General features: G+C 52.5%; 8 non-coding genes across 8 annotated transcripts; 3 read left to right on the top strand and 5 right to left on the bottom strand.

The window, feature by feature from the left end:
• The first annotated feature begins 2,971 nt into the window (after nt 1–2,971).
• On the top strand, nt 2,972–3,067 carry TRNAY-GUA (transfer RNA tyrosine (anticodon GUA)). The gene is made up of 2 exons: nt 2,972–3,008; nt 3,032–3,067. It is a non-coding gene; the product is annotated as a tRNA-Tyr (tRNA).
• Nucleotides 3,068–18,352: 15,285 nt separating this feature from the next.
• Nucleotides 18,353–18,425, bottom strand: TRNAA-AGC (transfer RNA alanine (anticodon AGC)). The gene has a single exon. It is a non-coding gene; the product is annotated as a tRNA-Ala (tRNA).
• Nucleotides 18,426–25,304: 6,879 nt separating this feature from the next.
• Nucleotides 25,305–25,377, top strand: TRNAR-ACG (transfer RNA arginine (anticodon ACG)). The gene has a single exon. It is a non-coding gene; the product is annotated as a tRNA-Arg (tRNA).
• Nucleotides 25,378–34,323: 8,946 nt separating this feature from the next.
• On the bottom strand, nt 34,324–34,419 carry TRNAY-GUA (transfer RNA tyrosine (anticodon GUA)). The gene is made up of 2 exons: nt 34,383–34,419; nt 34,324–34,359 (listed from the first exon to the last, which is right to left on the bottom strand). It is a non-coding gene; the product is annotated as a tRNA-Tyr (tRNA).
• Nucleotides 34,420–43,871: 9,452 nt separating this feature from the next.
• On the top strand, nt 43,872–43,944 carry TRNAA-AGC (transfer RNA alanine (anticodon AGC)). The gene has a single exon. It is a non-coding gene; the product is annotated as a tRNA-Ala (tRNA).
• Nucleotides 43,945–52,497: 8,553 nt separating this feature from the next.
• On the bottom strand, nt 52,498–52,593 carry TRNAY-GUA (transfer RNA tyrosine (anticodon GUA)). Its single transcript has 2 exons — nt 52,557–52,593; nt 52,498–52,533 (listed from the first exon to the last, which is right to left on the bottom strand). It is a non-coding gene; the product is annotated as a tRNA-Tyr (tRNA).
• Nucleotides 52,594–60,427: 7,834 nt separating this feature from the next.
• TRNAR-ACG (transfer RNA arginine (anticodon ACG)) lies at nt 60,428–60,500 on the bottom strand. Its single transcript has one exon. It is a non-coding gene; the product is annotated as a tRNA-Arg (tRNA).
• Nucleotides 60,501–64,601: 4,101 nt separating this feature from the next.
• Nucleotides 64,602–64,697, bottom strand: TRNAY-GUA (transfer RNA tyrosine (anticodon GUA)). The gene is made up of 2 exons: nt 64,661–64,697; nt 64,602–64,637 (listed from the first exon to the last, which is right to left on the bottom strand). It is a non-coding gene; the product is annotated as a tRNA-Tyr (tRNA).
• Nucleotides 64,698–70,148: the final 5,451 nt, after the last annotated feature.

Here is a 70,148-nt window from a genome sequence, read left to right as displayed (position 1 = left end):
CCCACTGCTTCAGTGCTGAGAGGCTGCCAGTCTGAAGGCACTTAATGGGCACAAAAACAGGAATCATACTTAGGTGGAGGGCACCTGTGGCTCTGTCCAAAGCCTTGTGTGTCCACCAAACTGACTCTGGGAGCACGTACTAAACACAGAGCAGTGGTGCAATGGATGACATGTCTGATTACAGATGAGAAGATTGGCCTAGCCTCAAAACCCGCTGCATCTCAGGTGCAAAACAAGTGCTCTGGCATCTGTGCTAAGTGCCCTACACGCCTTCTTCATCAGGTCAGAAAATCATATGTTTAACTCCTACCTGTGTCATGTTCCTTCTTTTTCTGAGCCAAGAGCGCTGTGGTGCCAGCCTCGTGTCCCTGTTTGCCGAGCAGCACCACACCCCGCATCCAGCAAAACAGTCCTTCTAGGTGGCCCAGAGGAACATGCCAAGCCACTATTTCAGGTGGCCCTAACCCCACCCTGGGAAATGGGGAACAAGGCGCCTGGCAGAGCATGTGGAAATGGTCTCACACTTCACCAGCACGTGAGAAGGGAAAGTTCTTATGGGCCAGTGGCACAATGGGTAATGAGTTTGACTCTAGATCAGAAGCTTGTAGGTTTGATTCCTGCCTAGTTTGTCCAGAAGGTTGTTCTCTAAGCTGGAGGCTATGAGCACAACTGGTATGGAAGTGGCCCCAGGCCTAGCCTTGGAGGCATGCACCTGCATCAGGTGTTGCAAGCGTCTGTGCACAGGATCCTTTAGACACAGCTCATGGGAACAAGGCAGATGCTCTGGACTAATGGAACAGTAGGGGAATTAGCTTTGATGGTAGAGTACTCGCTTAGCATGCGAGAGGTAGTGGGATCGATTACTGTCTGCACTTAGTCTAGGCATATATGCATTATGGCATTTCATATAAAATGCATTTTGTATGTGTCATAATAGGGCTAGGATTGCACAGCGCGATAACAACTTCCAAGTGAGAAATGCTGAGTTGCTTCAGTGGTTTACAAAGCTTCAAAGCTTAAGTGACTGAAGGGCAGCAGTCACTAAGGTTTAGCATTTCATGGGAGTTTGTTTATTCATCATCCTTGCAGGTGGGGTCATACGCTGGGGGCCATGAACCAGGTCTTTCCAGACATTGATGAATTTATATTTTAAAACAAGGGGCTTGTAAGTATAACATCAGACTGTTAGAGATGGACATTTCTCACTGCCAGGGAAATTAAGTGAGAGACAGTATCTTTAGGATACTGGATTAGGGAGGTGAAGCATACAATGGGTTACCTAAAGAGGCAGTGGTGTCTCCATCCTTGCAGGTGTTGAAGACCTGGCTAGAAAAAGCCTTGGCTGGGATGAAGTAGTTGGGGCTGGTCCTGCTTTGACTAGACATGACCTCCTGAGGTCCCTTCCAGCCTTCATTTTCTAGGATTCTAGGGGTGCATCTACATGGGCATTTATTAAATTTACTGTGCAGTAAGTTACTGCTCATTAAGCAAAAATAGTCTGCCATCTACACATGCAGGTGTTAAAGTGCATTAACACTACGTGTGGTCTGACCTGGGTCTTAAGTCAGTCCCACGTCAGTCCACAAACGTGGTGTTACTGCGCAGTAAGGCATCTATACATGGGTTACTGTGCAGTAACTTGCTGGGTATAGATTTCAGTCCACACACAGAGTGTTAATGCGCAGTAAAGCGTTTACATGCGCGATACTGTGCAGTAACTAATTGGGCATAAGTTGGATACCTGCATCATGCACATCCAATTTACGCCAAACCTGGCATGAATCATATTTACCTCACATGAGGTAAGCACTAAGTATACTAAGCACTAAATATTCATGTGTAGATGCACATTCTCCTGGCCATAATTACATCAGAAAAGATATTTAGTCTAATAAACACTCACCTTTGGGGCAGGGGGCAGGAAGTTACACGTGTGGTTTGCGTTCCCTGAGAATCCAATAGGAGCGGTTGTAAATAGCCAGAAGAGAAACTGGACTTAAGAGTTTCCTTGAGAGCAAAGTGGCATCTCCAGTCTTCCTGTGGTGGCTGGAAGCACCAGTAGGTGAGTAAAGAGGATGATGGGAGAAATTGCGGGAGGCACTGGCACAAAGCTCAGAGGCAGAAACTGCCTTCTCACCTCTTGAGCTGGGTAGGTTTTGCGTTCTTGGATTTCGATGCAGGGAAAGAACAAGTTATTTTCTTGTGTTTCCTCATTCTTTTCATAGTTTCATAGTTGGTCGGATTGGAAGGGACCTGAGCAGATCATCAAGTCTGACTCCGTGCCATGGACAGGAGAGAAAACTGGGCTTGCCAGGTAAATGTCCAGCCTCCTCTTCAAGACCTCCAGTGTAGGAGCCAGCACCACTTCTCTCGGAAGTTGGGTCCAGATCCTAGCCGCCCTGACTGTGAAGTCGCGTCTCCTGATTTCTAGTCTGAATGTACCCTCTGCCAGCTTGTGACCGGTATTTCTAGTCACTCCTGGGAGTGCTCGGGGGAACAGGGACTCCCCCAATGCCTGCTGGTCTTCCCTGGCTCGTTTGTAAATGGCCACCAGATCTCCCATCAGCCATCTCTTGTGGAGGCTGAACAGGTTCAGGTCCCACAGCCTCTCCTCATAGGATCTGCCCTGCTGCCCCCTGACCATGCGGATGGCCCTCCTGTGGACCCTCTCCATGCTGTCCACATCCCTCCTGAATTGCCTTCCCCTGCCCCATCATAGCACTGGGGAGGGAAACCGAGTGATGGGGCTCAGTTCCCTACTCCAGCCCAATTGCAGCCCTGGGGTGGGGAATTGAGCTGGGGCTCAGCTCCCTTCCCCTGTGCTATGATCAGCTTCTCACTGCCAAATGGCCGGCTTAGCTATCATTGTGCTTTGTGGTCAGCAGCTTTGCTAGGCCACAGGTAAAGCCTTTGTAGTCAGCTGCAAATCCAGTGCTCCCTACCAATCCAAATTATGGTCCTTCTAACATCTCCTTCGATAGCTCAGCTGGTAGAGCGGAGGACTGTAGAGGTACAGCTGAAGCCCATGGGGATCCTTAGGTCGCTAGTTCGATTCTGGCTCGAAGGAGGCATTGTTTTACCCCATCCTCATCAATGCATTAAGCGACTGTAGCATTGATTCCTGCAAAGATGAATAGGTAAAATATTGGTTGACGCAGCGCCCCCAGAGAGTAGTGGTGGAGGGGTTGTACTCAATCTGGTGAGATGTGAGCAATGGGGTCTCCCAGGGCTGGGTCCTCTGTCCTGCACTGTATAAAATCTTCATCAGCGATTGGCTGAGGGGGTGCAAAGCACGCTGTCCAAGTTTGCTTATGACGCTAATATGTGGGACGAGGTGGACACACTTCAAAGGAGAGAGGGGCTGCAGCTAGATTTAGACAGACTAGAAAAGTGGGCAGCCAAGAATAGGATGGGGTTCAGCGTAGAGAAATGCAGGGTGCTGCACCTGGGGAGAAGGAATCCACAGCACACATACAGGCTGGGGAGTTCCCCTCTTGAAAGCACAGAGGTGGAATGGGATCTCAGGGTCATTATTGACTCCAAGATGAACATGATCCGCCAATGCCAGACCGCAGCCAGCAAGGCCAGCCAGACCTTGTCATGCATCCAAAGGTGCATCGCAAGCCGGTCCAGAGAGGTGATCCTCCCCCTCTGTGCGACTTTGGTCAGCCCGCAGTCGTAGTACTGCGTCCAGTACTGAGCGCTGCACTTCAAAACGGATGTGGCCAGCCTGGGGAGGGGTCAGAGGAGGCCACCAGCTTGGTGCGAGGGCAGCAGGACGGGCCCTACAAGGAGAGACTGAAGGACCTGAACCTGTTCAGCCTCAGCAAGAGGAGGCTGAGGGGGGACCTGGCGGCTGCCTAGAAGCTCATCGGGGGGATCAACAGCAAATAGGCAGAGCCCTTTTCTCCCCAGCACCACCTGGGATGATAAGGAACAATGGTCAGAAGCTGATGGAGAATAGGTTTAGGTTGGAGATCAGAAGGCAATATTTTACTGTTCAGGTGGCCAAAATATGGAACCAACTTCCCAGGGAAGTGGTCCTTGCCCTTACCTTGGGCAAATTTAAGAGGAGGTTGGACGATCACATGTCTGGGATCTTGTGAACCCAGCATTCATTCCTGCCTGTGGCAGGGGGTCAGGCTAGATGATCTGTTCAGGTCCCTCCTGACCCTAGCTACTATGAAACGATGAAGTTTCAACTCGATTCATTTTGTTTTGAGGCTGCTTCGAAGCCCTTCAGCTCATTTTGATTTTGCTGTTTGGAGCTCAAACTGAGCCGAAACAGTGTCAAGACAAAACAGCCAGTGACACTTCACAGAGCCCAAGTGCCTGCTGCATGGATAACGTGTCTGACTATGGATCAGAAGATTGTAGGTCCGACTCCTGCCTGGCTCATGTTGAATGTTTTGTTGTTTTGGTTTGTTTTTTTCCCCAAGGAAGAGGGCACGAGTGTAAGGAGTGACCTAGAAATTACTATGCAGAGACCAAGCAAAAGGGAATGTTATGTGACGAATGTCCATCTGCAATGATAAGGAGGAGACAGTCTTAGATAAAGGAGGCTTGAAAACAAAAGCAGAATCAGAGTACTGGGTTAAAGAGCTCATTAAAATACTAAAAATCACGCCCCTAGGTGGGGAAAAAGTATGCTAATGAAACAGACATGTATGTAAATGAGATACGTGGCTAAAACACAGGTATAGACACATGCTCAGTAAAGAACTCCTTGTGTCACTCCTTTATAACCAATTAGCAAACAAGGATGCTTATGAAGGTCCAAAACCCCTGTATAAAAGAAGCTTAGAATTAGCGATCTGTGTGCTTGTTCTGTGAAATTATTCCGCTTGCACCTTTTATTGCTAGCAATAAATCTTCTTTATACTTTCACCCCTGGTATCTTTATTGGCCTTTGCATACCAGGCACGATCCCAAACTTGAGCTGCGGCTCAACATGAGCACCACTGGTATAAAGGTGGTCTTATCTCCAGTCTTAGTGCCATGCTTCACTGGCCTTGCAACCCACTACGCGCAGGCTCCATCAGGCATAGCTCTTGGGAACCACGAGGCTGATGCACGAGCCCCGGTGGATGGACCTGTGGCCACCAAGCCTGGCTTTGGGCATGGGCAATGGTGCCCTCCACTTTGGCACAATTTCTGTTTTGGCCCCAATGCCAGCTCCTTCAGATCGGGCAGACTCCTGGAGATTAAGCAGCGGGCCCTGTCTTGTGCCCAGCCTTGCTGCATTGCCCAAGCAGAACAGGGGCCAAAGAGCCTGCTGGCTAGCTCTACGCCCACCTGCCTGTGCCCTGTGAGCCTCCAGGAGGGAAAGTGGGTACGGGACTCTGGGCAAACACCAGGAAGTGGGCTCACCCTTCACCAGCTGCTGCGAGCACTTGGTAATTACAGGCTGGTGGTGCAATGGATAACCTGCCTGATCATGGATCAGAAGTTTGTAGGTTTGACTTTAACCTGGCTGGTAATGATTTCTCCCAGGGGTTTTGAATGGGTAAAAGATGATTGGAGGGCTTGAGATTCCCTCTCCTCACCAATCGGGCCCCAGAGACTCACCCTCCTTGTCCCCTGATTGGCCCCTCGCGGATAAAAGGGGCAGCACAGCTGACTTGGAGGAGATTTGTGAGGGACCACAAGGAAGGAGCTTCAAAGAGATGCCAAGACCCGGGCCAGTGGGCGGGAGCAGTTGCCCCAATAGAGCCTGAAGGAGTGGGACCTGCAGGCAGCACTGGGGCCCTCAGCACCGCGGTGTGCGGGCGGCAGGAGAGGCTCCCTGCTGGGCTCCAGGATCCCCTATGAGAGGCTGCGGCTGGCGGAAGAGGATCCCCAGATCCAGCAAGGATCTGAGCAGTGACCTGAGAGGTTCCCAGCTCTGCTTCCAGCTCCTCCTATAAGAGGCAGGGCAGTTCAATGTGAGGCCAGGGGTCTTGGAAGATCAAGACCCACAGCTGTTTAGGATACTGTCAACACTGGTAGCAATGTGGTAGAGGTTTTACCTACCAAAAGTGAGGTATGAGTTCAAATCCAAGGAGGGGTGAGTAAAGTGACAGGGAGAAGTTCTTGTTGCAGTGGAAGGAGAGCATTGTGTTTTCCCGTTTTTTCCCCCTCCTTGTACCTGTACCCTGTATCTCGTTATTTGAGGTTTGCATTTTGTTCATTTTATATGTTGCCAAGCAGTATTGTTTGGTGTGCTCTTTGTGTTTTATACTTTGTTAAACTGCTCCTTTTGTCAACTGGTGAACAAGCTAAGAGGCTATGATGTGGATGACTGCACAGTCCGGTGGGTGGCGAATTGGCTAGAGGGTCGCACCCTGAGAGTCGTGGTGGACGGGTCGGTCTCGACCTGGAAGGGTGTGGGCAGTGGGGTCCCGCAGGGCTCGGTCCTTGGACCGATACTCTTTAATGTCTTCATCAGTGACTTGGACAAGGGAGTGAAGTGTACTCTGTCCAAGTTTGCAGATGACACAAAGCTATGGGGAGAAGTGGACACGCCGGAGGGCAGGGAACAGCTGCAGGCAGACCTGGACAGGTTGGACAAGTGGGCAGAAAACAACAGGATGCAGTTCAACAAGGAGAAATGCAAAGTGCTGTACCTAGGGAGGAAAAATGTCCAGCACACCTACAGCCTAGGGAATGACCTGCTGGGTGGCACAGAGGTGGAAAGGGATCTTGGAGTCCTAGTGGACTCCAAGATGAACATGAGCCGGCAGTGTGACGAAGCCATCAGAAAAGCCAACGGCACTTTATCGTGCATCAGCAGATGCATGACGAATAGGTCCAGGGAGGTGATACTTCCCCTCTATCGGGCGCTGGTCAGACCGCAGTTGGAGTACTGCGTGCAATTCTGGGCGCCACACTTCAAGAAGGATGCGGATAACCTGGAGAGGGTCCAGAGAAGGGCAACTCGTATGGTCAATGGCCTGCAGACCAAGCCCTACGAGGAGAGACTAGAGAACCTGGACCTTTTCAGCCTCCGCAAGAGAAGGGTGAGAGGTGACCTTGTGGCTGCCTTTAAGTTCATCACGGGGGCACAGAAGGGAATTGGTGAGTACTTATTCACCAAGACGCCCCCGGGGGTTACAAGAAACAATGGCCACAAGCTAGCAGAGAGCAGATTTAGATTGGACATTAGGAAGAACTTCTTCCCAGTTCGAGTGGCCAAGGTCTGGAACGGGCTCCCAAGGGAGGTGGTGCTCTCCCCTACCATGGGGGTCTTCAAGAGGAGGTTAGATGAGTATCTAGCTGGGGTCATCTAGACCCAGCACTCTTTCCTGCTTATGCAGGGGGTCGGACTCGATGATCTATTGAGGTCCCTTCCGACCCTAACATCTATGAATCTATGAATCTATGAATCTGTGGATGAATATGTCCACAAATGCAAATGCCTAACCTTTCATAGTCTCATAGTAGGTCAGGTCAGCAGGGACCTGAACAGATCATCAAGTCCAACCCCCTACCATGGCAGGAAAAAGTACTGGGCTCAAACGACCCCAGCAAGGTGTTTGTCTAACCTCCTCTTAAAGACCCCCAGGGTCGGAGCCAGCACCACTTCTCTTGGAAGCTGGTTCCAGGTCCTAGCCGCCCTGACAGTGAAGCAGCGCCTCCTGATGTCTAGCCTGAATCTAGCCTCTGCCAGCTTGTGACCGGTGTTTCTAGTCACTCCTGGGAGTGCTCGGGGGAACAGGGACTCCCCCAATGCCTGCTGGTCCCCTCTGACTAGTTTGTAGATGGCCACTAGATCCCCCTCAGCCTTCTCCTGTGGAGACTGAACAGGTTCAGGACCCCCAGCCTCTCCTCGTAGGGCCTGCCCTGCTGCCCCCTGACCATGCGGGTGGCCTCCTCTGGACCCTCTCCATGCTGTCCACATCTCTCCTGAAGTGCGGCGCCCAGAACTGGACGCAGTACTCCAGCTGCGGCCTGACCAGTGCCACATAAGGGAGAGGATCATCTCCCTGGACCTGCTCGAGATGCATCTATGGATGCATGACAAGTTATAGTTAGCCTTCCTTACCGCGTCCCCACACTGCCGGCCCATGTTCATTTTGGCATCAATAATGACTCCAAGATCCTTTTCTGCCTCTGCACTGACGAGAAGGCAGCCTGGAGGTGTGCTGCTGGCTCTTCCCCCCCAGGTGCAGCACCTTGCACTGGTCAGTGTTGAACCCATCCTGTTCTAATCCGCCCACCCCTGGAACCTGTCTAGGTCTGATTGCAGCCTGTCCCTCCATTCCAGTGTTCCCACTTCCCCCCCCATCTTAGTGTCATCTGCAAATTTGAACAAGGTGCTTTTCACCCCCTCGTCCAAGTCGCTGATGAAGATGTTGAACAGTGCGGGCCCAAGGACCGAGCCCTGCAGGACCCCACTGCCCACATCCCTCCTGGTCGAATACAACTCATCCACCACCACTCTCTGGGTGCGGCCCTCCAGCCAGTTAGTGACCATTTCATTGTGTAGGTGTCGAAGCCACTGTCTCCTAGTTTATTAATGAGAATGGGGTGAGAGACGGTGTCGAAGGCCTTCCTAAAGTCCAGAAAGACTACATCCACAGCAACACCTGCTTCTAAGGATTTTGTGACCTGGTCGTAGAAGGCCACCAGGTTGGTCTGACAGGACCTGCCTCGAATGAAACCGTGTTGGTTGCCTCTAACCCACGTTGGTTTTCCTCTGCCTGTATCTCAAGATAAGGTTACAAGGCCCCAATAAAGCTCAGGGCAGCAGGGAATTTGGCTCAGGTAACTGAGTGCTCTCTTAACGAGTGAGAGGTACCAGGATTGTTGTCCACGTTCTCCAGCCGATTGGGGTTCATTTTGTCCCAGCATGCCCGAGCCAAGTCATGGGCGATCAGATCCCTACAGCCCCTCCAGATGCAGGCCGCAGGTAGCCGTGTGAGGGCACGTGGCCCGGCCTGTGATCTTTGCGGAGACCAAGGGCAGGCAGGATCTGCACTCTGTATCTGTGCCACACTACAGCCTTTGAAAGCGATTCCTTCGAGGGAAGATTGGACAGGTGTGGGGAGGCTCAGGGCGAGCAGCAGGCACAAGGCTCAGGAATGAAAAGCAACACAAGGCAAGCAGTAGTTGAACATACAATCTTCTGATATGCAATGAGAGTCACTATCCATTGCACCACTGGCTCATTAGTCTACCCATAACCCAGCTTCTGCTGAAGGTGAGCCCACGTCCTGGTGTTTTGCCCAAAGCCCAGCGCTCCCTTTCCCTCCTGACAGCTCACAGTGGTGTGGGCAGGTGGGCGTAGAGCTCCCCAGTGGGCTCTTTGGCCCTTGTTGTGCTTGGGCAATGCAGCAAGGCTGGGCATGAGGCAGTGCCCACTGCTCCAGCTCTGGGAGGCTGCCAGTCCGAAGGCCCTAGCACAATTGATAGCGTGTCTGACTACAAATCAGAACACTATAGGCTTGAATCCCGATTGGCTCGTGTTCCCCTGTTCTTTTTATGAGCCAAGAGCTCTCTTGTGCCTCCCAGTTGCCCTTGCTTGCTGAGCCGCACCACACCCCTCATGCAGGAAAACAGCCCTCCTGCGAGGAACATGCCCCTTGTTTCAGCACTGTACCTTTTTACAGTGGTATGCCAGGATAAAGTACAAAAGGAAATGCTGGAGAATGTGGGCATCAATCCCACTATCTCTCATATGCAAAGCAAGCAGTCTACCACCTGAACTAATTCCCCAACAAGTAGATATAACTTAAGATTTATTGATTCCTTAGGCAATCAGAAAATTGGAGCCCCTGCTGCCCCCCTACTAGGCCAGGAAAGGTTCCCTCTGTGCCTGCCAGGGAGGGGGTTGCTACTGAGCCGACCCGGCTTCCTTGGCACATTTTTGGTGAGCCTGACAGCATGAACATCACTGAGGGTCATGCAGCCAGCACTGTAGTCCCTCTGCACTGTTGGACAGGCTGGGGCCAGGGTCGGCTGGTTGGGGAATGAGGCCTTGGCCAGAGACAAAGGTGCCAAAGGGGCTGGCCCAGGGGCAGAAATGGAAATCATGCCTAGGTGGAGGGCACCTTTGGCTCTGCCCAAAGCCTTGTGTGTGCGTGTGCCCCAAGCCAACGCTGCTCCCAGCCTGTCCCACAGCGCTGGGGGACCACAGCACCAGCTGCATGACCCTCAGTGGTGCTCATGCCCCCTGGCTCACCATGGACATGCAAAGCAAGTCCAGTGGGCCGAGGCACATCCCCCAAGCAGGCACACAGGTAACCTGTCCTTGCCTGGGGGTGCACGGGGGGCTCCAATGTTGTGTTTGCCAGGGACTCAGTTAATTTTAAACTGCATGGGCATGTAGGGAAATTAGCTCAGGTGGTGGAGTGCTTGATTCGCATGTGAGAGGGAGCGGGATCATACGCCCACATTCTCTAGCAACTCACGTGTCCTTTTATCCCGGCATGCCCATGCTAAGGATGGAGCAGTGAAATGGAGGTGCAGTGCTGGGCCAGGGACCGTGCTGTTGGGACAGGACAGGACAGGACAGGACAATCCCATACCTCCCTGCCCAGGCCAGCAGAGTGCCCAGCACAGGGGTGGGTGCGGGCCAAGAGGTGGAGTTTGCCCCCCTATAAGTTTGGCCCCGGCCTTGGCCAATGCAAGGGTGCTGGGGGACCGCAGCTCGGGCTATGTAACAACCAGTTGAGCAGAAGGTCCAAGCTGGGACTGGGACCACCTTCATTTCAGCAGTGTTGTTGCCCTCTGGCTTGCCCGAGGTGTGCCGAGTGATCACTAAGCACATGAGAGATAGCGGGATCAATGATCATATTCTCTAGCCCTTTGAGTTGCCGTTTGTCCCAGCATGCCCATGCTGCAGCTGAAACAGGGACTGGCAAAAGGGCTTGTTCCTTTGTGCCTCCTCGGAGGGCTGTTTTGCTGCATGTGCGGTGTGGTGCAGCTGAGCAAGCAAGGGCAAGCAGCAGGCACAAGACAGCTCTTGGCTCAGAAGAAAAGAAAAAAAACAAAAGCCAGATAGGAGTCAAACTTGTAACCAGGCATGTTATCCACTGCACCACCAGCCTGCAATCACCAAGTCCTCCCGGCTGGAGGTGAAAGGTGAGCCTGTTTCCTGGTGCTCTGTCCAGAGTCCCGTGCCCCGTTCCCCTTCTGGCAGGTCACGGGTGTTTTCAGGCAGGTGAGTGTGGAGCTCGCCAGCAGGCTCTTTGGCCCCCGTATTGCTTGGGCAATACAGCATGGCTGGGCATAAAACGGGGCCCACTTCTTAACCTCCCTGAGGCTGCCTGGTCCAAAGGAGCTGACATTGGGGCCGAAACAGAAATTGTGCCTAGGTGGAGGGCACCATTGCCTCTCCCAAAGCCTGGCTTGGTGGCCATAGGCCCATATGCCAGAGCCCACACATCAGCCTTTTCGGTCCCAAGAGCTGTGCATAGAGGCTTGCAAGGCCAATGCAGCATGCCACCCAGCCTGGGGCTGGTGTTACCTTCTTATCAGTGGTGCTCATGCCCACTAGCTCAGAAAAAAGGGAGCTGCTACGAGCCAGGAAGGAGTCAAACCTACAATCTTTTGATTCAAGGTCAGATGCATTATCCATTGTGCCACTGGCCCACATATACCAAACTGACCCAGCTGCTGGGGAAGGTGCTCTCTTCATAGCCCCGTGCCCGCCTTCCCTCTTGACAGCTCATGGGGATGCAGGTGGGTAAGCGTAGAGCTCACCATCAGGCTATTTGCCCCCCGTTCTGCTTGGGCAACGCAGCACGGCTGGGCACGAGATGGGGACAACTGCTTCAGTGCTGTGAGGCTGCCAGTCTGAAGGGTCTGGTATGGGGGCTAACGGACATTATGCCTAGGTGGAGGGCACCTTTGGCTCTGTCCAATGCCCCATGTGTCTCCCACCCCATCAAGTTAACCCTGGCTCCAGCTCACTGGCATTTGGAGAGGGAATCTGCCTTCAACTGGTGGGAGGCCTCCAATTTTCTGTTTGCTGCACCCCTTCTACCTCCAGGGGATTTAGCTTGGTTGGTAGAATGCTTGTTTAGCATGTGAGATGCAGTGGGATTGATTCCTACTTTCTCCAGCAATTTGGGTTGTCTTCTCTGCCAGCATGCACATGCTACAGCAGAAATGGGGGCTGGGCACGTGCCTCTGAGGAGGGCTGTTTTGCTGCAGGAGGGGTGTTGTGTGGCTCAGCAAGCCAGGCCATGCAGCAAGCACTAGGGCTGTGCAAAATGTTCCTGGCTCTTTTGTCTTGACACTGTTTCAACTCATTTCGAGCTCCAAACAGCAAAATCAAAATGAAACGAAGGGCTTCGAAACAGCCTCAAAACAAAACAGGACCAATTGAAACATTTTGACGCAGCCAGGTGGTGGGAGACAGGGGAGAACAGGGCTGTGCTCCCCGTGGCTCCAGGCTCAGCCATGGTGGGGAGCACAGCCCTGGCTCTCCCTGCCTCCACAGCTGGGCTGCGGGAAGCAGGGGAAGGGACCTACGCCCCATCACTCAGTTCCTCTCCCCAGCACTAGGATCTGTCAGGGGAAGGCAACTCAGCACAGCTGGGCTGAATTCCCAACCCCAGCTGGACGATCCCCAGCTGGGCTGAGTTGCTTTTCCCAGCCCCGTGGTAGCGCTCAGCTCAGTCCTAGTTCCCTTCCCCAATCAATCCCAGTGCTGGGGAGGGAAATGAGTGATGGGGTTCAGTTCCCTTCCCCAGCTCCCCGGTTCCAGGCGGCATCCCTCCCTCCTCTGGCAGGCAAAGCGGGGCCACAACTCACAGGAGGATCGCTGCAGCCCTCCCGGGATTGGGCCCCAATCTGCCTGCCAGATTAGAGAGGCTGTTTCAAGCTTCCCCATTATAGCCTATGGGCAAAACATCAATACAACCCCAAGACAGCATCACTGTTTCAACAAAATGAAATGGAAGAGCAGTCCTGAACTGAAACGAAATTCAAAATAAAATGTTTTACCGTTGAAACCTTGAAATGCAAGTCCAAACGGTACAGTGCTGTTTAACACACAGCTAGCAGGTACATGAGAGCTCCTGGCTCAAAGTGATAAAAAACCCAAAAAAACAAGGCACATGATGCAGATAGGACCTGAACCTAGAATCATCTTATCTATACTCAGAGATGTTATCTATTGTTCCACTGGTCTAGGCTTCACCAACTGCTCTCAGCTGCTGGTGAAGGGTGATTTCACTGCCTCATGCTCTGCCCAGGGCCCAGTGTCCCCTTTTCCCCCTGGCAGCTCACAGGGGTGCGGGCAGGTGAGCGTAGAGCTCACCAGCAGGCTGTTTGGCCCCGTTGTGCTTGGGCAATGCATCAAGGCTGGGCATAAGGCGGGGCCCACTGCTCCAGCTTTGGGAGGCTGCCAGTCCGAAGGCCCTGGTGTGGGAGCAGAAACAAAACTACTGCCTAGGCGGAGGGTATTTTTGCCTCTGTCCAAAGCCTCATGTTGCCCCCCTTCCCCACCCTCCAGAAGTAGTGGGGCCTGCATTCTCGAGCAGCTTGGGTTGCATTTTGTCCCAGCATGCCCGTGCTCCAGCTGAAATCAGGACTTGGCATGTTTGTCTATGCCTCCTAGCAGGGCTGTTTTGCTGCATGAGGGCTGTGGTGCAGCTCAGCAAACAAGGGCAAGCAGCAGGCCCAAGAGGAACATGCCCCTTGGCCAGCCCTCACTTCAGCTGCAGGCGCGCTGGGACAAAAGGCAACCCAAGCTGCTGGCGAATGCAGGAATTGATCCCACTGCATCTTGCATGCTAAGTAAGTGCTCGACCATGTGATTGAATTCCCCTGCTGCACTTAGGCTTTTTTGGACACTGGGAAAACAGAAAATTGGAGGCCCCCTTGCAGGTGAGGGCAGGTAACCTCTGCAAATGCCAGGGCCTGCAACTGGGCCCCCGTTCTGCTTGGGCAATACTCATATCTCAAGCTGCGGTCACCCAGCACCATTGGATTGGCCAAGGCTGGGGCCAACTTTGGTGGGGGACAAAAGCTCCACCTCCAAACCAGCACCTGCCCCTCTGCTGGCCTGGAAAGGGCGGCATGAGGATGTCCTGTCCTGTCCCAGCAGCACTGGTACCAAGAGTGAGCTCTATGCCCACTTGTGTACGCTCCATGAGCTTGCCAGGAGGGAAAGGGAGCACTGGCCTCCAGGCAGAGCACCACGTAGTGGGTTCACCCTTTAACAGCAACTTGAAGTTGCTTGAGGAGTCATGTGCTGGTGGTGCCAGCTCCCTTGCTCCTACCTCTTGCTGCTCCTTTTGGTGCACAGCTGCAGCACACCCTCATGCAGCAAAGAAGCTCTCCTGTGAGGCACAGAGGAAGGTGACCTTCCATTTCAGTTCTGCATCCTTAGCATGGGCATGGGATGATAAAAGGATATGTTGGCTGATGGAGAATGCAGGCATCAATCCCAATGCCTCTCATGTGCAAAGTGAGCGCTCTTCCATCTGAACTAACTCAACAGCTGCTGCCTGTGTCCTTGGGGCACTGGACAAGGAAAAAATTGGCGGACCCCATGCCAGGCTGGGTCAGGTTCCCTCTGCAAATGCCAGAGGGCTAAAACCAGGATCAGTCATGGGGGAGGGGGGCGGGGGGGAGGACAGGACACAAAAAACTTTGGACAGAGCCAAAGGTGCCCACGACCTAGCCATGATTTCCATTTCTGCACCTAGAACCAGGGCCTTCGGACTGGCAGCCTCCCAGAGCTGGAGCAGTGGGCTCTGCCTCATGCCCAGCCTTGCTGCATTGCCCAAGCACAACGGGGGCCAAAGAGCTCCCTGGCGAGCTCTATGCCCACATGCCCACATCACCGTGAGCTGTCAGGAGGGAAAGCGGGCACTGGGCTCTGGGCAAAACATAAGGACGTAGACTCACCTTCAGCAGAAGCTGCGTGATGTGGTAGACTAATGGGCCAGTGGCACAATGGATAGCGACGCTGATTGCACATCAGAAGATTGTATGTTCAGCTCCTGCTTCCCTTGTGTCTCTTCATTCCTGAGCCATGTGCCTGCTGCTTGCCCTGAGCCTCCCCACACCTGTCCAATGTTCCCTCTAGGGAATATGGCATCGCTTTCAAAGGCTGCAGTGTGGCACAGATACAGAGTGCGGATCCTGCCTGCCCTTGGCCAGCACAAAGATCACAGGCCAGGCCACGTGCCCTCACTTGGCTACCTGCAGCTCGCATCTGGAGGGGCTGTAGGGATCTGATTGCCCATGACCCGGACTGGGCATACTGGGACAAAATGCACCCCAATCTGCTGGAGAACGTGGGAATCAATCCCAACACCTCATATTTGTTAAGAGAGCACTCGGTCATCTGAGCCAATTCCCTGCTGCTCTGAGCTTTACTGGGGCCTTTTCACCTTCCCTTGACATACAGACAGAGGAGGACTGTGGCGTCGACACCTACACAGTCAAATGGGTCGCCATTTGGCTGGAAGGCCGCACCCAGAAAGTGGTGGTGGATAGGCCCTATTCGACCTGGAGGGATGTGGGCAGTGGGGTCCCCCAGGGCTCGGTCCTCAGGCCTGCACTGTTTAACATCTTCATTAGCAACTTGGACAAGGGGGTGAAAAGCACCCTGGTCAAATTTGCAGAACACACTAAGATGTGGGGAGAAGTGGACACACTAGAAGGGAGGAATAGGCTGCAATTGGACCAAGACACATTACAGAGGTGGGTGCACCACAACAGCATGGGGTTCAACACTGACAAGTGCAAGGTGCTGCACCTGGGGAGGAAGAACCAGCAGCAGACCTACAGGCTGGGGAACTCCCTTCTTATCCGCACAGTGGCATTATGGAGTCATTATTGATGCCAAAATGAACATTGGCCGACAGTGTGGGGACACGGTCAGGAACGCCAACTGCACCTTGTCATGCATCCATAGATGCAACTTGAGCAGGCCCAAGGAGGTGATCCTCCCCCTCTGTGCGACACTGGTCAGGCCCCAGTTGGAGTACTGTGTCCAGTTTTGGGTGCCGCACTTCAGGAGGGATGTGGACAGCATGGAGAGGGTCCAGAGGAGGCCACCCGCAAGGTCAGGGGACAGCAGGGCAGGCCCTATGAGGAGAGGCCACGAGATCTGAACCTGTTCAGCCTCCACAAGAGAAGGCTGAGGGGGGACCCACTGGCCACTTACAAACTAGTCAGGGGGCACCAGCCGGCATTGGGGGAGTCCCTGTTCCCCCGAGCACTACCAGGAGTGACTAGAAATAATGGTCACAAGCTGGCAGAGGTAGATTCAGGCTAGACATCAGGAGGCGCGACTTCACAGTCAGGGCGGCTAGGATCTGGAACCAACTTCCAAGGGAAGTGGTGCTGGCTCCTACCTTGGGGGTCTTTAAGAGGAGGCTGGACATTTACCTGGCAGGGGGCATTTGAGCCCGGTTTTCCCTCCTGCCCATGGCAGGGAGTCAGACTTGATGATCTGCTCAGGTCCCTTCCAACCCAAACAATATGAATCTTTGAAAAGAACAAGGAAACACAAGAAAATAACTTGTTCTTTCCCTGCATCGAAATCCAAGAACGCAAATCCTAGCCTGCTCAAGAGGTGAGAAGGTAGTTTCTGCCTCTGAGCTTTGTGCCAGTGCCTCCCAAAATTTCTCCCATCATCCTGCTTTACTCACCTACTGGTGCTTCCAGCCACCCCAGGAAGCCTGGACACACCACTTTGCTCTCAAGGAAGCTCTTAAGTACAGTTTCTCTTCTAGCTATTTACAACCGCTCCTATTGGATTCTCAGGGAACAGGAACCACACGTGTAACTTCCCGCCCCTGACCCAAAGGTGAATGTTTATTAGACTAAAAGTCTTTCCTGATGTATTTCTGACCAGGAGAGTGTACATCTACACATGCACATGTAGTGCGTAGTAACCTAAATTACTGCGCATTAACCAACAATTATTGCTGAGTACGGGCACACGTCTACACGTGCACACCCATCCTGTGAGGTAAGTATCACGATTTATGCCAGGTTCAGCATAAATTGGACATGCATGATGCAGGTATCCAACTTATGCCCAATTAGTTACTGCACAGTATCGCGGATGTAAATGCTTTACTGAGCATTAACACTGTGTGTGTGGACTGAAATCTATACCCAGCAAATCACTGCACAGTATGCATGTATACACGCCTTACTGTGCAGTAACACCGTGTTTGTGGTCTGACTTGGGACTCACTTTAGACCACACACAGTGTTAATGCACTTTAACACCTGCATGTGTAGATGGCTGCGTATTTTTGCTTAATGAGCAGTAACTTACTGCACAGTAAATTTAATGTAACATTAATGCCCATGTAGATGCACCCCTAGAATCATAGAAAATGAGGGTGGAAGGGACCTCAGGAGGTCATGTCTAGTCCAACCCCCTGCTTCAAGCAGGATCTGCCCCAACTCCATCATCCCAGCCAAGGCTTTGTCTAGCTGGGTCTGCAACACCTGCAGGATGGAGACACCACTGCCTCTTTAGGTAACCCATTGTAGTGCTTCACCTCCCTAATCCAGTATCCTAAAGATACTGTCTCTCACATAATTTCCCTAGCTGTGAGAAATGTCCTTCCCTAACAGCCTGATGTTATACTTACAGGCCCCTTCTTTTAAAATATTAATCCAACATTGTCTGGATGGACCTGGTTCATGTCCCCCCAGGGTACGTCCCTATCTGCAAGGATGATGAGTAAACAAGCTCCCATGAAATGCTAAATCTCAGTGACTGCTGCTCTTGAGTCACTTAGGCTTTGAAGCTTTGTAAACCACTAAAACAACTCAGCATTTCTCACTTGGAAGTTGTTATCACACTGTGCAATCCTGTCCCTATTATGGCACATACAAAATGAATTTTATATGAAATACCACAATGCATATACACCTAGGCTAAGTGCAGACAGTCAAAATGCCAGAGGCTGAAGCCATTCAGCAGGTGGATTTGCTCTGATGGTAGAGCGATTGCTTTACATGAGAGAGGTAGCAGGATGGGTGCCTGTGTTCTCCAACAGCTTGCATTTCCTTGGCCTGCACTTGCAGGGAGGCAGTTAGAAAGGCCAAACCAACTGCAGAGGTGAGGCTGGCAACAGAAATGAAAGGCAGCAAAAAGTCTTTTTTTAGGTATGTAGGCGGTAAAAGGAAGGTGCAGAGCAGCATGGGACCCCTACCAAACAAGCAGGAGCAATTAGTGACAGACAGGGGTGACAAGGCTGAGCTCTTCAATGAGTTTTTTGACTCATTGTTCATGAACGTGGGTCAAGACAAGTATCTTAATGGGTGCTTTCACCTGCTTGTTGAGCTACAGCACACCCCTCATGCAGCAAACCAGGCCTCCTAGGAGACACAGAGCAACAAAAGGCAACCGAACATGGGGACAAAAGGCAACGAAAACTGCTGGAGAATGTGGGCATCGATCCCACTACCTCTCGCATGCTAAGCGAGCGCTCTACCATCTGAGCTAATTCCCCTACTGTTCTACTACTCCAGTACATCTGTCTTGTTGTTCCCATGAGCTGTGTCTAAAGGGGGATGTGTATAGAGGCTTGCTAGGCCTGAGGCCACCTTCATATTGGTGCTGCTCATGACCTCCGGCTCAGAAAAAAAAAACCCTTCCGGGCAAGCCAGACAGGAATCAAACCTACAACTTTCTAATTCATGGTCAGACGCATTAGCCATTGCACCACTGGCCCATAAGAGCCTTCTGCACTTTGGTGCTGGGGAAGGCTGAGACAATTTCCACGTGCTCTGCCAGGAGCCCTGTTCCCCCTTTCCCTTGTGGTGGCTCACAGGGACGTGGGCAGGTGGGCATAGAGCTTGCCAGCGGGCTCTTTGGCCCCCTTTCTGCTTGGCTATTAGACTAAAAGTCTTTCCTGATGTAATTATGACCAGCAAAATGTACATCTACATCTGCACATTTAGTGGGTAGTAACCTAAAGTACTGCAAACTAACCAAAAATTACTGTTGAGTACAGGCACACAGCTACACGTGCACACCCATCCTATGTGGTAAATATCTGATTTATGCCAGGTTGGGCATAAGTTGGATACCTGCATGAGGCAAGTATCCAATTGATGCCCGATTAGTTACTGCACAGTAACGCATATGTAAGACTGTGTGTGTGGACTGAAATTTATACCCAATTATTCACTGCGCAATAACGCAGTATAGACACCTTACTGCATAGTAACACCGTGTTTGTGGACTAACTTGGGACTAACTTTAGACCCAGGTTAGACCACTCATAGTGTCAATGCACTTTAACACCTGTATGTGTAGATGCTGGCCTATTTTTGCTTACTGAGCAGTAACTTACTGCACAGTAAATTTAATGAAATGTAAATGCAATGTAGATACACCCTTGAATCATAGAAAATGAGGTCTGGAAGGGACCTCAGGAGGTCACATCTAGTCCAACAGCCTGCTCCAAGGAGGATGAGCCCCAACAATATCATCCCAGGCAATGCTTTTACTAGCTGGGTCTTCAAAACCTACGAGGATTAGGACGCCACTGCCTCTTTAGGTAACCGATTCATAGATTCATAGATGTTAGGGTCGGAAGGGACCTCAATAGATCATCGAGTCCAACCCCCCTGCATAAGCAGGAAAGAGTGCTGGGTCTAGATGACCCCAGCTAGATACTCATCTAACCTCCTCTTGAAGACCCCCAGGGTAGGGGAGAGCACCACCTCCCTTGGGAGCCCGTTCCAGACCTTGGCCACTCGAACTGTGAAGAAGTTCTTCCTTATGTCCAGTCTAAATCTGCTCTCTGCTAGCTTGTGGCCATTGTTTCTTGTAACCCCCGGGGGCGCCTTGGTAAATAAAACCTCACCAATTCCCTTCTGTGCTCCCGTGATGAACTTAAAGGCAGCCACAAGGTCGCCTCTCAACCTTCTCTTGCGGAGGCTGAAAAGGTCCAGGTTCTCTAGTCTCTCCTCGTAGGGCTTGGTCTGCAGGCCCTTGACCATACGAGTGGCCCTTCTCTGGACCCTCTCCAGGTTATCCGCATCCCTCTTGAAGTGTGGCGCCCAGAATTGCACGCAGTACTCCAACTGCGGTCTGACCAGCGCCCGATAGACGGGAAGTATCACCTCCTTAGGCCTATTCGTCATGCATCTGCTGATGCACGATAAAGTGCCGTTGGCTTTTCTGATGGCTTCGTCACACTGCCGGCTCATGTTCATCTTGGAGTCCACTAGGACTCCAAGATCCCTTTCCACTTCCGTGCCACCCAGCAGGTCATTCCCTAGGCTGTAGGTGTGCTGGACATTTTTCCTCCCTAGGTGCAGCACTTTGCATTTCTCCTTGTTGAACTGCATCCTGTTGTTTTCTGCCCATTTGTCCAACCTGTCCAGGTCTGCTTGCAGCCGTTCCCTGCCCTCCGGTGTGTCCACTTCTCCCCACAGTTTTGTGTCATTCGCAAACTTGGACAGTTTACACTTCACTCTCTCATCCAAGTCGCTGATGAAGACATTGAAGAGTATCGGTCCAAGGACCGAGCCCTGTGGGACGCCATTGCTCACGTCCTTCCATGTCGATACCAACCCATCCACCAGCACTCTCTGGGTGCGACCCTCTAGCCAACTCGCCACCCACTGGACTGTGTAGTCATCCAGGTCACAGCCTCTTAACTCGTTTACCAGTATGGGGTGGGATACCGTATCGAAGGCCTTCCTGAAGTCTAAGGAAGTGCTTCATCACCCTATTGTAGGACTGTAGTGCTTCATCACCCTAATCCAATATCCTAAAGATACTGTCTCTCATTGAATCTCCCTGGCAGTGAGAAATGTCCTTCCCTAAAAGCCTGATGCTATACTTACAGGCCCCTTCTTGTAAAATATAAATTCATCCAGAGCTCCATGCCCCCTTTCACTCCTGATAGCTCATGGGTACATGGGTGGGTGGGTGGGTGGGCGTAGAGCTCATCAGCAGGCTATTTGGCGCCCTTTGTGCTTGGGCAATGCAGCAAGGCTGGGCATGAGCCAGGGCCCACTGCCCCAGTACGGGGAGGCTGCCAATCCAAAGGCACTGGCATGGAGGAAAAAATAGAAATTACGCCTCGGTGGAGGGCACATTTGGTCCTGTCCAAAGCATCGTGTGTCCACCCCCCACCACCACCCGACCCTGGGAGCACTTGGTAAAGACAGCCTGGTGGTGCAATGGAAAACGTGTCTGATTACAGATCAGAAGAGTGGCCTAGCCTCAACACCTGCTGCATTGCAAGTGCAAGGCAAGTGCTCTGGCATTGGAGCTAATTGCCCTACAGGCTTTCTTCTTCAGATCAGAAGATGGTAAGTTTGACTCCTACCTGTCTCATGTTTCCTTTTTTTCCTGAGTAAAGAGCTGTCTTGTGTCTGCTCTTGTACTTGTTTGCTCAGCTGCACTGCACCCCACATGCAGCAAAACCACCCTCCTAGGAGACACAAACCCATGTGCCTGCCCCTCTTTCAGCTGCAGCATGCTGGAACAAATGGTAACTAAAGCTGTGGGAAGATGCAGGCATCAATCTTGATACCTCTCACATGCTAAATGGGCACTCTACAGTTTCAGCTAACTCCACTGCTACTTTAAGGCCTTTTGTAGCTGCCAAGAGGGAAAGTGGGTTTGGGGCACTGGACAGAGCACCTTAAGTGGTCTCACCCTTTAACAGGTGCTGGTGCTTGTGGGCCAGTGGCACAATGGATAGCTTACCTGGCTCAGGATCTGGGGATTGTTAGTTTAACTCCTGTCTGTCTTGTATGGAAACCTTTTTTCAGAGCCAAGACCTCTGTTGTGCCTGCCTCTTGCCCCTGTTTGCTGCGTGGCTCCACACCCCTCATGCAGCAGAACAGTCCTCCTAGCTGGCACAGAGGAACATGCCAAGCCACCATTTCAGCTGCACCGTGGGCTTGCGAGGACAAAATGCACCCAAAGCTGCTGGAGAATATGCAGGTATCAATCCTGCTACTTCACATATGCTAAACAAGTGCTGGACCACCTGAGCTAATTACCCAGCTGCTTAAAGGTTTGGTGGGGTCCTAGAAAAACAGAAGACCCCCCACCAAGTGAGGGTAGGTTTCCTCCCCGAATGCCAGGGGGCTGCAGCTGGGCCCATCTGGCCTCCTCGGCACATCTGGGGTGAACCAGAGGGATTGAGCACCACTGAGATGAAGGTGGCCTTAACCCCAACCTGGCTGCTCTGCCCAGCTGGTTGTCACGTAGCCCAAGCTGCAGTCCCCCAGCATCATTGGATTGGCCAAGGCCGGGGTCAACTTTGGCCTTGTTGGTTTAAGATTAAATGCGTCCTTGGGCAAACAGAAAATTGGAGGCCCCGCCACACCAGGCAAGGGCAGGTTCCCTCTGTGCCTGCCAGGAGCTTCGGTAATGGGCCCCGGGGAGAACACCAGGCAGTGGGCTCAACATTGCCCAGCAGCTGGGAGCACGTGGGCCATTGTGGGCCAGGGGCACAATGGATAATGCATTGCACTCTGTGCCAGAAGATCATTGCCTTGACTCCCGCCTTGTTTCTATTGCCTTTCTTTTTCCCATCAAGAGCTCTCTTATGTCTGCCTCTGGCCCTTACCCTTGTTTGCTGAGCTGCACCAGACCCCTCATTCAACAAAACAGTCCTCCTCGGAGGCACAGAGCATCATGCCAAGCCCTAACTTCAGCTGCAGCGGAGGCTTGCAAGGACAAAGGGCAACCCAAACTGCTGGAGAAAGCAGGTATTAAACCTACCACCTCTTGCATATTAAGCGAGTGCTCTATGAACTGAGATAATTCCCCTGCTGCTGGTTGGATTACTGTGGTCCTTGACAACTAAAAGGCCTCCCTCCAGGTGAGGGCAGATCTCCATAAATGCCGGAGCAGAGCCACACGCATGATCAGAGGTCAGGAAAACAGTCCTCACGATGAGAGGCTGAGAGCCATGGGACTCTTCAGCCTGGAAAAGTGCAGGCTCAGGGTGATCTGGTGGTCACCTATAAGTTTGTAAGGGGTGCTCACCAGGATCTGGGGGAACGTTTGTTCACCAGAGCACCCCAAGGGATGACAAGGTCAAATGGTCACAAACTCCTCCATGAACATTTCAGGCTGGACATAAGGAAGAGCTTCTTTGCTGTCCGAGTCCCCAAGGTCTGGAATAGCCTGCTGCCGGAGGTGGGTCAAGCCCCTACTTTGCAGCTTTCCAGAGGAATCTGACTTCCTGCTCTGGGGCAGGGGGCTGGATTCGACAATTTTCTGAGGTCCCTTCCAGCCATGATGTCTATGAAATCTATAAACTCACCAGGGAGGACCTGCAGCAAATAGGTGATGCTCTGTTCCCCTGGCCATCACCTGGGGTAACAAGGAATAACAGCCACAAATTGATTGAGAGGATGTTCAGGCTTGATATCAGGAGGCATTACTGTACGGTTAGGGCTGCCAGGCTGTGCAATGGGCTCCTGAGGGAGATGGTGCTCTCCCCTACCTTGGGGGTCTTCAAGAGGAGGTTGGATAGATATTTGGCTGGGGTATTATCATCCCAGCACTCGTTCCTGCCCAGGGCAGGGGTCGGACTTGATGATTTGTTTAGGTCCGTTCTGACCCTTGAAACTATGAAACTTGGTGAAGGGAGAGTTAGCTGTGTTAGTCTGAAGTCAGTCAGGGGATGCCAGATGTAGTGGGATCCATTCCCACCTGCCCGCACCCCTGTGAGCTGCCAGGAGGAAACGGGGGCACTGGGCCCTGGGCAGAGAACGAGACAGTGAAATCACCCTTCACCAACAGCTGAGAGAGGATGGTGAAGCCTAGACCAGTGGCACAATGGATATCATATCTGAGCATGGATAAGATGATTGTAGGTTCTGGTCCTATCTGCCTCATATGCCTTGTTTTTTGGGTTTGTTTGTCTTTTTCTTTGTGCCAGGAGCTCTCCTGTGCCTGCTAGCTGTGTGTGAAACAACCCCATACCATTTGGACTTGCATTTCAAGGTTTCAACGGAACAACATTTCATTTTGAATTTCGTTTCAATTCAGGACTGCTGTTCCATTTCATTTAATCGAAACAGTGATGCTGTCTCAGGCTTGTATTGATGTTTTGCCCATAGGCTATAATGGGGAAGCTTGAAACAGCCTCTCTAATCTGGCAGGCAGATTGGGGCCCAATCCCGGGAGGGCTGCAGGGACTGTGCCCGTCCTCCCGTGGTTGTGTGTCCCCCTCTGCCTGCCAGAGGAGGGAGGGATGCCGCCTGGAACCGGGGAGCTGGGGAAGGGAACTGAACCCCATCACTCAGTTCCCCTCCCCAGCACTGGGATTGATTGGGGAAGGGAACTGGGACTGAGCTGAGCACTACCACGGGGCTGGGAAAAGCAACTCAGCCCAGCTGGGGATCATCCAGCTGGGGTTGGGAATTCAGCCCAGCTGTGCTGAGTTGCCTTCCCCTGGCTGATCCTAGTGCTGGGGAGAGGAACTGGGTGATGGGGCGCAGGTCCCTTCCCCTGCGCGGTGATCAGCTTCCCGCAGCCCAGCTGTGGAGGCAGGGAGAGCCAGGGCTGCGCTCCCCACCAGGGCTGAGCCTGGAGCCACGGGGAGCACAGCACTGTTCTCCCCTGTCTCCCACCACCTGGCTGCGTCAAAATGTTTCATTTGGTCCTGTTTTGTTTTGAGGCTGCTTCGAAGCCCTTCATTTCATTTTGATTTCACTGCTTGGAGCTCTAAATGAGTTGAAACAGTGTCAAGACAAAACAGCCAGGGACATTTTGCACAGCCCTAGTGCCTGCTGCATGGCCTGGCTTGCTGAGCCACACAACACCCCTCCTGCAGGAAAACAGCCCTCCTCAGAGGCACATGCCCAGCCCCCATTTCAGCTGTAGCATGCACATGCTGGCACAGAAGACACCCCAAATTGCAGGAGAAAGTAGGAATCAATCCCACGGTGTATCACATACTAAACAAGCACTCTACCAACTGAGCTAAATCCCCCAGAGCTAGAAGGGCTGTAGCTCTTGGCAAATAGAAAATTGGAGGCCTCCCACCAGTTGAGGGCCTGTTCCCTCTCCAAATGCCAGGGTCGGCTTGATGGGGCGGGAGACACATGAGTCTTTGGACAGAGCCAAAGGTGCCCTCCACCTAGGCATAATACCTGTTTGCCCCTACACCAGCCCCTTCAGACTGGCAGCCTCACAGCACTGAAGCAGTTGTCCCCATCTCGTGCTCAGCCGTGCTGCGTTGCCCAAGCAGAACGGGGGCCAAAAAGCCTGATGGTGACCTCTACGCTCACCTACCTGCGTCCCCATGAGCCACCAAGAGGGAAGGGGGGTACAGGGCTATGGAGGAACACCTGGAAGTGGGATAACCCTTCTGCAGCAGCTGGGAGAACAGAGTATGCATGGGCCAGTGGCGCAATGGATAACGCGTCTGACTACGGATCAGAAGATTGTAGGTTCGACTCCTTCCTGGCTCGTAGTGACTATTTTTTTTCGGAGACAGACGGCATGAGCACCACTGATATGAAGGGGGCACCAGCCCCAGGCTGGACAGAGCAACAGGAAACAGGCTCACCATTCACCCCCAGCGTGGAGCACTTAGGGGTTGCAGGCTGGTGGTGCAGTGGATAACATGCCTGATTACAAATTAGAAGTTTGTAGGTTTGACTCCTACCTGGCTTGTGTTTTTTTTCTTCTGAGCCAAGAGCTCTCTTGTGCCTGCTGCTTGCCCTTGCTTGCTCAGCTGCACCACACCCCACATGCAGCAAAGCAGCCCTCCGAGGAGGCACAAAGGAACAAGCCCTTTTGCCAGTCCCCATTTCAGCTGCAGATGCAGCATGGGCATGCTGGGACAAACGGCAACTCAGAGGGCTGGAGAATGTGAGCATTGATCCCGCTATCTCTCATGTGCTTAGCGATCACTCTGCCATCTGAGCTAACTCCCCTGCTAGTTTTTGGCCTTCTGGGGCCCTGAGCAAACAGAAAAGTGGATGCCCCCCACACCAGGCAAGGGCAGGTTCCCTCTGCGAATGCCAGAGGGCTGCAGCTGGGCCCACCTGGCCTCCTCGGCACACCTCGGGCAAGCCAGAGGGGAACAACACTGCTGAAATGAAGGTGGCCCCAGCCCCAGCTTGGCCCCTCTGCTCAACTGGCTGTTACAGAGCCTGAGTTGCGGTACCCCAGCACCGTTGGATTGGCCAAGGCTGGGGCCAGACTTATTGGGGGGCAAACTCCACCTCTTGGCCCGCACCCACCCCTGTGCTGGGCACTCTGCTGGCCCGGGCAGGGAGGTATGGGATTGTCCTGTCCTGTCCCAGCAGCACTGTCCCCGTCCCAGCATTGCACCTCCATTTCACTGCTCCATCCTTAGCATGGGCATGCCAAGGATAAAAGTACAGGTGAGCTGCTAGAGAATGTGGGCATACGATCCCGCTCCCTCTCGCATTCGAAGCAAGCACTCCACCACCTGAGCTAATTTCCCTACACGCCCATGCAGTTTAAAATTAACTGAGTCCCTGGCAAACACAAATTTGACCCCCCCACCCCCTGCACCCCTTTGCCTGCTTGGGGGCTGTGGCTGGGCTGACTGGACCTCCTTGGCATGTCCAGGGTGAGCCAGGGGGCATGAGGGGCATGCAGGCAGTGCTGTGGTCCCCAAGCGCTGTGGGACAGGCTGGGACCAGGGTTGGCTTGGGGCACACGCACACACGAGGCTTTGGGCAGAGCCAAAGGTGCTCTCCACCTAGCCATGATTTCCATTTCTGCCCCTGGGCCAGCCCCTTCGGCACCTTTGTCTCTGGCCAAGGCCTCATTCCCCAACCAGCCGACCCTGGCCCCAGCCTGTCCAACAGTGCTGGCTGCATGACTCTCAGTGATGTTCATGCTCCCAGGTTCACCCTGCATGTGCCAAGGAAGCCGGGTCAGCTCAGTAGCAGCCCCCTCCCGGGCAGGCACAGAGAGAACATGCCCTGGCCGGGGGGGGGCCAAGGGGGCTCCAATTTTCTGTTTGCCCAAGGACTCAATTAATCTTAAGGCACATTTGCATGGAAGGGAATTAGCTCAAATGGTAGAGCACTTGCTTTGCATGTGAGAGGTAGTGGGATCGATGCCCACATTCTCCAGAATTTCATGTTGTACTTTATCCTGGCATACCAGTGTAAATGGTACAGTGCTAAAACAAGGGGCATGTACCTCACAGGAGGCCTCTTTTCCTGCATGAGGGTGTGGTGCGGCTCAGCAAGCAAGGGCAACTGGGAGGCACAAGAGAGCTCTTGGCTCAGAAAAAGCACATGGGAACATGAGGCAATCGAGATTCAAGCCTACAATCTTCTGATCTGTAGTCTGACACGTTATCAATTGTGCCTCTACCCCACAATGCCTACAGGCACTCAGGGGCTGGTACACAAACACGGTGTTACTGTGCAGTAAGGCGTTTACATGCGCATTACTATGCACTAAATAATCGGGCATAAATCATGATATTTACTGCACAGGATGGGTGTGCACGTGTAGACGTGTGCCTGTACTCAACAGTAATTTTTGGTTGGTGTGCAGTAATTTAGGTCACTGTGCACTAAATGTGCATGTCTAGATGTACATTCTCCTGGTTATAATTACTTCAGGAAAGACTTTTAGTCTAATACACATTCACCTTTAGGGCAGGGGAAGGAAGTTACACGTGTGGTTCACGTTCTGTGAGAATCCAGTAGAAGAGGTTGTAAATAGCGAGAAGAGAAATTAAACTTAAGACCTTTCTTGAGAGCAAAAGGTGTCTCCATTCTTCCTGGGGTGACTGGAAGCACCAGTCGGTGAGTAAAGCAGGATGACGGGAGAAATTGCGGGAGGCAGAGGCAGAAAGCTCAGAGGCAGAAACTGCCTTCTCACCTCTTGAGCTGGCTAGGATTTGCATTCTTGGATTTCAGTGCAGGGTAAGAACAAGTTCTTTTCCAGTGTTTCCTTGTTCTTATCCTCTGTCTCTATCTCAAGTTCAGGTTACAAGGCCCCAATAAACCCCAGCAGACGAGGCCAATTAGCTCAGGTGTAGAGTGCTGTCTTTGCTCATAAGAGGCAGCACGACCAATGCCGGCATTCTGCGTCAGCCCATGTTGCCTTTTATCCCGGCATACCCACGCTATAAATGCAGCACTGAAATGGAGGGGCACCTTCTTGTCTGCTGCACAGGAGAGCTTCTTTGTGGCATGAGGGTGTGCTGCAGCCAGGCAGAAGAAGAAGCAGCAAGAGGTAGGAGCAAGGGAGCTCTTGGATCCAAAAAAGCTGAACAGAGCTAGGTAGTCATCAGACATACAACCTTCAAATCCAAAAGCAGGCTTTTTCCACGGAGCCAACAGCACATGCCTCCGAAAGCAACTTCAAGCTGATGTTAAAGAGTGATCCAATTTTTGCGACTATACAATCTTCAAATCCTCCTCACAAATCAGGCCGCAGAGACTCACCCTCCATGTCCCCTAATTGGCTCCTCGGGTCACATGGAGGGAGATAAAAGGGGCAGAGCAGCTGACTCAGAGACCAGCGAGGGACCACAAGGAAGGAGCTTTGAAGAGCTGGGCCAGCGGGGCGGAAGCAGTTGCCCCAGAAGAGCCTGAATGAGTGGGACCTGCAGACAGCAATTGGGCCCTCAGCATCGCGGTGTGCGGCCAGCAGGAGAGGTTGCCCAGCTCCAGCAAGAAGCTGAGCAGCAACCTGAGAGGTTCCCAGCTCTGCTTCCAGCTCCTCCACCAAGAGGCAGGGTGGTTTGATGTGAGGCCGGGGCTCAGGGAAGGTCAAGACCCCTAGCAGCTTCAAGTGGTACCAGGACTGGTGGCCGTCTGGTAGAGTTTCTATCTAACAAGTTTGATGTCCGACTTTAAATCCCAGGAGGGGTGAGTGAAGTGCCAGTGAGAGATTTTTGTTGCAGTGGAAGAGGGGCATTGTGTTTTCTCCATTTCTCCCCCTCCAGATACCTATACCCTCTAGCTCAGCTAGGAACCTCCGTGAGCAGAACCCATTTCATCTTTAGACATGAGGGAGCCCAGGGGAGCTAGTTCAAATGGTAGAGCGCTTGTTTTGCGTGTGAGAGGTAGAAGGATCGATGCCCACATTCTCCAGCAGCTTGGGTTGCCTTTTGTCCCAGCATGCCCGCGCTGCAGCTGAAATGGGGGCTTGGCCAAAGGGCAGGTTCCTCTATGCTACCAAGCTTGGACCAGCAGCAGGCACAAGAGAGCTCTTGCCTTGCAAAAAACACGCAACATGAGGCAGGCAGGAGTTGAATGTACAGTCTTGTGATCTGTAGTCAGGCGTGTTATCCATTGTGTCATTGGCCCAGAACTGATGCCCAGCTGTGGTGAAGGGTGATTCCACTTCCCAGTGCTCTGTCCAGAGGCCTGTGCCCCCTCTCCATCCTGGCAGATCACGGGGCCATGGGTGCATGGGTATGCAGCTCTCCAGTGGGCACTTTAGTCCCCATTCTGCTTGGGCAACGCAGCAAAGCTGGGCGTGAGGGAGGGCCCACTGCTCCAGTGCTGGGAGGCTGCCAATAGGAAGGGACTGGCATGGGGGAAGAAACAGAAATCATGCATAGGTGGAGGGCACCTTTGGATCTGCCCTTGAGCCTCATCTGTCCCGCCCCACCACCCCATCAAGGCCAACTGTAGCCACAGCCTGTCCCACAGTGCTGGGGGACCAAAGCACTCACCTGGATCACCCTGGACATGCCAAGGATGTTGGGTCAGCCCAGTTGCATGGCTAGGTAGAGGGCACCTTTGGCTCTGTCCAAAGCCTCATGTGTCCTGTCCCTTGCCCCCCCCCCCTCGAACCCAGACAACTCTGGCTCCAGCCCCCTGGCATTCGCAGTGGGAACCTGACCTCGCATGGAAAGGACGGCTCCAATTTTCTGTTTACCCAGTGCCCCCAGAAAACAGAGTAGTTGGGGATTTAGTTCAGATACCAAAGCGCTTGCTTTGCATGTGAGAGGTGGTGGGATCAATGCCCACATTCTCCACCAGCAGATGTTGTCTTGTATCCCAGCAAGCCCATGCTAAGGACGCGGCACTGAAATGGAGGAGCACCTTTCTCTGTGCCTTGCAGGAGAGCCCTCACCTGGTGGGGGACCTCCAATCTTCTGTTTGCCCAGGGGCCCAAAGAATATTATCTAACCTGGGGAATTAGCAGAGATGAGAGAGCACTTGCTTATCATGCAAGAGGCAGTGGCCTCAATGTCTGCGTTCTCCCGCAGCTTGGTTTGCCTCCTGTCCCAGGATGCCCGCCCTGCAGCTGCACCTGAAATGGGGGCTGGGCCGTGGGTCATGTTCCTCTGTGCCTCCCAGAAGGGGTCTTTTGGTGTGTTAGTGGTGTTCTGCAGCTCAACAAGCAAGGGAAAGCAGCAGATACCAGAGAGCTCTGGACTCGCCAGCGGGCTCTTTGGCCCCATTCATAGTTTCATATTTGGTGGGGTTGGAAGGGACCTGAGCAGATCGTCCAGTCTGACCCCCTGGTTGGGCAGGGAAGGATGCTGGGGTCTAATGACCCCATCTAGGTGATTATCTAGCCTCCTTTTAAAGACCATCAGGGAAGGAGCAAGCACCACTTCCCTAGCAAATTGGCTCCAGATCCTAGCCACCCTGACTGTGAAGTAGCGCCTTCTGATGTCTAGCCTGCATCTACTCTCCGTCAACTTATGGCCGTTATTCCTTGTTATTTTTCACAATGTGAAATGCAGTTTCAGAAACATACTTCAGCTGCAAATTGAATTGACAATATAATTCCCTTTTCTGTTTTTGGTAATTTAGTGTTAAAATGAACTTAAAATCAACTTATCAGCCAAGGTCAAATGATGTCATTCTCTTGAGAACAGAAGGACATACTCTACCTCTTCTGATGCATTATCTACCACCGCTTTTGAGTCAGTGGCAGGCTGGCTAAGGACAACATTTGCTACTTTTCTTCTCTTTTCTTCTGCTTCCCCATCAGTACTAGCATTGCTCTTCTCATTAGTTTCCACTGCATCTATGGATCTTTGCTTTGCAAATAGCTTAGCCATTCTTTTAGCTTTATTCATTTGTCTGCTGCTCACACCAGCTTGAAATTCCAAATCAATCAATTCAGCAGCCTGAAGAGTAGGTTGGTTGTTTATAAGTGAAGCTGAAGTAGGTGTATAGTCCAAATCCTTGTCATTGAACAGGTCTTCAGTACTCATTCCAATTGCAGCACCCATGTGAAGGCCAAGTTTCTTCTGCAACAGTTTTCTCTGCTGTGCTATTCTCTCTTTGTGATCCATTTCACCTGCTTTATCGTCCTGGACCCCAAACTCTGCACCAGCAGATCCAAGAAGAGATGCTCCATGTTTTAACAGCCGACAGATATCAAATCCATCAAAACGTAACCGGTAAGGTGCAGGTGAATCTTCCATAGGAGTTACTGACCCAGGTTCTGGTTTGGGTCTGGGAGTTGGATTCCATTCAGGTCCATTGTTCACTCTGGCTTCAACAGCCTGGCCGACCTGCTGCAAGGCAAGTATCCCAATTTGTACTTCCTAAGTATATAAACACATTAGAGAGCAGATTGCTTAATTCATGGGGAAGGAGTTTCAGCACCCCTCCAAGTTGCTGAGCAGCTGCTTTTCTTGTTTCAGGTGTTGTACCAGTGTCCAGTAAAATAAAGAGATGATCTGCTTTGGGATTGCAGCAAATCCATTGTTATCCATTGCACCACTGGTCCGAGATTTCCCATGTCCTCCCGGCTGCTGGTGAAGGGTGATCCCACTTCCTGGTGCTGCTCCCAGAGCCAGGTGCCCTTGTTCCCTCCTGGCAGGTACCGGGGGCCCAGGCGGGTGGGCACAGAGCTCACCAGCAGGCTTTTTGGCCCTTGTTCTGTTTGAGCAATGCAGCCTGGCCGGGCATGAGGTGGGGCCTGCTGCTTAAGATCTGGGAGGCTCCCAGTCGGAAGGGCCTGCCATGGGGTTAGAAACAGAAATCATGCCACTGCAACCTGTGGGGCTATTAGCTGAGATGCCAGAGCACGTGCTTTGCATGTGAGCAGTAGTGGGACCCATGCCTGCCTTCTGTAGCAGCTTGGAGAGGGTTCAGAGGAGGCCACTCGCATGATCAGGGGGCAGCAGGGCACGCCCTGCAGGTCTTTAAGAGGAGGTTAGATGAACACCTTTCTGGGGTCGTTTGACCCTAGTAATTTTCCTGCCATGGCAGGGGGTCGGACTTGATGATCTACTCAGGTCCCTTCCACCCTACCAACTCTGAAACTATGAAAGGTTAGGCATTTGCATTTGTGGACATATTCATCCAGGTGACAAAAGGAGCAGTTTAACAAAGTATAAAGCACAAAGAGCACCACAAACAACACTGCTTGGCAAAATATAAAATGAACAAAATACAAACCTCAAATAACGAGATATAGGGTATAGGTACCAGGAGGGGGAAAAACACAATGTCCCCCTTCAACTGCAACAAGGATCTTTCTCTGTCACTTCACTCACTCCTCTTAGGTTTTGAACTCCGAACTCACTTTTGGTAGGTAGAAACACTACCACATTGCCACCAGTGTCAGCACTACACCCAGCTGCTAGGGCTCCTGACCTTCCCAGAGCCCCGGTCTCACATTGAACTGCCCTGCCTCTTACTGGAGGAGCTGGAAGAAGAGCTGGGAAGCTCTCAGGTCGCTGCTCGGAGCTGGGGGAGCCTCTTCTGTCAGCCGCAGCCTCTCCTAAGGGATCCAGGGCAGAGGCAGGTGGGTGTAGAGCTAGCCTGCAGGCTCTTTGCCCCCGTTCTGCTTGGGCAATGCAGCAAGGCTGGGCACAAGACGGGGCCCGCTGCTAAAGATCCAGGAGTCTGCCCGGTCTGAAGGAGCTGTCATCGGGGCCAAAACAGAAATTGTGGTGATGTGGAGGGCACCATTGCCCCTGCCCAAAGCCTGGCTTGGTGGCCACAGGTCCATCCACCGGGCTCATGCATCAGCCTTGTAGTTCCCAAGAGGAGTGCCTGATGGAGTCTGCGCATAGAGGCTTGCAAGGCCAGTGAAGCATGGCACTAAGATTGGAGCTAAGACCTCCTTTATATCAGTGGTGCTCATGCCGTCTTGATTGGGAAAAAGAAATAAATAAATAAAACCATTCAGCATGAGCCAGGCTGCAGTCGGACCTACAGTCTTCGGATCCATCGTCAGACGCGTTATCCATGCAGCAGGCACTTGGGCTCTGTGAAGTGTCACTGGCTGTTTTGTCTTGACACTGTTTCGGCTCAGTTTGAGCTCCATACAGCCTCAAAACAAAATGAGTCTAGTTGAAACTTCATAGTTTCATGGCAGATAGGGCTAGGAGGGACTTGAACAGATCATCTAGCCTGACCCCCTGCCACAGGCAGGAATGAATGCTGGGTTCACAAGACCCCAGACAGGTAATCGTCCAACCTCCTCTTGAATATGCCCAAGGTAGGGGTGAGGACCACTTCCCTGGGAAGTTGGTTGCAGATTTTGGCCACCCTAACTGTAAAATATTGCCTTCTGGTCTCCAACCTAAACCTATTCTCCATCAGCTTATGACCATTGTTCCTCGTCACCCCAAGTGGTGCTGGGGAGAACAGGGCTCGGCCTATTTGCTGTTGATCTCCCCTGATGAGCTTGTAGGCAGCCACCAGGTCCCCCCTCAGCCTCCTCTTGCTGAGGCTGAACAGGTTCAGGTCCCTCAGTCTTTCCTCATAGGGCCTGTCCTGCTGCCCTCTCACCAAGTGGGTGGCCCTCCTCTGAACCTTCTCCAGGCTGGCCACATCCCTTTTGAAGTGTGGTGCCCTGTACTGGACGCAGTACTCCAACTACAGCCTGACCAAAGTCACGTAGATGGGGAGGATCACCTCTCTGGACCGGCTTGAGATTCACCTCTGGATGCATGACAAGGTATGGCTGGCCTTGCTGGCTGTGGTCTGGCATTGGCGGCTCATGCTCATCTTGGAGTCAATAATGACTCTGAGATCCATTTCCACCTCTGTGCTTTCAAGAGGGGAACTCCCCAGCCTGTATGTGTGCTGTGGGTTCCTTCTCCCCAGGTGCAGCACCCTGCATTTGTCTACATTGAACCCCATCCTATTCTTGGCTGACCACTTTTGTAGTCTGTCTAAATCTAGCTGCAGCCCCTCTCTCCCTTCAAGTGTGTCCACCTTGCCTCACCTCTTAGTGTCATCAGCAAATTTGGACAGCGTGCTTTCTACCCCCTCAGCCAATCGTTGATGAAGATGTAAAACCACGCGGGCCCGAGGAACAAGCCCTGGGATACCCCACTGCTCACATCTGGCCAGGTTGAGTACAAAACCTCCACCACTACACTCTGGGTGTGCCGCGTCAACCAAAATTTTACCTATACATGTTTGCAGACATCAATGCTACAGGTGCTTAATTCATTGATGAGGATGGGGTAAAACCATGTTTCCTTCGAGCCGGAATCAAACCAGCGACCTAGGGATACCCGTGGGCCAAGGCTATATTTCTACAGTCCCCCGCTCTACCAGCTGAGCTATCGAAGGGACAGTTGGCTGGCTTAATTATCATTCTGCCTTGTGGTCTAGCAAAGCTGCTGACCACAAGGCAGAATGATAATTAAGCCAGCCATTTGGGCAGTGAGAAGCCGATCACAGCACAGGGGAAGGGAGCTGAGCCCCAGCTCAATTCCCCACCCCAGCGCTGCAATTGGGCTGGAGTAGGGAACTGAGCCCCATCACTCGGTTTCCCGCCCCAGTGCTATGATGGGGCAGGGGAAGGCAATTCAGCCCAGCCTGACGATCCCCAGCTGAGCTGAGTTGCTTTGCCCAGCCCCAAGGTAGTGCTCAGCTCAGTCCCAGTTCCCATCCCCAAGCGATCCCAGTGCTGCGGAGGGAACTGAGTGATGGGGTTCAGTTCCCTTCCCCAGCTCCCCAGGCCCAGGCGGCATCCCTCTCTCATCTACCAGGCAGAGGGGTCTGCAATCCCTGGAGGACGGGCACAACCCTCACAGCCCTCCCGGGAATGGGTCCCGATCTGCCTGCCAGATGAGAGAGGCTGTTTTGAGCTTCCCCATTATAGCCTATGGACAAAACATCGATACAACCCAAGACAGCATCACTGTTTCGACGAAACGAAACAGAACAAAGTGTTGAATCAAAACGAAATTAAAAACGAAACGTTGTTCCACAAAACCTTGAAATGCAAGTTGAAATGGAGCGGTGCAATTTCACACAGAGCTAGCAGGCACACGAGAGCTCTTGGCTCAGAGAAAAAAAAAGACAAGTTACACAAGGCAGGTAGGACCTGAATCTGCAATCGTCTGATCCGTAGTCACACAGGTTATCGATTGTGCCACTGGTCTATGGTTCTCCGTGTCCTCTCAGCTGCTGGTGAAGGGTGATTTCAGTGTCTCGTGCTCTGCCCAGGGCCCAGGGCCCCCTTTTCCCCATGGCAGCTCATGGGGGTGCAAGCAGGTGGGCATAGAGCTTGCAAGCAGGTGGTTTGGCCCCCTTTGTGCTTGGGCAATGCAGCAGGACTTGGCACAAGGCAGGTCCCACTGCTCCAGCTCTGGGAGCTTGCCAGTCCAAAGGCCCTGGTGTGGGCGCAGAAACAGAAGTGCTGCCTAGGTGGAGGGCACGTTTGGCTCTGTCCAAAGCCTCATGTCCTCCTCTTCCCCACCTTCCAGAAGTAGTGGGATCAATGCCTGCATTCTCGAGCAGGTTGGGTTGCATTTTGTCCCAGCATGCCCATGCTCCAGCTGAAATGGGGGCTGGGCATGTTCCTCTGTTTCTCTTAGGAAGGCTGTTTTCCTGCAAGAGGGCTGTGGTGTGGACCAGCGAACAAGGGCAAGCAGCAGGCACAAGAGGAACATGCCCCTTGGCCAGGCTTCATGTCAGCTGATGAAAGGCAACCCAAGCTGCTGGTGAATTCAGGAATTGATCCCACTACTTCCAAGGTTTCTCAGGTCCCACCGCCCCACCAAATACCAGGTCTGTGTCTTCTCTTTCATAATGATAGCTTCTTTTACCATGCTGCCTTTTTCTTCAGCCGATTTCCGGATGCGCTATCAAATGTATAGATTTTTTTGAGCTAGCTATTGGCTTGCAGCTAATTATAGTTCTATACTACAAACTTTCCTTATATGACTAACCAATAGCAGTACAAGCCTTTGTATTTTGCTTATATGATTAATTTTAGCTGCACCATCGCTAATGAAGTTGACTTTAAGCTATTGCAAAATGCATTAACAAAACACAGGAAATGCTTAACTGCCACGGCTTCCTTTTCCACTCTTTCTTCTAGCTATAAGCATTCCACAATACATAGATAAGCAGCAGAAAACCAGGTTTAACCTCCAGAAAGCCAGTTTAGCTGTCACAGGATGCCCTAGCAAGCACTCTTTTAAGCAGACACAATTTGTTGTCAGGAGACATGACTAAGTCACTGCCAGAGGCCCCCGTTCTGCTTGGGCAATACACGTATCCCCAGCTGTGGTCACCCAGCACTGTTGGATTCATGAAGGCTGGGCCACCTTGGGTGGGGGTGGGGGCAAAAGCACCACTACTAGATCACCACCTGCCCACCCGTGTGTGTCCCCATGGGCCCACCAGGAAGGACAGGAGGCAGTGGCCTCCAGGCAGAGCACCACGTAGTGGATTTGCTCTTTCACAGAAGCTTGTAGTTGTATCAGGAGTTGTGTGCTGGTGGCTCCATGGATAACACGCCTGCTTATGGATTTGAAGATTGTAAGTTTGACTACTGCCTAACTCCTTGTACCTTTTTTTGGTTCCAAGAGCTCCCATGCTGGCTGCAGCTCACCCCTGATGAGCAAAGAAGCTCTCCTGCGAGGCACACAGAAAGGTGCCCCTCCATTTCAGCGCTGCATTCGTAGCATGGGCATGCCGGGATAAAAGGCAACTTCAGCTGTCAGAGAATGCGGGCATCATTCCTACTGCCTCTCACATGCACAGCAAGTGCTCTACACCTGAGCTAATTGCCTTGGTCTTCTGCGGTTCACTGGGGCCTTGTAACCTTCTCCTGAGATGCAGACAGAGGATAGGAACAAGGAAACACAAGAAAATAACTTGTCCTTATCCTGTATCAAAATCCAAGAACGCAAATCCTACCCAGCTCAAGAGGTGAGAAGGCAGTTTCTGCCTCTGAGCTTTGTGCCAGTGCCTCCTGCAATTTCTCCCATCATCCTGCTTTACTCGCCTACTGGTGCTTCCAGCCACCCCAGGAAGGCTGGAGATGCCACTTTGCTCTCAACAGAGGTCGTAAGTATAGTTTCTCTTCTGGCTGTTTACAACCTCTCATATTGGATTCCCAGGGAATGCGAATCACTCATGTAACTTCCCGCCCCCTGTCCCAAATGACCAGGAAAATGTGTAGATGTGCGGTCTCCTAATCATAATTACATCAGCAAAGACATTTATTAAATTAAAAGTCTTTCCTGACGCAATTATGAGCAGGAGAATGTAAATCTACACATGCACATTTAGTGCTTAGTAACTTAAAGTACTGAACACTAACCAAAAATTACTGTTGGGTACGGGCACACGTGGGTGGGTAAAGAGCTTGCCAGCTGGCTATTTGTCCCCCTTTGTGCTTGGGCAATGCAGCAAGGCTGGGCACAAGACGGGGCCACTGCTTCAGTGCTGGGACGCCGCCACTCCGAAGGCGCTGGTGTGGGGGCAAAAAAGGAAATCCTACCTCCGTGGAGGGCACCTGTGGCTCTGCCCAAAGCCTCGTGTGTCCACCAAACAGCCCCTGGGAGCTCTTAGTAAACACAGGCTGGTGGTGCACTGGATAATGTGTCCGATTAAAGATCAGAGGATTGGCCTAGCCTCAACACCCACTGCATCTCAGATGCAAAGTAAGCACTCCAGGATCTGAGCTAATTTCCCTACACGCCTTCTTCCTCACATCACAAGGTTGGAGGTTTGACTCCTACCTGTCATGTTTCTTTTTTTTCCTGAGCCAAGAGCTCTGTTGTGCCAGCCTCTTGTCCCTGTTTGCTGAGCAGCACCACACCCCTCATGCAGCAAAACTGTCCTTCTAGGTGACACAGAGGAACATGCCAAGCCACTATTTTAGGTGGCCCTAACCCCAGCCTGGCCTCTCTTCCCAGCTGGTTGTCAAGTAGCCCGATCTACAGTCCCCCAGCACCATTGGATTGGCCGAGGCTGGGGCCAGCATTGGCCTTGTTGCCTTAAGATTAATTGAGTCCTTGGGCAAACAGAAAATTGGAAGCCCCGCAACACCAGGCAAGGGCAGGTTCCCTCTGTGCCTGCCAGGGGCCTGCGGCTGGGCCAACTCGACCGCTCATGAGCTCCGGGCAGAGCACCAGGCAGAGGGCTCAACATTGCCCAGCAGCTGGGAGCACACAGGCAATCGTGGGCCAGTGGCACAATGGATAATGCATTTCCCTCTGCACCAGAAGATTGTTGGCTTGACTTCTGCCTGGCTTCTATTGACTTTCTTTTTCCAAGCCAAGAGCTCTCTTGTGTCTGCCCCTGGCCCTTACCCTTGCCCTTGTTTGCTGAGTGGCACCGCACACCTCATGCAGAAAAACAGTCATCCTAGGAGGCACAGAGAAACACATCAAGTCCTGACTTCAGCTGCACTGCAGGCTTGGTGGGACAAAAGGCACCCCCGCCTGGTGGAGAATGCGGGTATTGATCCCACTACTGCTCACATGTTAAGCGCGCACTCTACTGTCTGAGCTAATTCCCCAGCTGCAAGCAAGCTTCATAGGGTCCTGGACAAACATGAAACCTCCCTCCAGGTGAGGGCAGATTTCCTCTGCAAATGCCAGAGGAGAGCCACACGCATGATCAGAGGTCAGGAAAACAGTTGTAACCCGGGCAGTACTCCAATAGGTATGCCCTCTCCAATTGAAGGGATCAAAGCAGGTGCACAAGTACTGTGGGAGGTGTAGGGACTCTCCTCCCCCAATAGAGCAGAGCCAAACCACCAATGGGGACTTAACCATATACCTTTTAATGAGGGAACAATACCGGGACCATAACCAGTATAAACCAGGGGGATATAGGGGATGCTACAATGCTCCGAAGGGGCAGGATTCAACAAAGGTTAGACACTTGCAATCATAGACATATTCATCCAGTTGACAAAAGACAGGGTTAACCAAAACGTAAAACACAAACAGCAGAACAAACAATACTGGTTGGTATTAATGGAAATACGAAAGGGACAAAATACACAACGTCAGATTACAAAGAACATAAAGCCTAAGTTCCTGGAGAGAGAGAAAACACGTCTCTTTTTCCACTGCAAGAGGAACTCTTCCTTGTTAGCTCAATCACCTGCAGTCACCAAAGCTGGGACTTAAACTCAGATTTCCCACATGGCTGTGTGACAGAAACTCTGTCATACAGCCACCAGTCCAGGTACAGCTCCAAGCTGCTAGGGGTCTTGACCTTCCCGGTGCCCCAGCCTCACATCGAGCTGCCTGGTCTCTGACTGGAGGAGCTGGAAGAAGAGCTGGGAACCTCTCTGGTCACTGATAAGCTTCTTGCTGGAGCTGGGGAGCCTCTCCTGCTGGCCACAGCCTCTCGTAGGGGATCCTGGAGCCCAGTGGGGAGCCTCTCCTGCCGGCGGCACGCTGCACTGCTGAGGACCCCAGTGCTGCCTGCAGGTCACGCTCCTTCAGGCTCTTCTGGGGCAACTGCTCCCGCCCCGCTGGCTCAGCTCTTGCCAGCTCCTTGAAGCCCCTTCCTTGGGGTCCCTCGCTGGTCTCTTCCCTAAGTCAGCTGCACAGCCCCTCCTATCCCCCTCCAGGTGACCCAACGGGCCAATCAGGGGACACGGAGAGTGAATCTCTGAGGCCTGATTGGTGAGGAAAGGGAATCCCAAGTCCTCCAATCATCTCTTGCCCCTTCAAAACCCCTGGGGTAAGTCACTACCAGCCAGCCCGTCACACAGTCCTCACGATGAGAGGCTGAGAGTCATGGGACACTTCAGCCTGCAGAAGTGCCGGCTCAGGGGTGATCTGGTGGCCGCCTATAAGTTTGTAAGGGGTGCTAACCAGGATCTGGAGGAACGTCTGTTCACCAGAGCACCCCAGGGGATGACAAGGTCAAATGGTCACAAACTCCTGCATGGCCATTTCAGGATGAACATAAGGAAGAGCTTCTTTACTGTCTGAGCCCCCAAAGGTCTGGAATAGACTGCCGCTGGAGGTGGGACAAGCACGTACATTGAATGCCTTCCAGAGACATTTGGATGTTTATCTTGCTTGGATCCTATGACCCGAGCTGATTTCCTGCCTCTAGGACTCGATGATCTCCCAAGATCCCTTCCAGCCCCGATGTCTATGAAATCTATAAGTCACGAGGGAGGACCTGTGACAAATATGTGAGGCTCTGTTCACCCGGGCACCACCTAGGATAACAAGGAATAACAGCTAAAAATTGATTGAGTGTAGGTTCAGGGTTGGTATCAGGAGGCATCACTGTACGGTTAGGGCTGCCAGGCTGTGGAACGGGCTACCATGGGAGGTGGTGCTCTCCCCTACACTGGGGGTCTTTGAGAGGAGGTTGGATAGATATTTGGCTGGGGGATTATGACCCAGCAGTCATTCCTGCCCAGGGCAGGGGGTCAAATTTGATGATCAGTTAGGGCCCTTCTGACCCTAGAAACTATGAAACTTGGTGAAGGGAGCGGTAGTTAGCTGTACTAGTCTGAAGTCAGTGGTGGGACATGGTAGATATGAACGGGTGAGTGCTTTGGCAGGAATCCAGGACGGTTCCACCAGAAAGGGACCCACCTCGTGCCCAGCCTTGCTGCATTGCCCAAGCACAATGGGAGCCAAAGAGCCTCCTGGTGAGCTCTACGCCCACCCGCCTGCGCCCTGTGAGCCGCCAGGAAGGTAAGTGGGCACTGGGCTCTGTGCAGAGCACCAGGAAGCAGGTTCATCCTTCACCAGCCCCTGGTTGCCTGTAGGTATTCATGGGGTAGAGGCACAATTGATAATGTTTCTGACTACAGATCAGAAAATTGTAGGCTTGAATCTGGATTGGCTCACGTTCCCCTGTTCCTTTTTGGAACGAAGAGCTGTCTTGTGCCTCCTGCTTGCCCTTGCTTGCTAAGCCGCACCACACCCCTCATGCAGAAAAAGAGGCCTTCTACCCGGAACGTGCCCCTCCATCTGACCACTGTACCTGTCACACAGGTACCAAAGTATAGAGTACAACATGAACTATTGGAGATCATGGGCATTGATCCCACTACCTCTCACATGCAAAGCACGCACGCTACCATCGGAGCTGGTCCCAGCTGTCCTGCTGCCCTGGGGGACCACAGCACTGCCTGCATGACCCTCAGTGGTGCTCATGCCCCCTGGCTCACCCTGGACATGCCAAGGAGGTCTGGTTGGCCCAGCCACAGCCCCATGGCAAGCTCAGGGGGACCCTGCCCTTGTCTGAGGGTGTGGGGGGATGGAGCAGTGAAGTGGAGCATTCTGCTTGGGCAACGTGCAAGACTGGGCACGAGACGGGGCCCACTTCTTAAGATTCACGAGGCTGCCTGGTCCAAAGAAGCTGACGTGGGGGCTGAAACAGAGATTGTGCCTAGGTAGAGGGTACCATTGCCTCTGTGCAACGTCTGGCTTGGTGGCCATAGGCCCATACACCAGCCTTTTCGTTCCCAAGAGTTGTGCATGAAGGAACGTGTGCATAGAGGCTTGCAAGGCAAGTGCAGCATGCCACCAAGGCTGGGGCTGGGGTTACCTTCAAATCAGTGGTGTTTATGCCCTCTGCCTCAGAAAAAAGCAAACACAAAGAAGCAGGCAGGAGTCAGACCTAAAATCCTCTGATCTGTAGTCAGATGTATTATGCATTGCACTGAAATATATACCCAGGAAGTTACTGTGCAGTATGCATGTATAGATGCCTTACTGCACAGTAACCGTGTTTGTGGACTGACTTCGGACTAAATTTAAACCCAAGTCAGAGCAGACACAGTGTTAACGCACTTTAACACCTGCCTGTGGAGATGCCGGCCTATATTTGCTTACTGAGCTGTAACTTACTGCACAGTAATTTGATCCAACATAAATGCCCATGTAGATGCACACCTAGAATCGTAGAAAATGAGAGCTGGCAGGGACCTCAGGAGGTCATGTCTAGTCCAAACCCCTGCTTCAAGCAGGACCAGCCCCAACCTCATCATCCCAACCAAGGCTTTGTCTAGCTGGGTCTTTGACACCTGCAACGACAGAGACGCCACTGCCTCTTTAGGTAACCCATTGTAGTGCTTCACCTTCCTAATCCAATATCCTAAAGATACTGCCTCTCACTTAATTTCCCTGGCAGTGAGAAATGTCCTTCCCTAACAGCCTGATGTTATACTTACATGCCCCTTCTTTTAAAATATAAATTCATCATTGTCTGGAAGGACCTGGTTCATGTCTCCCAGGGTACGTCCCCAACTGCAACGATGATGAATAAACAAACTCCCATGAAATGCTAAATCTCAGTGACTGCTGCTCTTGAGTCATTTAGGCTTTGAAGCTTTATAAGCCACAGAAGCAACTCAGCATTTCTCACTTGGAAGTTATCACGCTGTGCCATCCTGGCACTATTATGGCACATACAAAATGCATTTTATATGAAATGCCACAATGCATATACACCTAGGCTAAGTGCAGACAGTCAAAATGCCAGAGGCTGAAGCCATTCAGCAGGTGGATTTGCTCTGATGGTAGAGCGATTGCTTTACATGCGAGAGGTAGCAGGATGGGTGCCTGTGTTTTGCAGCAGCTTGCATTTCCTTGGCCTGCACTTGCAGGGAGGCGGTTAGAAAGGCCAAACCAACTGCAGAGCTGAGGCTGGCAACACAAATGAAACACAGCAAAAGTCTTTTTTTAGGTATGTAGGAAGTAAAAGTAAGGCGTAGGGCAGCATGGGACCCTTACTGAACAAGCAGGAGCAATTAGGGCCAGACAGCGATGACAAGGCTGAGCTCTTCAATGAGTTTTTTGCCTCTGTGTTCATGAACAAGGGTCAAGATAAGTATCCTAATGGGTTTTTAGAAGGGCATCAGAGGGACACCAGCCCACTGACTGTTGATGCTGACTTGGTGCAGAGTCACTTGGATGGACTGGACGTGTTCATGTTGGCAGGCCCCAGGTGAGCTCCATCCAAAGGTACTGAAGGAATTGGCTGGTGTCATAGCAGAACTGCTGGCATGGGTGTTTGAGTACTCGTGGCACTCGGGTCAGGTCCTGGAGAAGTGGAAAAGGGCCAATGCGGTCCCTATTTTCAATAAGGGGAGGAAGGAGGAAACAATGAACTATAGACCAGTCAGTCTCACCTCCATCCTTGGAAAAGTCTTTGAAAAGATTATTAAGGATCATATTTGGGGGAGTCCTGCAGGAAGAATAATCCCAACCTGGCATAAATCAGATATTTACCACATAGGATGGGTGCGCAAGTGTAGACGTATGCCCGTACTCAACAGTAATTTTTGGTTAGTGTACAGTATTTTAGGTCACTACCCACTAAATGTGCAAGTGTAGATGTACATTTTCCTGGTCATAATTACATCAGGAAAGACTTTAGTCTAATAGCCAAGCAAAAAGGGGGCCAAAGAGCCCGCTGGCAAGCTCTAAGCCCACTTGCCCATGTCCCTGTGAACCACCACAAGAAAAAGGGGGAACAGGGCTCCAGGCAGAGCATGTGGAAATGGTCTCAGCCTTCCCCAGTACGTAGCTGGGGAAGACTCTTATGGGCCAGTGGAACAATGAATAATTTGTCTGACTACTTTTCAGATGATTGTAGGTTTGACTCCTACCTGGCTTGCCCAGAAGGTTTTTTTCTGAGCCGGAGGTCATGAGCACCACTGATATGAAGGTGGCCCCAGGCCTAGCCTTGGAGGCATGAACCTGCCTCAGGTCTTGCAAGCCTCTCTGCGCAGCCTGCTTTAGACACAGCTCATGGGAGCAACAGCACAGACACATAGTGCATTAATAGGGGATTTAGCTCAGATGGTAGAGCGCTCGCTTAGCATGCGAGAGGTAGTGGGATCGATGCCCACAATCTCCAGCAGTTTTTCTTGCCTTTTGTCCCCGTGTTCGGTTGCCTTTTGTTGCTCTGTGCCTCCTAGGAGGCCTGGTTTGCTGCATGAGGGGTGTATTGTAGCTCAACAAGCAAGCTAAAGCACCCATTAGGAGACTTGTCTTGACCCTTGTTCATGAACACTGAGGCAAAAAACTCATTAAAGAGCTCAGCCTTGTCACCCCTGTCTGTCACTAATTGCTCCTGCTTGTTCGGTAGGGGTCCCATGCTGCCCTGCACCCTCCTTTTACTCTCTAGGTACCTAAAAAAAGACTTTTTGCTGTCTTTCATTTGTGTTGCCAGCCTCAGCTCTGCAGTTGGTTTGGCGTTTCTAACTTCCTCCCTGCAAGTGCAGGCCAAGGAAATGCAAGCTGCTGCAGAACACAGGCACCCATCCTGATACCTCTCGCAGGTTAAGCAATCGCCCTACCATCAGAGCAAATCCACCTGCTGAATGGGTTCAGCCTCTGCCATTTTGACTGTCTGCACTTAGTCTACGTGTATATGCATTGTGGCATTTCATATAAAATGCATTTTGCACGTGTCATAATAGGGCCAGGATTGCACAGCATGATAACAACTTCCAAGTGAGAAATGCTGAGTTGCTTCTGTGGCTTATAAAGCTTCAAAGCCTAAATGACTGAAGAGCAGCAGTCGCTAAGATTTATCATTGCATGGGAGTTTGTTTATTCATCATCCTTGTGGATAGGGACGTACCCTGGGGGGACATGAACCAGGTCCTTCCAGACAATGATGGATTAATATTTTAAAAGAAGGGGCTTGTAAGTATAACATCAGACTGTTAGGGAAGGACATTTCTCACAGCCAGGGAAATTAAGTGAGAGGCAGTATCTTTAGGATATTGGATTAGGGAGGTGAAGCACTACAGCGGGTAACCTAAAGAGGCAGTGGTGTCTCCATCCTTGCAGGTGTTGAAGACCCAGCTAAACAAAGATTTGGCTGGGATGATGTAGTTGGGGCTGACCCTGCCTGGAGCAGAGGGCTGCACTAGACATGACCTCCTGAGGTCACTTCCAGCCCTCGTTTTCTAGGATTCTAGGGATGCATATACATGGGCATTTACGTTGCATTAAATTTACTGTGCAGTAATTTACTGCTCATTAAGCAAAAATAGGCTGGCATCTACACATGCAGATGTTAAAGCACATTAATACTGTGTGTGGTCTAACCTGAGTCTAAAGTTAGTCCCAAGTCAGTCCACAAACGTGGTGTTACTGCGCAGTAAGGCATCTATACATGCATACTGCACAGTAACTTCCTGGGTATATATTTCAGTCCACACACACAGTGTTAATGCGCAGTAAAGCATTTACATCCGCGATACTGTGCAGTAACTAATTTGGCATAAGATGGATACCTTCATCATGCACGTCCAATTTATGCTGAACCTGGCATAAATCATGATACTTATCTCACAGGATGGGTGTGCACGTGTAGATGTGTGCCCGTACTCAGCAATAATTTTTGGTAAATGCGCAATAATTTAGGTTACTATGCACTAAATCTGCATGTGTAGATGCACAGTCTCCTGGTCATAATTATATGAGGAAAGACTTCTAGTCTAATAAACATTCACCTTTTGGGCAGGGGAAGGAAGTTACACGTGTGGTTCCCATTCCCTGACAATGCAATACGAGAGGTTGTAAATAGCCAGAAGAGAAACTATACTTAAGACCTCCCTTGAGAGCAAAGTGGCATCTCCAGTCTTCCTGGGGTGACTGGAAGCACCAGTAGGTGAGTAAAGCAGGATGATGGGAGAAATTGCGGGAGGCACTGGCACAAAGCTCAGAGGCAGAAACTGCCTTCTCACCTCTTGAGCAGGCTAGGATTTGCGTTCTTGGATTTCGATGCAGGGTAAGAACAAGAATTTTCTTGTGTTTCCTCGTTCTTTTTATAGTTTCATAGTTAGTCAGGTCAGAAAGGACCTGAGAACATAATCAAGTCTGCCCCCCTGCCACAGACAGGAGAGAAAACCGGCCTCAAATGCCCCCTGCCAGGTAAATGTCCAGCCTCCTCTTAAAGACCCCCAGGGTAGGAGCCAGCACCACTTCTCTTGGAAGTTGGTTCCAGATCCTAGCCGCCCTGACAGTGAAGCAGCGCCTCCTGATATCTAGTCTGAATCTACCCTCCACTAGCTTGTGACCGGTATTTCTAGTCACTCCTGGGAGTGCTCGGGGGAACAGGGACTCCCTCATTGCCTGCTGGTCCCCCATGACTAGTGTGTAAGCAGCCATCTGGCACCTGTCAGCCTTCTCTTGCTGAGGCTGAACAGGTTCAGGTCTCATGGCCTCTCCTCGTAGGGCCTGTCCTGCTGCCCCCTGACCATGCAAGTGGCCTCCTCTGGACCCTCTCCATGTTGTCCACGTCCCTCCTGAAGTGTGGCACCCAGAACTAGACGCAGTACTCCACCTGCGGCCTGACCAGTGTCGCATAGAGGGGGAGGATCATCTCCTTAGACCTGCTCGAGATGCATCTGTGGATGCATGACAAGGTGCAGTTGGCCTTCTTGACTGTGTCCCCACACTGTTGGCCCATGTTCATTGTGGCATCAATAATGACTCCAAGATCCTTTTCTGCCTCTGCGCAGATCTGAAGGGAGTTCCCAGCCTGTAGGTCTGCTGCTGGCTCTTCCTCCCCAGGTGCAGCACCTTGCACTTGTCAGTGTTGAACCCATCCTGTTTAATCCACCCACCGCTGTAACCTGCCTAGGTCTGATTGCAGCCTGTCCCTCTCCTCCAGCGTGCCCACTTCCCCCCACATCTTAGTGCTGTCTGCAAATTAGAACAAGGTGCTTTTCACCCCCTCGTCCAAGTCGCTGATGAAGATGTTGTGTTGCAAATAGGTGTTGCTCTGTTTCCCCGGGCAACACCTGGGATATCAAGGAATAACGGCCACAAATTGATTGAAAGTAGGTTCAGGGTTGGTATCAGGAGGAATTACTGTACGGTTAGGGCTGCCAGGCTGTGAAATGGGCTTCCAAGGGAGGTGGTGCTCTCCCATACATTGGGGGTCTTTGATAGGTGATTGGATACATATCTGGCTGGGGTATTATGATCCAGCACTCAAAGGGTTGGACTTGATCATAAGCTCAGGCCCTTCTGACCCTAGAAACTATGAAACTTGGTGAAGGGAGAGGTAGTTAGCTGTGCTAGTCTGAAGTCAGTGGCGGGACATGGTAGCTATGCAGGGATGAGTGCTCTGGCAGGAATCCAGGATGGTTCCACCAGAAAGGGACCCACCTTGTGCCCAGCCTTGCTGCATTGCCCACACGAGCACAATGGGAGCTAAAGTGCCTGCTGGCAAGCTCTACGCCTACCCGCCTGCGCCCTGTGAGCCACCAGGAAGGTAAGGGGGCACTGGGTTCTGCACAGAGCACCAGGAAACAGGTTCACCCTTCCCCAGCCCCTGGGTGCCTGTAGGTATTGTGGGGTAGAGGCACAATTGATAACATGCCGGACTATAGATCAGAAGGTTGTAGGCTTGAATCCTGATTGGCTCGAGTTCCCCTGCTCTTTTTCTGAGCCAAGAGCTCTCTTGTGCCTCCCGGTTGCCCTTGCTTGCTGAGCCGCACCACAACCCGAGCCGTCCGGCAAGGAACATGCCCCTTGTATCAGCAGTGTAGCTTTTACACTGGTATGCCAGGAAAAAGTACAAGAGGGATTGCTGGAGAATGTGGGCATCGATCCCACTACCTCTCACATGCGAAGCAAGCGCTCTACCATCTGAGCTAATTCCCCAACACCTGCAAGTGCTTTAAGATTAATTGAGTCCTTGGGCAAACAGAAAATTGAGCCCCCTCCAACCCTCCACAAGGCCAGGGCATGTTCCCTCTGTGCCTGCCAGGGAGGGGGCTGCTACTGAGCCGACCCGGCTTCCTTGGCACATTTTTGGTGAGCCTGGGAGCATGAGCATCACTGAGGGTCATGCAGCCAGCACTGTAGTCCCCCTGCACTGTTGGACAGGCTGGGGCCCGGGTCGGCTGGCAGGGGCACGAGGCCTTGGTCAGAGACAAAGGTGCCGAAGGGGCTGGCCCAGGGACAGAAACAGAAATCATGGCTAGGTGGAGGGCACCTTTGGCTCTGCCCAAAGCCTTGTGTGTGTGTGTGTCCTCCAAGCCAACCCTGCTCCCAGCCTGTCCCACAGTGCTTGGGGACCACAGCACTGCCTGCATGACCCTCAGTGGTGCTCATGCCCCCTGGCTCACCCTGGACATGCCAAGGAGATCCAGTCGGCCCAGCCACAGACCCCAAGCAGGCACAGAGGGAAGCTGCCCTTGCCTGGGGGTGCAGGGGGTGCGGGCTACAATGTTGTGTTTTCCAGGGACTCAGTTAATCTTAAACTGAATGGGCATGTAGGGGAATTAGCTCAGGTGGTGGAGTGCTTGTTTTGCATGTGAGAGGGAGCGGGATCGTACACCCACTTTCTCTAACAACTCACGTGTCCTTTTATCCCGGCATGCCCATGCTAAGGATGGAGCAGTGAAATGGAGGTGCTGTGCTGGGACGGGGACAGTGCTGCTGGGACAGGACAGGACAATCCCATACCTCCCTGCCCAGGCCAGCAGAGTGCCCAGCACAGGGGTGGGTGCAGGTCAAGCGGTGGAGTTTGCCCCCTGATAAGTCTGGCCCCGGTCTTGGCCAATCCAACGGTGCTGGGGTACCGCAGCTCAGGCTCTGTAACAACCGGTTGAGCAGAGGGGCCAAGCTGGGGCTGGGACCACCTTCATTTCAGCATTGTTGTTCCCCTCTGGCTTGCCCGAGGTGTGCCGAGGAGGCCAGGTGGGCCCAGCTGCAGCCCTCTGGCATTCGCAGAGGGAACCTGCCCTCGCCTGGTGTGGGGGGGCATCCACTCTTCTGTTTGCTCAGGGCCCCAGAAGGCCAAAAACTAGCAGGGGAGTTAGCTCAGATGGCAGAGTGATCGCTAAGCACATGAGAATAGCGGGATCAATGATCACATTCTCTAGCCCTTTGAGTTGCCGTTTGTCCCAGCATGCCCATGCTGTATCTGCAGCTGAAATGGGGACTGGCAAAAGGGCTTGTTCCTTTGTGCCTCCTCGGAGGGCTGTTTTGCTGCATGTGGGGTGTGGTGCAGCTGAGCAAGCAAGGGCAAGCAGCAGGCACAAGAGAGCTCTTGGCTCAGAAGAAAAAAAACACAAGCCAGGTAGGAGTCAAACCTACTAACTTCTAACCTGTAATCAAGCATGTTATCTACTGCACCACCAGCTTGCAATCACCAAGTGTTCCTAGCTAGGGGTAAAGGGTAAGCCTGTATCCTGGTGCTCTGTTCCCCTCCTGGCAGCTCACGGGGACGCAGGCAAGTGAGTGTAGAGCTCTCCAGCAGGCATTTTGGCCCCCATTCTGCTTGGGCAATGCAGCATGGCCAGGCATAAAACAGGGCCCACTTCTTAACCTGCATGAGTCTTCCTGGTCCAAAGGAGCTGGCGTCAGGGCTGAAACAAAATTGTGCCTAGGCGGAGGGCACCATTGCCTCTGCCCAAAGCCTGGCTTGGTGGCCATAGGCCCATGCGCCAGGGCCAGCGCATCAGCCTTTTTGTTCCCAAGAGCTGTGCATGAAGGAGCATGTGCATAAAGGCTTGCAAGGCCAATGCAGCATGCCACCCAGCCTGGGGCTGGTGCCACCTTCATATCAGTGGTGCTCACGCCCCCAGAGACTAAGGATAACCTTAGTCCCAAGTAAGGCCACTAACACAGTGTTACTGTGCTGTATGGTGTTTACATGCGTGTTAATATGCACTAAATAATTGGGCATAAATCATGATATTTACTGCATAGCATGGGTGTGCACATGTAGACGTGTGCCTGTACTCAACAGTAATTTTTGCTTGGTGTGCAGTAATTTAGGTCACTATGCACTAAATGTGCATGTCTAGATGCACACTCCCCTGGTCATAATTACATCAGGAAAGACTTTTAGTCTAATACACATTCACCTTTGGGGCAGGAGGTGGGAAGTTACACGTGTGGTTCATGTTCTGTGAGAATCCAATAGGAGAGGTTGTAAATAGTGAGAAGAGAAATTAAACTTAAGACCTTTCTTGAGAGCAAAAGGTGTCTCCAGTCTTCCTGGGGTGACTGGAAGCACCAGGAGGGTAAGTACAGCAGGATGATAGGAGAAATTGCGGGAGGCACTGGCACAAGGCTCAGAGGCAGAAACTGCCTTCTCACCTCTTGAGCTGGCTAGGATTTGCGTTCTTGGATTTCGATGCAGGGTAAGAACAAGTTCTTTTCCAGTGTTTCCTTGTTCTTATCCTCTGTCTCTATCTCAAGTTAAGGTTACAAGGCCCCAACAAGCCACAATGCACCAGGGCAATTAGGTCAGGTGTAGAGTCCTTGGTTTGCACATGAGAGGCAGCACGATCCATGCCTGCATTCTCCGCCAGCCCATGTTGCCTTTTATCCCGGCATACCCACACTATAAATGCAGCACTGAAATGGAGAGGCACCTTCCTGTCTGCTGCACAGGAGAACTTCTTTGCTGCATGAGGGTGTGCTGCAGCCAGGCAGAAGAAGCAGCAAGAGGTAGGAGCAAGGGAGCTCTTGGATCCAAAACAAGCTGCACAGAGCCAGGTAGAAGTCAAACTTACAACCTTCAAATACATAAGCAGGTGCATGTTCCATGGAGCCACCAGCACATGCCTCTGAAAGCAACTTCAAGCTGATGTTAAAGAGTGAACCATTTTTGCAAGTATACAATCTTGAAATCCTCCTCACCAATCAGGTCCCAGAGACTCACCCTCCATGTCCCCTGATTGGCTGCACAGGTCACATGGAGGGAGATAAAAGGGGCAGTGCAGCTGACTCGGAGCAGACCTGTGAGGGACCACAAGGAAGGAGCTTCAAAGAGCTGGGCCAGCAGGCGGAAGCAGTTGTCCCAGAAGAGCCCGAAGGAGTGGGACCTGCAGGCAGCAGTGGGGCCCTCAGCACCGTGGCGTGCGGCCGGCAGGAGAGGTTGCCCAGTTCTTCTGGGCAGGGGGAGCCTCTCCTGCTGCCCGCAGCCGCGGTGCTGAGGGTCCAACTGCTGTCTGCAGGTCCCACTCCTTCGGGCTCTTCTGGGGCAACTGCTCCCGTCCCACTGGCCCAGATCCCGGCAGCTCTTTGAAGCTCCTTCCTCGTGGTCCCTCACAGGTCTCCTCCGAGTCGGCTGCGCTGCCCCTCTTATCCCCCTCCAGGTGACCTGAGGAGCCAATCAGGGGATATGGAGGGTGAGTCTCTGGGTCCTGATTGGTGAGGAGAGGGAATCCCAAGCCCTCCAATCATCTTTTACCCATTCAAAACCCCTGGGCCAAATCATTACCAGCCAGGTTAAAGTCAAACCTACAAACTTCTGATCCATGATCAGGCAGGTAATCCATTGCACCACCGGCCTGTAATTACCAAGCGCTCGCAACAGCAGGTGAAGGGTGAGCCCACTTCCTGGTGTTTGCCAAGAGTCCCGTACCCACTTTCCCTCCTGGAGGCTCACAGGGCACAGGCAGGTGGGCGTAGAGCTAGCCAGCAGGCTCTTTGCCCCCGTTATGCTTGGGAAATGCAGCAAGGCTGGGCACAAGACGGGGCCCGCTGCTTAAGCTCCAGGAGTCTGCACGGTCTGAAGGAGCTGGCATCAGGGACAAAAGAGAAATTGTGCCAAAGTGGAGGGCACCATTGCCTCTGCCCAAAGCCTGGCTTGGTGGCCACAGGTCCATCCACCGGGCTCGTGCATCAGCCTTGTGGTTCCCAAGAGCTGTGCCTGATGGAGCCTGCGCATAGAGGCTTGCAAGGCCAGTGAAGCCTGGCACTAAGACTGGGGCTGGGGCCACCTTCATATCAGTGGTGCTCATGCCCTCTGGCTTGGGAAAAAGAAAAACATTCAGCATGAGCCAGGCAGGAGTCGGACCTACAATCTTCTGATCCATCGTCAGATGCGTTATCCATGCAGCAGGCACTTGGGCTCTGTGAAATGTCACTGGCTGTTTTATCTTGACACAGTTTCAACTCAGTTTGAGCTCCAAACTGCAAAATCAAAATGAGATGAAGGTCTTCGAAACAGCCTCAAAACAAAATGAGTCTAGTTGAAACTTCATAGTATCATAGTTTCATAGCAGATAGGGTCAGGAGGGACCTGAACAGATCATCTAGCCTGACTCCCTGCCACAGGCAGGAATGCATGCTGGGTTCACAAGACCCCAGACAGGTGATCATCCAACCTCGTCTTGAAGTTGTCTAAGGTAGGGGCGAGGACCACTTCCCTGGGAAGCTGGTTCCACATTTTGGCCCCCCTAACTGTAATATATTGCCTTCTAATCTCCAACCTAAACCTATTCTCATTAGCAAACTTGGACAGCAAGCTTTCCACCCCCTTGTCCAAGTCACTGATGAAGAGCTTAAACGGTGCCAGGCCGAGGGATAAGCCCTGGGGTACCCCACTGCTCACAAATTGCCAGGTTGAGTGCGGCCTGTCAGCCAAATTCTACGCATCCAACAGTCACTTAATTTATTGATGAGGATGGGGTAAAAACAAGTCTCCTTCGAGCCAGAATCGAACCAGCGACCTAAGGATGCCCACGTGCCTAAGCTGTACCTCTACAGTCCTCCGCTCTACCAGCTGAGCTATCGAAGGGACTGGTAGGGGCACAATAGTTTGGATGACTAGGGAGCACTGGATTTGCAGCTGACTACAAAGGCTTTACCTGTGGCCTAGCAAAGCTGCTGACCACAAAGCACAATGATAACTAAGCCAGCCATTTGGGCAGTGAGAAGCCGATCATAGCACAAGGGAAGGGGGCTGAGCCCCAGCTCAATTCCCCACCCCAGGGCTGCAATTGGGCTGGAGTAGAGAACTGAGCCCCATCACTCAGTTTCCCGCCCCAGTGCTATGGTCAGGCAGGGGAAGGCAATTCAGCCAAGCCCGACGATCCCCAGCTAAGCTGAGTTGCTTTGCCCAGCTCTCCTGGAGCTTAAGCAGCTGTCCCCATCTCGTGCCCAGCCTTGCTGTATTATCCAAGCAGAACAGGGGCCAAAGAGCCTGCTGGTGAGCTCTATGCCCACCCGTCTACATCCCCTGAGTCACCACAAAGGAAAAGATACACGGGACTCTGGACAGAGCACCAGGAAGTGGGCTCACCCTTCCTCAGCAGCTGGGAGCATTTGATCAATACAGCTTGGTGGTGCAATGGATACCGTGTCTGATTATGGATCAGAAGTGTGGGGCTTCCAATGTTCTGTTTGTCCAGGAGCCCAAAAATCCTTATGAAAGCAGCAGATTTATCTCTGAAGGTAGAGCCCTTGTTTATCAAAGGAGGACAACAGGGAATTGGTGATGCGCTGTTTACCAGAGCGCCCCAGGGAGTAACTAGGAATAATGGGTGCAAACTAGTGGGGAGTAGATTTAGGTTAGACATTAGGAAGAAACATTTTACAGTAAGGGTCAGAGTCCGGAATGGGCTTCCAAGAGATGTAGTACTATCACCTAACTTGGAGGTCTTCAAGAGGAGCCTTGATAGTCACCTGGCTGGGGTCATCTGACCTCGGTCCTCTTTCTGCCGGGTCAGGGGGTTGGATATGATGATCCATTGGGATCCCTTCTGACTCTACAATCTATGAATCCTTTTGTGCCCCAAGGATCACTCCCTTGAGAAACCTCCAACCCTCCTATACCTGCATTTGCTCGATGCTCTTGAGTTCAGCCACTGTACTAAGTAGCCTTCCAAGGTTACTAAAGTTAGCCCTTCTGAAGTCTAACACTTTAGCCTCACTGGATATTTTTCTCACCTTTTTCTGGATTGTGAACTCTACCAAGTGATGGTCACTATCTCCCAGGTTACTGTGTACTCACAGGTTCTCCAAAGATCATCTCCTGTTGCTAAGACCAGGTCTAGCGAGGCGCTACCCTTGGTGGGACTGGACACCCTCTGGGTTAGGTGGAGGTGGAGCACACAGTGTAAAAGCCTCCATGAGTGGCTTGTTTTGGCCACCTGTTCCTCCCAGCAGATGCCCAGGTAATTTAGATCCCCCATGACCACTGTCTCCCTTACTTGTATGGCATCTGAGAGCTGCCTGGAGAATATCTTGTCTAGCTCATCATCCTGGTGAGGAGGTCTGTAATAAGTCCCCACTACCATGTCCTTTTCCCCTGCCTCCCCCTTGGATCCTGACCCACAGTGCCTCAGTATTCCCCTCCTCTACCCCCACCTTGATGGAAGATGTGTACTGCTCTTTAACATAGAGAGCTACACCCCACCTTTTTCCCATTCTGTCACGCCTACACAATCTGTACCCCTCGATTCCTACTGTCCAGTCATGCAAAGAATCCCACCATGTTTCAGTTAAGCCAACTAGGTCATACTGTGTGCTACCAAGTAAGAGTGTGAGCTCCTCCTGCTTATGGCCCATACTCATGGCATTTGGGTAAAGACACTATAGCCCCCCAATGGGTGCTCTTGGTGCCCCTTTGCTTCTCTGGTTTGTGTTCCCCTTAGTGCTTACCTGGTTAGGTCCGGTGCCTTGCTTGTGGCTTTCCAACCCTGAGTTCTCATCGACCACCGGTTCCCCATCCCCCATCAAACTTATTTTCAAGCTCTTCAGAGGGGATCAACCAACCTGCGCTCATCCAAGATAAGGCTTGTAAGTATATCTTGCTTTGGTAGCTCAGCTGGGAGAGAGGAGGCTTATAGACTTGCTTTGTGTAAAAATCCTTTGGCTGCTGGTTTGATTCTAGTTCAGAAGGAAGTTTTTGCTCTCATCCAGTCTGCAGTTGGTGGCACTACAAGCGTGTGACGCTCTTCCCTGCGTGCTGGTAAAAAGAAGGTTCTGGGTGATGTGGGGGGTGTGCAGGACATGCTTGGAAAATGGTGGTCTCACCGGATGACAAAGCTAACCTATTTAACAATTTCTTCGCCTCCATTTTTCTGAGCAGGAACCAGGTCATTCCCCCCACTGGGATCCCCGATGGACCCAGGGGAGGCATAGCCAGGCCCAGGGTCAGTGAGGACCTAGTCAGGGAACTTCTGGAGGGACTGGATGTGTTCAAGTCAGCTGGTCCTGACGACCTCCACCCCAGAGTGCTGAGGGAATTAGCAGAAGTCATTGCGGGACCCCTGGCACAGCTTTATGAGCACACGTGGTGCTCTGGTGAGGAGCCAGAGGACTGGAAAAGGGCCAATGTGGTCCCCATTTTCAAAAAAGGGAGGAAGGAGGGCCCAGGAAACAATAGGCCTGTTAGTCTTACCTCGGTCCTGGGAAAGCTCTTTGAGAAAATTATCCGGGTGCACATCTGCAAGGGGCAAGCAGGGGAGTGTATGCTTAGGGGCAACCAACACAGGTTCAGTAGAGGCAGGTCCTGTCAGACCAACCTGGTGGCCTTCTATGACCAGGTCACAAAAGCCTTGGACGCAGGTGTCGCAGTGGATGTAGTCTTCCTGAACTTTAGGAAGGCCTTCGACACTGTCTCTCACCCCATTCTCATTAAATATTAGGCGTCTGTGGTGTCAATGCCTAATACAGTGTCCATTGTACACAGTCAGATGGGTCACTAACTGGCTGGAGGGTCACACCCAGAGAGCGGTAGTGGATGGGTCTTTTTTTACCTGGAGGGATGTGGGCAGTGGGGTCCCCCAGGGCTCGGTCCTCGGGCTTGCACTGTTTAACATCTTCATCAGTAACTTGGACGAGGGGGTAAAAAGCACCTTGTTCAAATTCGTAGATGACACTAAGATGGGGGGAGAAGTGGGAACACTGGAATGGAGGGACAGGCTGCAATCAGACCTAGACAGGTTACAGGGGTGGGTGGGTGAGAACAGGATGGGTTTCAACACTGACAAGTGCAAGGTGCTGCACCTGGGGAGGAAGAGCCAGCAGCAGACCTACAGGCTGGGGAACTCCCTTCTCGTCAGTGCAGAGGCAGAAAAGGATCTTGGAGTCATTACTGATGTCACAATGAACATGGGCCGACAGTGTGGGGGTGCAGTCAGGAAGGCCAACCGCACCTTGTCGTGCATCCACAGATGCATCTCGAGCACGGCCAAGGAGGTGATCCTCCCCCTCTATGCGACATTGGTCAGGCCCCAGCTGGAGTACTACGTCCAGCTCTGGGCACTGCACTTCAGGAGGGATGTGGACAGCATGGAGAGGGTCCAGAGGAGGCCACCCGCATGGTCAGGGGGCAGCAGATCAGGCCCTACGAGGAGAGGGTGCGCGACCTGATCCTGTTTAGCCTCCACAAGAGAAGGCTGAGTGGAGAAAAGGTGGCCACTTACAAACTAGTCAGAGGGGACCAGCAGGCATTGGGGGAGTCTCTGTTCCCCCGAGCACTCCCAGGAGTGACTAGAAGTACCGGTCACAAGCTGGCGGACGGTAGTTTCAGGCTAGACATCAGAAGGCGCTACTTCACTGTCAGGGTGGCTAGGATCTGGAGTCAACTTCCAAGCGAAGTGGTGCTGGCTCCTACCCTGGGGGTCTTTAAGAGGAGGCTAGATTAACACCTTGCCGTGTTTGTTTGACCCCAGTACTCTTTCCTTCCATGGCAGGGGGTCAGACTTGATGATCTGTTCAGGTCCCTTCCGACCTGATCAACTATAAAACTGTGAAATCCCAAGCAACCGAGGTATAGTCCTCTGTGGTGGTGGCCCCTCCCTTCAAGTGGTTGTACACCTCCTTTTTAGCTTTGAGACATTCCTGGATGCTTTTGGTGAGCCATGGGGGCTTTTGAGCACTCTTGCCTGCTCTGATCCATGTTGGGATGGCCTCCCTTTGGGCTTGGAGGATCATCTCCTTCAGGAACGACCACTCTTCTTGGACTCCCAACTCCCCACCCCTCTGGGACCTCAGTGCCTCCCCAACTAGTCTCCTCAGCTTAATGAAATCTGCCCTCCTGAAGGCCAAGGCTCCTGTCTTGCTGCAGCCCTTTGTCACCCTGCGCTGGATGGTGAATTCCAGTAGGCGATTATTGAACTAATGAGGCATCCTTCTGTTTTGCTGATGGGGTGATAAATTTGCCCTCCTGCATAATCAAATCATATGTAAATCTCAGCTGGCCAGCAAGTTGCTGGGGCGGGTAGGAACCATTCCTAATCAGAGCATCCTGCTGGAGCCTGGCCACACCCCTCCCCTCAGCTCAGTACTGTTGAAGGGAAGGGAGGGCTCATCTAGCAACACTTCTAGAGCCGAGCTGTGGATCAGGGCCTATGGGCTCTCAGGCTGGGAATCCTCAGCACCCTTCAGTAAGTGGCAGAAGTAGGCACGTTGGTGGGGCCCTTCTTGCATGGGTTTCTGGCCTCCTTGCCCCATTCCTGCCTTCTGAGGGCTTGATCTTTTGGTGGGGGCCCAGAACAGAAAAGGCTTCCTCCTATGCCTGGGGGACAGTGGTGATGGATGCGGCAGGGTGGGATGTGTCTTAGGGAGCCCCACGATGGGGGTATCCTGGAGGGAAGCCACAGATTTCTGGAGCTTGCTGCTGGGAGGTCCACAGCTGGCAGTTGTCTTGTTCTGGATGTCTGGGAGTCCCTCTTCTTTGGCTGTTGTGCATGGGGGGCATAAGAGACTATGTCACTTGGGGCAGGGTGTGGGCGTGAAGGGAGCTGTGGCTGGCGGGGGCTAAGGAAGAGCTGTGCTGGCCTGCAGCAATGGGAGGGGGGCAGCAGGCCTGGTGAGCATGCAGGCAGGGGTGGATGAGTGCATGGGACTGTGGGGCCTGGTCCCAGGGGACCTTGACAATCAGTGGCCCCCTGGAGCGCATGGGGCAGCATGGCCCAGGCAGGCACCATGGCCATCGGCATCTGGAGAAAACGGCACATGCCTCCTCACTTCCAGCCGGGTCAGGGCCAAGGGATAGGTGTGGGCATGGGGCTCCCTGCAGGGAGTGGTGGCTTCCTAGGGTGTCTGCTGCCAGATGGCCCCTTGCTTGGCCCCGCTCCCACTCCCACTTCCTCTTCCACTCCCTGCCATCTGTGGGCAGCCACCACCCCAGCACCATCAAGACAGGCAAGGACAACCCATCCCTCCCCACTCAGGATGTCATCTTTCCATTGTACTCGGCCTTGGTGAAGCCACAGCTGGAGTACTGCATCCAATTCTGGGCTCCACAATTTAAGAAGGATGTCGAGAAGCTTGAGAGAGTCCAGAGGAGAGCCACACGTATGATCAGAGGGCAGGAGAATAGGCCTTATGAAGAGAAGCTGAGAGCCATGGGACTCTTCAGCCTAGAAAAGCGCAGGCTCAGGGGTGACCTGGTGGCAGCCTGTAAGTATGTAAGGGGTGTATATCAGGATCTGGGGGAACGTCTGTTCACCAGAGCGCCCCAAGGGATGACAAGGACCAACCGTCACAAACTCCTCCAAGACCGCTTTAGACTGGACATAAGAAAAATTATTCTTTACTGTCCGAGCCCCCAAGACCTGGAATAGACTCCCTCCCAAAGTGGTGCAGGCACCTACTCTGGACTCATTCAAGAAACGTTTGGATGCTTATCTTGCTAGGATCCTTTGACCCTAGCTCACTTCCTTCCCCTGGGGCAGGGGGCTGGACTTGATGATCTTTGAGGTTCCTTCCAGCCCTAATGTCGATGAAATCTATGAAACCTGGGCTTGCAGAGGAGTGGGTGGGGAGCAGGGGGTGGAGCTCATGCCCATCCCCCACCAAAGCCGGTCCCAGCCCCAGCCCCAGCCCCAGCCTGTCCCATGGTGCTGGGGGACCACAGCTCTGGCTGCATGGCAGCGGCTGGGTGGAGGGTCCAGACTGGGGTTGAGGTCACCTTCACCTCATTGGTGCTTGCACCCGTAGCTCACCCCAGACATGCTGAGGAGGCTGGGTTGGCCCAGCCACAGCCCCCTGCCAGACACAGAGGAAACCTGCCCTTGCCTGAGGCAGGGCCTCCAATTTTCTGTTTGCCCAATTAATGTGAAGCCATGTTGGAGTGTTGCCCAGTCTGGAGGGGCTGGCATGGGGGAATAAACAGAAATCATGCACATTTGGCTCTGCCCACCTCCCTCCCCAAGCCAGCCCTGGCTCCAGCCTGTCCTGCAGTGTTGGGGGACCACAGTGTGGGCTGCATGACCCTCAGTAGCACACACATGCTCTGGCTCACCCTGGACATGCCAAAGAGGCCAGATAGGCCCAGCTGGAGCCCCCTGGCAGGCACAGAGGGAACCTGCCTTTGCCTGGTGGGGGGGGAGGATCCAATTTTCTGTTTGCCCAAGGACCCAATTAATCTTGACTCACCAGTGAAAGATGGGGAATTAGCTCAAATGGTAGAATGCATGCTTTTCATGTGAGATGTAGTGAGATTGATGCCGGCATTATCTAGTAGCTCATTTTGCCTTTTATCCTGGCATTCCCATGCTAAGGATGCAGTGCTGAAATGGAGAGACATATTCCTCCATACCTCGCAGGAGAGCTGTTTTTGTGCATGAGGGCTGTGGTGCGGCCAGGCAAAAAAAGCAACAGCAAACTCTTGACTCAGAACAAACGTGCAACAAGCCAGTAGGGAGTCAAACCTACAATCACCTGCTCTGTAGTCAGGAGCATTATCCATTACACCACTACCCCATGGCTGATGCAGTAGGTGCTAGCTGCTGTTAAAGGGTGAACCCACATCCTGATGTGCCACCTGGAGCCCAGCACTCCCTCTCCCTCCTGGTGGGCTCAGCAGGGTGTAGGCAGATGGGCATAGAGCTTGCTGCTGGCACCAGTGCTGCTGGGACAGGACAGAATAACCCCATGCCACCACATCTGGGCCAGAATAGTGCCCAGCAGTGACGCAGTTGTGGGTGCAACGTCATGCCTTGGTCAAGGGCACTTTTGGCTCTGTCCAAAGCCTCACATGCCCCCCCAGCAAGTCAGCCCTGGCCCCAGCCTGTAGCAAGACACAAGAGAGCTTTTGGGTCAGGAAAAATATAGGGAACATGAGCCAGGCAGGAGTCAAACCTACAGTCTTGTGATCTGTACTCAGACACATTACCCATTGCACACCCAGGCCATAATTACTGAGTGCCCAGCTGCAAGTGAAGGGTAAGCCTGCTTCCTGGTGCTCTGTCCAGAGCCCCATGCCCCCTTTCCCTCCTGACGGTCACGGGGATGCAGGTGGGTGGGCGCAGAGCTCACCAGCAGACTCTTTGGCCCCCGTTCTGCTTTGGCAATGCAGCAAGGTGGGGCATGAGACAGAGCCTGATGCTTAAGCTCCAGGAGGCTGCCCAGTCTGAAGGAGCTGGCATGCGGGCCAAAACAGAAATTGTGCCGAGGAGGAGGAGGACACCATTGCCCCTGCCCAAAGCCTGGTTTGGTGGCCACAGGCCCATCCGCCAGGGACCGTGCTTCAGATTGTGTTTCCAAGAGCTGTGTTTAAAGGATCCTGCACATAGAGGCTTGCATGGCAAGTGCAGCATGCCACCAAAGCTCAGGTTGGGGCCACCTTCATATCGACGGTGCTGATAGTCTGCGGCTCAGAAAGAAAATGCTCAGTACGAGCCACGTAGGAGTTGAACCTACAATCTTCTGATTCGTAGTCAGACGCGTTATCCATTGCGCCACTGGCCCATGAATGCTATCATTTTGTAGCTGGTGGTGAAGGGCTAGACTGCTTCCAGGTGCTCTGTCCAGAGCCCAATGCCCCCTTTCCCTCCTGGCGCCTCATGGGGATGCAGGTGGGTGGGTGTAGAGCTTGCCAGCAGGCACTTTGGCCCCCGTTGTGCTTGTGCAATGCAGCAAGGCTGGGCATGAGACGGGACCCACTGCTCCAGCGCTGGGAGGCTGCCAGTCAGAAGGCCCAGGTGTGGGGCAGAAACAGAAATTATGCCTAGGTGGAGGGCACCTTCGGCTTTGTCCAAAGCCTCATGTGTTCCCCACCCCCACCAGGCTGACCCTGGCTTCAGCCCCCTGGCATGTGCAGAGGGAACCTGCCCTCACTTGGTGGGGGGCCTCCAATTTTCTGTTCACTCAGGGCTCCATTAAACCTTGTAGCTACCGGGGGTTTAGTTCAGACGGTAGAGCACTTCCCTAACGTGTGAGAGGCAGCAGGATTGATGCCTCCATTCTCCCGCAGCTTGGGTTGCCTTCTGTCCCAGCATGCCAGCAGTGTAGGTATAATGAGTGCTGGGCATGTTCCTCTGCGCCTCCCAGGAGGGCTGTTTTGGTGTATGAGGGGTGTTGTGTGGCTCAGCAAGCCAGGGCATGCAGCAGGCACTACGGCTGTGCAAAGTTTCACCAGCTGTTTTGTCTTGACACTGTTTCGACTCATTTTGGGCTCAAAATAGTTAAATCAAAATGAAACCAAGGGCTTCAAAACAGCCTCAAAACAAAACGAGGCTAGTCAAAACGTTTCAAAAGTTTTGAAGGAGCCAGGTGAGAACCAGGGCTGTGCTCCCAGAGGCTCCAGGCTGAGCCCCAAACAAGAGCAAGCAGCAGGCACAAGAGGAACATGCCCCTTGGCCAGCCCTCATTTCAGCTGTAGTTACTCTGGGACAAAAGGAAACCCAAGCTGCTGGTGAATGCAGGAATCTTGCATGCTAAGCAAGCGCTCAACCATCTGAGTGAACTCCCCTGCTGCACTAAGGTTTATTGGGGCCCTGGGAAAACAGAAAATTGGAGGCCCTCTGCCAGGCGAGGGCAGGTAACCTCTGCAAATGCCAGGGACCTGCGGCTGGGCCCCCATTCTGGTTTGGCAATATACGTTTCCCCAACTGGGTCATCGTGTCCCAACCCCTGCCCCTGGCAGGAAAGAGGACCGAGGTCAGATGGCCCCAGCCAGGTGACTATCTAGCCTCCTCTTGAAGACCTCCAAGGTAGGTGATAGCACCACCTCTCTTGGAAGCCCATTCCAGATCCTGGCCACCCTTACTGTGAAAAATGTCTTCCTAATATCTAACCTAAATCCACTCTCAACTAGTTTACACCCATTATTCCTAGTCACTCCCTGGGGCGCCTTAGTAACAGCACGTCCCCTATTCCCCATTGGCCTCCCCTAATAAATTTATAGGTGGCCCCAAGGTCTCCCCTCAGCTGTCTCTTGTGAAGGCTGAAGAGATTCAGCTCTCTCAACCTCCCCCCGTAGGGTCTATCATGAATGCCACTAATCATGCGAGTGGCCTCCTCTGGACCTTCTCGAGATTCCTGTGTCCCTCTTGAAGTCCGGCACCCAAAACTGGATACAGTACTCCAACCGCGGCCTGACCAGTGCCACGTAGAGGGGGAGCATCACCTCCTTTGATCTATTAGTCATGCACCTGCTAATGCACGACAAGTTGTGATTGGCCTTGTTGACGGCCTCGTTACACTCCCGGCTCATGTTCATCTTGGAGTCAATTATGACTCCAAGATCCCTCTCTGCCTCCGAGCTGCTGAGAAGGACAGTCCCCAACCTATAGGTGTGCTGGGGTTCCTCCTTCCCAGGTGGAGTACCTTACATTTCTCTTTATTAAATTGCATCCTATTTCTCTCTGCCCATTGATCTAACCTGTCCAGGTCAGCCTGAATCTGCTCCCTGCCCTCCGGTGTTCTAACTTTGCCCCATAACTTGGTATCATCAGCGAACTTGGAGAGGGTGCTCTCCACGCCCTCGTCCAAATCACTGATGAAGATATCAAATAATATAATTCCATAATATAATGTCCTTTCCTGTCCCAGCAGCACTGGTAACAGGAGCAAGCTCTATGCCCAACTGTGTGTGCCCCCATGAGCCCACCAGGAGGGAGAGGGAGCACTGTCCTCCAGGCAGAGCACAACGTAGTGGGTTCACCCTTTAACAACTGCTTGTAGTTGATTCAGGAGTCTTGTACTGGTGGTGCTGTGGATAATGTGCCATGATCAGGCAGGTAACCCATTGCACCACTGCCTGTAACTACCAAGTGCTCGCAGCAGCTGGTGAAGGGTGAGCCCACTTCCTGGTGCTTTGTCCAGAGTCCCGTACCCACTTTCCCTCCTGGAGGCTCATAGGGCACAAGTGGGTGGAGTAGAGCTCGCCAGCAGGCTCTTTGGCCCCCGTTCTGCTTGGGCAATGCAGCAAGGCTGGTCACAAGACAGGGCCCGCTGCTTAAACTCCAGGAGTCTGCCCGGACTGAAGGAGCTGGCATTGGGGCCAAAAGAGAAATTGTGCCAAGGTGGAGGGCACCATTGCCCCTGCCCAAAGCCTGGCTTGGTGGCCACAGGTCCATCCACTGGGGTTCAGGCATCAGCCTTGTGATTCCCAAGAGCTGTGCCTGATGGAGACTGCGCATAGAGGCTTGCAAGGCCAGTGAAGCACGGCACTAAGGCTGGGGCTGGGACCACCTTCATATCAGTGGTGCTCATACCCTCTTGCTTGGAAAAAAAACACATTCAGCATGAGCCAGGCTGCAGTCGGACCTACAATCTTCTGGCCCATAGTCAGATGCGTTATCCATGCAGCAGGCACTTGGGCTCTGTGAAATTCCACTGGCTGTTTTGTCTTGACACTGTTTCGACTCAGTCTGAGCTCCAAACAGTGAAGTCAAAATGAAACAAAGGGCTTCGAAACAGCCTCAAAACAAAACGAGTCTAGTTGATACTTCATACTTTCATGGCAGATAGGGCCAGGAGGGACCTGAACAAATCATCTAGCCTGACCACCTGCCACAGGCAGGAATGCATGCTGGGTTCACAAGACCTCAGGCAGGTGATCGTCCAACCTCCTTTTGAATTTGCCCAAGGTTGGGGCGAGGACCACTTCTCTGGGAAGTTGGTTCCAGATTTTGGCCACCCTAACTGTAAAATATTGCCTTCTGATCTGTAACCTAAACCTATTCTCCATCAGTTTATGACCATTGTTCCTCGTCACCCCAGGAGGTGCTGGGGAGAAAAGGGCTCTGCCTATTTGCTGTTGATCTCCCCTGATGAGCTTGTAGGCAGCCACCAGGTCCCCCCTCAGCCTCCTCTTGCTGAGGCTGAACAGGTTCAGGTCCTTCAGTCTCTCCTTGTAGGGCCCGTCCTGCTGCCCTCTCACCAAGCCAGTGGCCCTCCTCTGACCCCTCTCCCGGCTGGCGACATCCTTTTTGAAGTGCGGCGCCCAGAACTGGACGCAGTACTCCAACTGCGGCCTGACCAAAGTCACATAGAGGGGAAGGATCACCTCTCTGGACGGGCTTGAGATGCACCTTTGGATGCATGACAAGGTATGGCTGGCCTTGCTGGCTGCAGTCTGGCATTGGCGGATCATGTTCATCTTGGAGTCAATAATGACTCCGAGATCCCTTTCCGCCTCTGTGCTTTCAAGAAGGGAGCTCCCCAGCCTGTATGTGCGCTGTGGATTCCTTCTCCCCAGGTGCAGCACCCTGCATTTGTCTACGTTGAACTCCATCCTGTTCTCATCTGCCCACTTCTGTAGTCTGTCTAAATCTAGTTGCAGCCTCTCTCTCCCTTCAAGTGTGTCCACCTCGCCCCACCTCTTAGTGTCATGAGGAAACTTGCTTTCCACTCCCTCATCCAAGTCGCTGATGAAGATGTTAAACAGTGTGGGCTCGAAGGCCAAGCCCTGGGGGACCCCACTGATCACATCTCACCAGGTTGAGCACAATTTGTTCACCACTACTCTCTGGGTGCGCCTCGTCAACCAATTTTTTACCAACTGTGCAGGCATCAATGCCAGAGTCACTTAATTTATTGATGAGGATGGGGTAAAAGCATGTCTCCTTTGAGCCGGAATCGAACCAGCGACCTAAGGATCCCCATGGGCTTAGGCTGTACCTCTACAGTCCTCCGCTCTACCAGCTGAGCTATCAAAGGGGATGCTAGAGGGATAATAATTTGAATTACTAGGGAGCACTGGATTTGCAGCTAAATACAAAGGCTTTATCTGTGGTCTAGCAATGCTGCTGACCACAAGGCAGAATGATAGCTAAGCTGGCCATTTGCTTATGCTAAGTAACCATCTTAACTGTGTCAACCATTTTCTGAGGGAAAAGCAGCAAGTTAATGTGTGTGAGTCTGTGTGCTGTGAGCCAGCTACAGCAAGTAACGAGATAAGATAAAGGTGCCCAAAAAGGTAAAAGATGGCCCAAACTGGGAGAGATAAACAGACTGGAACGTGAAAAACAACACATCATTGGTAACAGAATCTGAGATGAACATATGCAAAAAGGTGAATGGTGATTGGTGAAGAACCCTCCAGAAGCTTCCAGGTTTTGGTCTAAGTCCGCCCATTGACCGAAGAGAAGTCAAGGTCTTGGACACGCACTTATAGCAAAAAGACATGTAAATGAGTAAAATGCATAGGCAATTCCATGCTAATGCAGCAAACAGTAAACAGAGGCGGAGCTTGAGATGGGAGGCGAAATGGGTGGAACAGAAGAAAGTGGAGCAAATGTTAATGAGTATAAAGCAAAGTCAGCTAGCAGGGGAATGAGGCTTTGGGCAGAGCCAAAGGTGCTGGAGGGGCTGGCCCAGGAACAGAAATGGAAATCATGGCTAGGTGGAGGGCACCTTTGGCTCTGCCCAAAGCCTCGTGTGTGTGTCCCCCAAGCCAACCCTGCTCCCAGCCTGTCCCACAGTGCTGGGGGACCACAGCACTGCCTGCATGACCCTCAGTGGTGCTCATGTCCCCTGGCTCACCCTGGACATGCCAAGGAGGTCCAGTTGGGCCAGCCACAGCCCCCAAGCAGGCACAGGAGTGCAGGGGGTGGGGGCTCCAATTTTGTGTTTGCCAGGGACTCAGTTAATCTTAAACTGCATGGGAATGTAGGGGAATTAGCTGAGGTGGTGGAGTCCGTGCTTCGCATGTGAGAGGGAGCGGGATCGTATGCCCACATTCTCTAGCAGCTCACGTGTCCTTTTATCCCTGCATGCCCATGCTAAGGATGGAGCACTGAAATGGAGATGCTGTGCTGGGACGGGGACAGTGCTGCTGGGACAGGACAGGACAATCTCATACATCCCTGCCCGGGCCAGCAGAGTGCCCAGCAGAGGGGTGGGTGCAGGTCGAGAGATGGAGTTTGGCCCCCAATAAGTCTGGCCCCAGTCTTGGCCAATCCAATGGTGCTGGGGGACTGCAGCTCGGGCTATGTAACAACCAGTTGAGCAGAGGGGCCAAGGTGGGGCTGGGACCACCTTCATTTCAGCAGTTTTGTTGCCCTCTGGCTTGCCCGAGATGTGCCGAGGAAGCCGGGTGGGCCCAGCCGCAGCCCTCTGGCATGCGCAGAAGGAACCTGCCCTCGCCTTGTGTGGAGGGCCTTCAACTTTCTGTTTGATCAGGGCCCCAAAAGACCTTAAACTAGAAGGGGAATTAGCTCAGATGGTAGAGTGATCGCTAAGCATATGAGATATAGTGGTATCATGCCCACATTCTCCAGCTCCTTGAGTTGCCGTTTGACCCCGCATGCCCATGCTACAGCTACAGCTGAAAAGGGGGACTGGCAAAAGGGCTTGTTCCTCTGTGCCTCCTAGGAGGGCTGTTTTGCTGCATGTGGGGTGTGGTGCAGCTGAGCAAGCAAAGGCACGTGGCAGGTGCAAGAGACCTGCTAGCTGACACCGACCCAGACACAGTGGGGCTCACAGAAACATGGCGGGACCCAACATATGAGTGGGCGATGAATATCAAGGACTATAGGCTGCACAGGAGGGTAAGGACAGGGAGGAAAGTTGGGGGTGTGGCGCGCTACGTCAAAGGGAAATACACATCCTCAACGAGCAGCACATGGTCAGAGGAGGGGCACACTGAAGTGCTCTGGGTTAGAATACAAGGAAGTCAAGGGGAAAGGGACTTAATAGTGGTGATCTACTGCAGACCACCCAGAGAAGGGGAAGAGGTAGACCAGGAATTATTAAGTCAGCTCACGGAGGCAGTTAAGTCAAGGGACATGGTCATCATGTGTGACCTGAACTTTCCAGACATCTGCTGGGAAGAGCAGGCAGCCAGGTCTGACCACTCACGTAGGTTCCTAGCCGAGATACAGGACCTGCATCTAACCCAGGAGGTGCACAGCCCCACCAGGGGAGACGCCTTGCTGGACTTGGTCCTGGCCATGAGTGATGACCTGTTGAGAGGTCTGCAGGTGCTCGACCACCTGGGCGACAGCGATCAGGTGTCCAAAAGGAGGTCGTTCCTTAAGGAGATGATCCTTCACGCCCAAAGGGAGGTAATCCCAACACAGATCAAAGGGGGCAAGAAGGCGCAAAAGCCTCCATGGCTCACCAAAAGCATATGGGTAGATCTCCTAGCTAGAAAGGAGTCGTGCACCCAATGGAAGGGAGGGGCCATCACCAAGGAGGACTACACCTCGGGTGCTCGGAGCTGCAGGGGGGCAGTCAGGAAGGCCAAGGCGGAGCTGGAACTGGGACTAGCAACCCGGATCAAGGGCAAAAAGAAGTTCTTCTTTAAATACATAGGGGGTAAAAGGAAGGTACCGGGTAACGTGGGGCCTCTGCAAGGCACGCTAGGAAATCTGGTCGTCACTCCAGACAACAAAGCTAACCTATTTAACAATTTCTTTGCCTCCATTTTTCTGAGCAGGGACCGAGTCACCCCCTGCCCCCCACCGGGACCGCTGTAGGCTCCAGGGGAGGCGCACCCAAGCCTAGGGTCAGTAAGGACCTAGTCAGGGAACATCTGGAGAGACTGGATGTATTTAAGTCAGCAGGTCCTGACAATCTCCACCCTAGAGTGCGGAGGGAATTAGCAGAGGTCATTGCGGGACCCTGGCATGGCTTTATGAGCACTCGGGGTGCTCTGGTGTGGTGCCAGAGGACTGGAAAAGGGCCAATGTGGTTCCCATTTTCAAAAATGGGAGGAAGGAGGACCCAAGGAATTATAGGCCAGTTAATCTTACCTCAATCGTGGGTCAGCTTTTTGAGAGAATTATCCTGGCCCATGTCCGCAAGGGACTGTCACAACCCAAAGTTGTGATTGTCGTTTTTGTGTGTGCTTCGGCACTGCTAAATTATTTTCCTGCTAAATTGCAGCTTCTTTGCACGGTGGAGTTTTCTGCTGAAGAGGAGAACCCCGGTGCAAAGGAGAATTCCCACCAATTTGTAGCTTTCTTTGCATGGTGCACTTCTTTTTGCATCTAAGAAGTGCTCGGTGCAAAGAGTTCCCGCCATTTGTATTGAAATTCGAGCCACATTATTGGTTCACGTGAAATTATGCATACGTGGTGGCTAGCGATTGGCTTGCTAGCCATATAAAAAGCTTGTGTGGTTTCTGTCCAAGTTGGAGGAATCCACGAACATCAGGAGGAGGAGACTTCACCCTGCGTGAAGATCTCTAAGCGCTGCGGATCCTATCGGACCCAGTGCATTTAAAGCAGGCAACAGGGGACTGATCAGCCTCTGGCCTCTCCCCATCGCCGATAGATTCCTAGACGTATCCCTTCCTGCGCGCAAAAAGAGACGGATCCACGGAGCTTCGACAACTCCATAGGAGATTGAGCTTGTCGTAATCCTCAAACAAGGATTTAAGCAGAGCTGTGCCTGGAAAACTGTCCAGCCTACACCACGACCATCTTTGGTGTAAGTAAACAATCTTAAATCAACCACTAAGCGTCCGTGACTAATTCTAGCTCGCCGCCCGTTTTCTCCGACCCCGCGTGCCCGGGCTGCTGGCCGCAGCCCGCGTGCACAAAAAGGGCCGCGGATCGCTACCGGCCCGCACAGGGACCAGCAGGGGAGATCATGCTTAGGGGCAATCAACATGGGTTTATTCAAGGCAAGTCCTGTCAGAACAACCTGGTGGCCTTCTATGATCAGGTCACAAAATCCTTAGATGAAGGTATAGCAGTGGATATAGTCTTTCTGGACTTTAGGAAGACCTTTACACTGTCTGTCACCCCATTCTCATTAAAAAAACATGGGGACTGTGGCACTGGCACCTACACAGTCAAATGGATCACTAACTGGCTGGAGGGCCGCACCCAGACAGTGGTGGTGGTGGATGGGTCTTATTCGACCTGGAGAGATGTGGGTAGTGGGGTCCCTCAGGGCTTGGTCCTCGGGCCTGCATTGTTCAACATCTCACCCAGTGTGAGGCCTCCAATTTTCTGTTTGCCAACAGCCACAACCCTTATAACTTCAGGGGATTTAGCTCAGTTGATAGAGTGCTTGTTTAGCATGTAAAAAGCAGTGGGATTGATTCCAAATTTCCCAGAAGTTTGGGGTGTCTTCTGTCCCAGTATGCACATGCTACAGTTGAAATGGGGGCTGTGCATGTTCCTCCATGCCTCCCAGGAAGGCTGTTTTGCTGCAGGAGGGGTGTTGTGTGGCTAAGGAAGCCAGGGCTTGCAGCAAGCACTAGGGCTGTGCGAAATTTCACTGGCTGTTTTGTCTTGACACTGTTTCAACTCATTTTGAGCTCCAGACAGCGAAATCAAAATGAAATGAAGGGCTTCGAAACAGCCTCAAAACAAAACAAGACTAGTTAAAACATTTTGAATAGTTTCAAAGCAGCCAGGTAATGGGAGACAGGGGAGAACAGAGCTGTGCTCCCAGTGGCTCCAGGCCCAGCCATGGTGGGGACCGCAGCCCTGGCTCTCCCTGTCTCCAACGTCTGGGCTCAGGGAGCTGATCACAGCACAGGGGAAGGGGACTGAGCCCCAGCTCAATTCCCCTGGCCAGCTCTGCAATTAGGCTGGAGAAGGGGACTAAGCTCCATCACTCAGTTCCCCTCCCCAGCACTAGGATCAAGCGTGGTGGCAGGGAAGGCAACTCAGCACAGCTGGGCTGAATTCCCAGCCCCAGCCCAATGATCCCCAGCTGGGCTAAGTTGCTTCCCCCAGCCTGATGGTAGCGCTCAGGTTAGCCCCAGTTCCCTTCTCCAACCCATCCCAGTGCTGGGGAGGGGACTGAGTGATAGGGTTCAGTTCTCTTCCCCAGCTCCCCAGTCCAGGCAGCATCCCTCCCTCATCTTGCAGGCAGTTGGGAGCCCACAACCCCGGGAGGACCGGCACAACCCCCACAGCCCTCCAAGCATTGGGCCCCGATCTGCCTGCCAGATGAGAGAGGCTGTTTCGAGCTTCTCCATTATAGCCTATGGGCAAAACATCAATACAGCCCCAAAGGGGCATCACTGTTTCGACAAAACAAAATGGAAGAGCAGTCTTGAATCGAAATGAAATTCGAAATGAAATGTTCTGTTGAAACCTTGAAAGCAAGTCGAAACGGAACAGTGCCATTTTAAACAGAGCTAGCAGGCACGCACGAGCTCCTGACTCAGAGAAGAAAAAGGCTACGTCTTGCTACTGCTTTTTT

Source organism: Alligator mississippiensis, chromosome 3 (genome assembly GCF_030867095.1).
Source record: "Alligator mississippiensis isolate rAllMis1 chromosome 3, rAllMis1, whole genome shotgun sequence".
Lineage (NCBI taxonomy): Eukaryota > Metazoa > Chordata > Crocodylia > Alligatoridae > Alligator > Alligator mississippiensis.
This window is presented reverse-complemented; position numbering and strand designations above follow the sequence as displayed.